The following is a 72089-nucleotide window of genomic DNA, read 5'->3' as shown; positions in this document are numbered from 1 at the left end:
TCTAACAATATGACTCTTATATGGAGAAAAATAATAGCCAAACTGTTAGGAAATTCGACTTCAATATCCAGTTCCTATCACATTCAAGATATGGTTGGACGAGTGGAAGTTAATCTAACAATATGACTCTTATATGGAGAAATATAATAGCCAAACTGTTAGTTGAAATTCGACTTAAAAATCCTGTCTCTATAACATTCAAGATATGGTTGGACGAGTGGAAGTTAATCTAACAATATGACTCTTATATGGAGAAAAATAATAGCCAAACTGTTAGTTGAAATTCGACTTAAAAATCCTGTCTCTATAACATTCAAGATATGGTTGGACGAGTGGAAGTTATTCTAACAATATGACTCTTATATGGAGAAAAATAATAGCCAAACTGTTAGTTGAAATTCGACTTAAAAATCCTGTCCCTATTACATTTAAGATATAGTTGGTCGAGTGAGTTATTCTGATAATATGACTCTTACATGGCGAAAAATAATAGCAAAACTGTTACTTGAAATTCGTCTTCAAAATCCAGTTCCTATTACATTTAAGATATGGTTGGTCGAATGGAAGTTATTCTGACTGGCTAAATCCTCGACTATTCCCTGCACTCGAATAGATCACAGCATGTGATCAGTAATCTCATAATCATGGCAAATGGTTTTCAAAAGTTCTATGTCCCTTTTATTTATTATCACCTTATTGATTTATTCTTGAAACCTGATACACTTGGAATGTTTGCATAGCTGTCAAATCTCTCTGTTTTGAGGATTTCAAGATCAAAATGCAACTTGTTGGTAGAAATATGATTTTCCTCTGTGTGTAAGTATTATAAAGAAATAATTTCCACATAAGCAATTAACTTATTACGCAGAAAGTTATCTCCCATGCTAACTATAGGAAACACTTTCAGAATAGGAAACATGTTTGCAACATCCATTTTTTCTAAACTTCCAACTGAAATGTTCTGGAGCTGTCAACTGTTAAATTAATTATCTTCTTTTGCAATACACCAGCATACTTAACTTTTTTATTATATTATTATTGCATATAATAATTATATCTATATTTTTTTTATAAGGAAAACCGTATATGGTCTGCAGCAGCAAGATTAAGAATGGATTGTAATTTTGTAAATCATATCAACTAAATTATATATGACCCTAATGGCATTATCCATGACAAAGTTTGCATTGCTCTTAAACCTTTAAAGAAATATTTGTTATTTTCATTCAGTTGTTCTTTTCAATAGAAATTTCAACAAAGTAGATTATATGGAATAAAAAGCGTAGAAAAAGTATTCAAATGCATAATTATGAAAATTAAAAAAAAAACATGCGACAAAGAATAAGGTATGAGAAATAATCCAGTAATACAAAACATTACAAATGTTTCACATTTTTCACCCTTCTGTTTAACTTCATTGTAGTGATGGAACACGTAAGTATAGCGGGCACGTTAAGGGACATCCGCCCTGTGTCAGAAATATTGCAAAACGTGATCTTGAAATATTCTGTTTGGAAGACTACATCAGATAACACGGTTAACATTGGTGTTTGTTTAGAGGTCAGAACTATAATTGCTTTCAAAGAGGTTGAATAATTCTAAACTCTTACCCTTGTGAAGTTCATCTTCAAAGAGCAAATTGGATAATTAAACTCCATTAAACTTCTATTGCCATTGTCATTTACAGACAATACAAACTTTTCATAACACGCAAGAACTACACAACCTTGTAGGCCAAACTTACTATCAGTAGGACACATGTAGGAAGAAATGTGAACAAACCTATAAGCTCAATTCGTTTGCTTCAAATGATGATACAGTGCACTTACTAAAATAACAATGTCCATTGTGAAAATGTCATCAGCATTTCAAACATCCTGCATTACTTTGCCTTCTGCCGGGTACGGAAATGGATATAGTCACCCATATAATTTTCTTATAATACACATGAAGTATTATATTTATGATTGTAAGCGAAATAAGAACTTACCAAATATTTGCGATTTTTTCTATAAATTTAAGTTTGCAATTGATGTTGAACGTTATATCCATTCAAAATCAAGTAAGTGTAAGAAAGATAAAGTAAGTTATATTACAACATGCATTTTCTGAATGCCCAGAGTTGTTCCGTTCTTGAAATTTCATTAAAACATGTTCTATGCAAGAATTGTAAAAGGTGATTATAATTGTAACAATATGTATATGCTATATTAAAAATATAAAATATGCTGAATAAATGGAGAAAAAAAAAAAACTTTGCCTTCTGCCAGACTTACCTGATAAGTGTACAATATGTGACCGTGATGTTGTTGATGTAAAACAGATTAAATTTTATAGTGCGCCTATACATATTTACTTTTTGAACGTACAATAGTGTCTTCTTCATGCATATTTTGATTTCATGGGCATCATTAGCTATTAACTACGACTCAACGCATGAATAATAATAATAATAATAAATTATAATAGTAATAATTATAATAATAATAATTATAATAATAATAATAATAATAATAATAATAATAATAATAATAATAATAATAATAATAATAATAATAATAATAATAATAATAATAATAATAATAATAATAATAATAATAATAATAAAGGCTTATAAGCACAACTACTAGAAAACTGTGTGCACTGCTGTGCTGGAAAACAACTAAATAAATCTCAAAGTAACGATACTAAAGTTAAACCTGGTCGAGATTCTGGTTGAAATCAGAACCATTGACAAATAAGTAATGTTTTAATTGCTTCTTAAAAGTAGCAGCATTTTGGACTTCTTTAAGGCTGTCAGGAAGCTTACTCCACACTTAAGGTCCAGCCTCCGCAAACGAACGATACCCATACGAGGATTTAACTCGAGGCTCTATCAATAACGTATAACGAATAAAGGAACAGTTTGTTTGAATTTTATATTTACTGAAGGCCCCCCGCTGATTCAGTTACCATGTTGTTACTCTTTTGGGGTAACGGCGAGACCAAATATCACCTGAGATCACCAAAGATCAAAATATCAACAGGATCAGTCAAATATCACATTGATCTCTATCTATTGTCAAAGTCGATGTAGTTCCTAAATCTGGTTCACCTACCTGACTTGATTAAATCTGAAGCTTTTCAGACGGTTACCAATATTTGCTTGAAGCGAATTATGCATGTGAAAATGCGATAAACAGTGAGTATTCTACAATGTACTGAAGCAATGCAAACGTTGTGTAAACCAAATAATTGTTACTCTTTAAAAGTATTTAACTGCAAGAGTAGAGGAAATCACTTCTATAATTGCACTTAACAGACAAAACGCAATCCTCTTTAAGAGACATCTATATACAAACACATATACCCATATTTATAGGACAATTAGTTTGGTTGAGTACATAATTCTTGAAAATATGGCTCTGTGTACGTATGCGTGCAATGCATCACTAACAGCATGCTCGTTTTGATATATTCATACAGCTTAGCAATTACCATGACGCATATAGTCCAAGGCTATATAAAAGAAATGGAATGGTTCCATATTTTCTATGAATCATCGTACTATCAGAATATCATAATTAGGAGTGGGTATACCTTTTGAATTTTGTTATAACACATTGCTTATATGTCTCAATTGTTATATACGTCAGTTAGCCATGCATGGTTGAAATTATTCAACAAAAGTACCCCCAAAAAGTACAAATTATTCTTATGTGATTATTTCAAGGATTTCATATTAAGAAACTGTTGAATTCTGTTTTCTTGCTCTACACACCATATGGAAAAGAAAAATGTTTCTACGGAGATTGGCTTAATATCAACGGTATTGTACTGTTTTCACAACGACTCACAGTTGATATATTTTAATATACGTAAAGCTCTCCCCACGAATTAATATACAATCTATTCAATGCTCCAACGCGTATATACTCTACAAGATAATTCAAGGATTGAAATTCACAACCATTCCAGGGGGGTACAGAAATGGTGATTGCAACGTTAATTATGCAAATAATGGAAACATCTTTTACAGGCATAAAGATTTATTCTTAAGGTAGGCTATATATAGCACACTCTGAATTTTCGTATTTATGTCTGCTATTTAGCAGTGCTAATCCCGAAAACGTTGATGAAATGAAGGATATAAAGAAATGATGGAACACCGTACTCAATTCGCGTTCTAAGGTCATCGCTCACCTAGTGTATGCGATGTGCAAGTAATTTCCAAGGCAAATTTCCGCCCCCCCCCCTATCTTACCGTGTGAGGCTTGTTGTTGTTTAGTAATGTCTTCATGAGGTTTGGAATTATAAAACACATATGAAAGTTACGGTTGCAATAATGCTTGCAAACCGCGTTATCAAACGTAAGTCTCAGAACTTAGTGAGAAATGTAATTCATTGTTTCGAGTTCTGTGAAGGCAAACAACTTACAATAGTATCTTAGCATTTCAATTTCATGGAACAATGGAAATGAGAATATCGAATATCTTCGACAATATTAAATTTCACGTTCAGCTCAAAAATGTTCTTTCACCTCTACAAAGCCATGTCCCCATTAGGAATTTATATTGTACCGCGATGCATTAGTAATGTACACGAACTTAAAAATACTTTATTGTTTTATAGGAGAGAGTACAGTTTCAAGGAGGTAAATATAAATCGGAGAAAGCAGAGTTCAAATTATGTTGGGTTATTATAACATTCTGCTTCCATTCAAAAGTTGTAGTAACTTATTACAATAACAACAAATTCAACCTATGCAGTACGAAAATATAGTGGTCAAATATTTATAGTATATATATTCCTATTAGTCTAGTCGTCTGTTACATGTTCATATCCATCTTTATATATATATATATATATTATTGTACTATTAGTTTTTTTTAAATTGACGATGGTGTTAATGACTACGGCGGTGACGACATTAAACTTCAAAAAACACCTTTCAGGAAATATTTTTGAACCGTTCATTTACAAACATGCAAAATACGTATATACAAATATGCATTTGTTTATACATGCATATAATAGTTACAGTTGGTTCTGAATAATATTAATATGCTTTGCTTCAGATATAATAGCAGCATAATATGTACATTATTTCTTAATTTATAGAAATATTATAACATAACATATACATAAATATATATACATATATTAATCTTCCACAACACAATATCGACTGTCTTAAGTTTGCCATAATCCTGCATGGGTAATTTGTCTGACCATAAAAAAGGAAACTTGAAGGAAGTCGAATTGATCCTTAAAGTATGTTCACACTGTCATGGTCTCAATAGGGATATGGCTTTTCTTTCCGGATTCAAGCACTTTGAGCAGTCTGGGGCTCACTGTAGACTAACGTGATTTCAATCACTCTTTTTACGCCTGACGAAGGACCAGGGTGTCCGAAAATTTGTGTAGCGTGTAGTTATATCTATTTTGTTCTAAATATTATGTTGGATTTAAAGGCATTACATGTTGTCCTTATCTTTTCTACTATATATATATATATATATATATACATATATATATAGATATATATACATATATATATATATATATATATATATATATATATATATATCCCCAGCACGTATATGTGGTTCTTTTATCTTTGAGAAGGAATACAGTGAGTCACCATGCATAAATTATGGATTTAATACCACAGCTGACAAGCACACACCGAGAATTGTGCAGTCTAACGTGTTATGAACGAAGCGGCATTATAACTTACAGTTGCGTGACAGACTTGAAAGCTTACATGTGACTAATTGATATTAACACAGGTTAACATTAGCATTAATCTTAGCCGAACTGTTCAATGCTGAGACATTTTCATGTCTGGCGTTTAGCGATTGATGCGTTATTCTATACTTGTTACTGTCATCTTGAACTAAATATTCTGTTTACTCTGCATTTTGGCACAAGGCAGAAAGTGCTAAGGTTAAGTTTAGTTTTTCGTCCCAACTAAGGGTACTGTCAAGCAGTAAGTGTTTACTGGTTCCTGAAAGTTTCTCCACCCATTTCTCTTCAAATTTGTAATGTCTGGTTAAAAAAACCTAAATATGTCGTGGATGTCGAATATCGCGGATCTTCGATGTTTATCACGTGACGTCATATAGCCAATACTGGCGCCTGTCGTAATAGCAGCGAAGTTTAGACGTCATTGTTATTTACGATATACACGCTATGGTATTATGAGTTATTGAAAGTGTTTGTTTACTTTCTAAGCACACATTTTAGAGGGTAGCCGCGTTCCATTATAACCATTATACATCTCTATATAAAGTACTTCCCAATGTAAATCCACTTGTATTTCACTAAAGTGCAACTATTGTGATATTATTTCAAATGAATACATTAATATTTTTACCGAAGTTTTGCACTTCTACAAAAGAGAAAAAAATATAAACGCAGATCTATGACAAAGAAAACATATTGCTCCAAGTTCAGCCTTGATAAACAGACATGACGTTATTTCATTCGGGGTACATTTGTCCATAAGTTATAACGTCACCCTCGCAAGACAACACAATATAAATTAAGATCTTTCTTTTTGTCGAATATATATATATATATATATATATAGAGTAGGTTGGCGTCTATCTTGGCGCAGAGTGCTCTATGTCCATTGGACAGAGCGGAATATATGTTGATACTAGATGAGACTAGTGGAACACTAGTAGTTGTAACTCGGAGTTTCACGCTTTGTAGCGATCTTCAGACAAGAGTTGTCTGAAGATCGCTACAAAGCGTGAAACTCCGAGTTACAACTACTAGTGTTCCACTAGTCTCATCTAGTATCAACATATATATATATATATATATATATATATATATATATATATATATATATATATATATACGCGTTCATTCCTTTTACTGACACAATACACATAGGTATATTGTAAAACACGAAACATAAGCACAGTGTTAGATTGGTACTGTTCTGCTACGACTCGAATCTCCGAAAGGAATATATTTGGAATACGGGGATGCAGCACGAGCCACACTAAGACAATAAAGGAGCGAGAAATTAGCAGATTTATGAGAGAATCAGAATGTATTCATCTATAGATACAGACAGCTTTATAACTTCTTTGAACCTTAAGCCAACGACAACAAAATGTATAACAAGTCAAGTCTCTCTAACCACAAGACAAACCATCTCTAGCTAAACGCCCATAACTGATCTTATTCGGATTTACCTTTACGCCTATGTTGACATTAACGATAAACCAAATAGGTTATCCTGAAACTCAGTCTTGGAATGCCACATGTTTAACTTCCGAAACGAGAGTCGCTTCCTTATATGGTCATTAGTTGGCTCTTCGGATGGAATCGCCAACACGTATAGCCTAATTAGAGACCTTAATGGAAACGACAGCAGGAAATGAATGTTGTACCTCTGTCCTCTGCTTTGCCCGTAACAGTACTTAAACAATCTGAAAGATTCATTCATTCATTCATTCATTCATTCATTCATTCATTCATTCATTCATTCATTCACTCATTCATTCACTCACTCATTCATTCATTCATTCTTTTATTCATTCAGTGACATTCATTCATCCATCCATCCATTCATTCATTCATCCATCCACTTATCCATCCATACATCCATTCAATGACATTCATTCATACATTCTCCATTCATTCATTTCAATATGCCTTTATCACCAACATTTCATTCTTCATTTTAGTATATCTTCACATAACAGACAAAAGAAAGAATTAAAGGAAACTTAAGTCCTACCATCATTATTGATCTCTGTGCAAAAGATAACTGTAACGAAAAACTGACCCAAAACACTGACAAAAATATTTTTTTCATTTGTGAGGTACTACACGTTTAATTTTCCTTGAAACAAACGGCTGAAGACTTGAACAAGTCTACAAACATTGTTTATGCTCTTTAAAGGAGATGGATTTTGCAAATGCTGGTTTCAATGTCGACACCGTTAGCATTTTACCCATAGAAATATGCAAAGAAAACATAGAGAAAGCAAGTGAAAGGTTTCAGACCCTACTGGTACTATGACATCATAGATTGCCAATATGACACCGCCCTAGACATGACTTTTAAACTAGGATATTTCCTAACGTGAACGTGTTAATCTCTACAAAGATTTCTGTCATAAAAGCTAAATATGATGGTTAAGTTTGTTTCTCCTTACTAAGCTGGATTTCTTGTATTAGCAACTGTAATGTCTTCTTTTGATCACAATACAAGGCTTACATTTTTTGTTTGTTGACAAAGCTCCGCGGACTCCATAGTCGTCATCATCATTATCATCATCATCATCATCATCATCATCATCATCATTACATTTTATTATTGTTATTTTTAAGTATAACTACATTGTGTGCACTCTCGTTTTCATTACTATTTTAAACAAACGTTTTGTGTTGTATTTAATGATATTGGTTTTTCCTGTCAACTTCCGATGTTGGGTAATCAAACCCGTCTGCAGGGTTTCCTCTTCCATTTCGTTGTACTAGTTCCTTCTTGCAAGATTATTTATGTTGTACATAATTACTAAAAGAAGAAAAAGAAGAAGAAGAAGTAGTGGTATATATGAACCTGTTTCAATGTGAGGTAATAGCTATATAATGCAAATCAAACCACGCTGTTCCTTCCTTTGTGGATAAACAAAAGCTGATAATATTGCTGATCAAGTATATATAGACTCTGAAAACGGAAACCACAGACTAGAAGTCTATTATACCATTCTAACTGTGAAAACTGATGTAGTGATATAACATCTTCCCGCATATATGCAATCGTTGGGCATGAGGTTCAAGGCGTATTGGACTTTATACGCGTTGTAAGTTCAACGCATATAAAGAGCAATCAACCAATATGCGCGCCTTTCTCGACAAATCGAGCACGACATCACATTTTAGTCCTAAATCAATACTTCAAAATGCGCGCTTTATTTCTAACATTCCATAGCCCACGTGACCATGTGTTATATAGTATACAGTAGATGGCTCCCAAACCTATTAGCCAGCTGATCATGCATGAAGTAGGCGTATTTATACGCTTTTCCAAGGGGCTCGTGAGACTGACTTGACGAAACATCGCCATGGTGATACGATCAGAGTGGATGCCAGTTCGTTTTGTTTCGCGCCAACGGGTTTATCTTGGATGGCTATTCTTAAACAGTACCATACTTCATTTGTGCACAGCGCTCCGAAAGGAAATACGCGAAACATGTAAATATTTATATGTCGTGAACACATGCCATTTAAGTACGTTAGCCTAGGCCTATATATAGCTAGAATGGTATTCGCAGGATTAAATTGGCATACTTGTGTCGTAGTTTGGCTCGATCAATAGGCTCCACACTCTTAATAGAACTAAATGCCAAGGCAAAATGCCGATTTTCGACGAATCCTATAGTTATTGCTTCCCTATACCCCTTATTTCATGTTATCCATCTAACAACTTATAATCCTGTGTAAAAGTAAGAGGGCCTGACGTTTCGATCCTAGCAGGATCTTCGTCAGAGGCTGAACGAAGAAATTTCCAATTAATTAATATTATCTGGTTTGTAAATATTTTAACACGCTACATGCTTAATGTTTGTTCATTTTAAAGTTCTACGTTTTCCTGCCCCATTCTCTTAATAATCCTGCGTGAAAAACCTCACAGCAATGATCCTTATTCAGTTAATTAAGAACACAATACATGCACAAATTACTTCTTAACAGCTATCGCTACTATATATATTTCAAATAATCTTCCATTCATTAATTGCTCAGCTATAGTATTTCCAGAAACTTCCAATTAATAATTAATAATATCTGTTTTTGTAAATATTCTAACAAGCTACTTTTTCAGAGTCGCTCAAAGTTTCTTCATTTTAAAGTTCTGGGTTTTCCTGCTCCAGTCTCAATGTTTTCTCTTCTGGTTTGGTCACTAGCTGACGAATCAGTGGCGGCGGAACCGGGGGGGGGGGCTTGGGGGGCTCAGCCCCCCAATGAAAAAGTTGAGGGGGCAAATGCATGATAAGCCCCCCCAATATTTACCAAGGCTCCGAAACGTGCATCTGCCCATTTTTCAATGCATACTTGTCGATCTGTCCGATGCACACGTATACTATATAGGTGTAATAATTTTAGTAATTGCTGGGGGACCCTCGGCCCGTCCCCTGGCTATAGACCACATTGTCACCCCAACCGCGTCTTCACGCCCTGTGAAAAGTGGAAGCAGTGAGTGTGAGTACCGGTAAGCGTAACACAACTTCGTCTTAGGCCAATGACTTGCCTCATTTCAGCCAGTTCTCCAACATCCCCTTACGTAGTGGCGGAGCGTCCATATATACAGTCAGGGGGCGGATGCCCCCCCCCCCCCCCCTGACGGACTCAAATGGAATGCTGGCACCCTTTTCAGCTTTTCACTACTTTTCACTTATTCGCGATTATTGACTATTTTATTGCGCTCTCATATACCTATTGACATTTGTCATATTCTGTTGGTGTAATTTTCCGACAAAATGGCGACGAAACCTATTTATTCTCCGTTTATCTGCAAATTACCAAGGCCCGGAAAGGGTCATTTCCTGCAATCTAGGGAGTATCTTTACTCAAAAATTTTCTGTACGCTCCGCGCCAACCTGTGGTGGCGCTCCGCTTAGATAGTGTCGAAAGCGCCCCTACAGACCATTCCTGCCCCCCTGACCAATACCCCTAGCTCCGCCACTGCCCTTACTACACTCAAAAACGTCTTTGCGAGTACACTGCGAGTAATAGCTACTCTCTTAAAACACCATCGAATATACAAATTACAATGTTTTTACAGACTTTTTTACGTGCAATCTGAGAAATTGCAGGATTGAGACCCATATTTTAGGGCTAGGTATTCGCAGCATAAAACACTTGGGAAGTGCCGTTTCCGGCCATCTGGGGCTTTGAAAAAAACCAAAATTTTCTTGTACGCTCCGCGCCAACCGATGGTGGCGCTCCGCTTAGATAGTCTCCACACATTAGCCCCCCCCCCCCCAATAATTTTTCCGTTCCGCCGCGCCTGTGACGAATTACCGTTGTATACGAATATTAATCGTCTTTTCTTCCCTGACTATTGTTCCTCACGCAGTGTGCTATAATCGGAAACCTGCCAGGGTTCTCAGATTAACTTACTCTTCATTATATTCATATTATTGTTTAAACGGAACGTTCTTTATTATTTGTTTTGCTATCTTGGGGAAAGCAATAAACGTCATTGAATGAATGAATCAATGTATGAATGAATGGCAAACATATCCCTATGTATAATTAACCTACTGCAGTATGCTACACATATAAAGATATCCATCTCGTACGCAGGTGATTGAAGAACCCCCAAAATATGCTCTACTTATTATTACAACCAGTATACTTATAGAGCGCAATATCCCGAAGCTCAATGCGCTGAACAAACAAGTAAACTATACAACAATTAACCATAGACTTAACAGGTAGAAAAGGTGTACTTAGTCACATCTTGGTCTCTCAAACTCACGGAACTGAAAATGTTTTAGTTTTTTATTATTGCTAATATTTGGCGGAAGTGCTGAAGACATGGAAAGGAGGAAAATACCGCATCGACCCAAAACTCATATCGATAGCTGATTAGGTTTTCTCCAGCTAGAATTCTGAAGTACTGCATGTATTACGTTATGACATCTGTTTGGTATCTGTATGCTATAACTATCATTTGTTGAGATATATATCCGTACTGTTCTTTGCATATTGTTCATGGTTATAGCAAGCCATATGGAACAAACACTGCATAAGATATCCTCGTATTAATAAGAATGTATACACGTATTATTTCTAATATGCACGCGTATATTAAATCAGACAATAACTGGCATGTCTTATAGCTTTCACAAACTAGTTTGAGAGTTATCACATTGTTGCCTCGTTAGATCAATAAATGGGAGATTGCAAACTTGACGCACACCCAGGCCAAACGTACTTGACCTAGACAACAGCATGAATTAATACTAGTATATGTTCGAATTAATACGTGTATATATATTCGAATTAATCCTCATATGTATTCGAATTAATACGTGTTTATATTCGACTTAATACACGTATATATTTAAGCGTTATGATTGGCAAATAATATATTCGCGTACATATTCCAATTTATACGCGTATATATTCAAATTAATACGCGGATATATTATGCGGTGATTGTCCCACATGGCTTGCCATACACGGTACCCACTGGTTCAGAAATATAGTATGATATGTTGGTCCGAGGATAACTTAATTATGAAAAATTCGTCGCACCATACGGGCGAATACATGAAACTTAATTCATACAGGGGTAGGACATTAAGTTGTAGTTTTTGAGCCAATCAATAGGTCAGCTCCTGAGAAACTCACAGTTAAATGAGAAAATGGCAACAACTTCACAGTATAAGTTGCAACATTTTAACGATTAAATGGCGTTTTTAAGGTCTTTTAAGGTGTTTTGTGTGTTCATACATGTGTCAAGAATATGCGTTGGAGAGTTATTTCGAATTTAGAAGACAGGTTTGATATTGACAATTTTATTTAGCCATGACCAAAGAACCGAAACAATCGAAGATTTGGTCCCATATGTACAGTTCAGACCCTCAGTAAACAACTCGTTACAGAAGTAGATCCACTGCACTTATTTGTCTTTGTGGCTAATAAATGTCTACCCTATAGATCACCATTTAATATGCGTGGCCAGCAAACTCCCTCTGTTTAAAATTATATTCTTGATTTGAGGCAGTGGCGTAACGAGGAGAGTACTGGCCCCGGTGCGAGAAGCAGGAACGGGCCCCCATCGTTCGATTTACTCGGGTGCACGCATTCACTAGATTTAATCCGTGTATGTAGTGTACAAAACCTGGCCAGATTAATGGTTTCGTACGCCCTAGGCACTACCTGACACAATAAAGGCGAAGTGCCACTATAGGTTGACGCGTAGCGTACAAAGACAATTTTGGCTAAAATACCCCCCCCCCCCTCTACATCACCGGAAATGAAACGTCACAGGCCTTATAAACAGGACCAGATTAAGTGTTTCGTGTCGCCCTAGATTTGCAAACTCTTGAAAGTAAAAATTTCTAGACACTATCTAAGCGAAGCGCCACCATGATTGGCGCGTCGTGTTCGGGTTATATTTTGGCTAAAAATACCTCCTAGGTCGCCGAATATGACACGTTCGGGGCTTGTAAAGTTTCAACAGTGCCTACTGTACCTAATAGGTAATCCGGCCCTGGTACAGACCTATATGCACGATGTGCAAGCAGCATAGCCTTAGGTGTCATTTAATATTTATTTACATTTGTTGGTACATGTTAGAGTTTTGTGGTGTATGTAATGTTTTGATCCGGATGCCCCTGCCGGGTACATGTATTGTTATATTACTTTGTAAATGTACTGTACGTCGTGTACTAAGCTGTTGCTCGAACCATGCATGTCACAGGTGATTTCCGATCATGACTTAACGGCTTGTAGAAATGTATCTATCCTTCCGGGATGTTTTCCAACGATCGAGTCCATTGTTTCTTCCTGTTCCGCTTATCGGATCCAGATTTATGTTTTTAAGATAATATTGGATGGTAACAACGACGCATGACATAAATGTGAAATCGTTCACAGTAATAACAAGTTTAGAACAAAGGCACAACAGCCTGTGAGTGTGTACTCTTATGACATAACTTTGTAAGACAACCATACGTGTTGGACAAAAAACCTCTGGATCTAAATCGGAATTTCGTAAATCCCCTTCCAACATGTAACTTTTGTAAGGTTACTGTCTAGTGAAGTGGGGTTCATATTGATCGACATTCGACACTAGGCTAGACCCAAAGGGCCGGGACAATTTTTTTTTTTCGCTTAATGACGATAGGGTGTAACCCACTAACCCTAACTACTGTCAGACAACTGTAGACCTACCTACCTGCGTAGCCCATTAATAGATTGTTATTGTTTTTGTTTACCGTACGTAGCCTATGATCACCGTGTGTATTGTCGGAGGGGGGGGGGGGGTGGTTATATTGTTTATTAGTACTTTTCACCGGGCCCTAAGTGCCCGGGGCCCCGGTGCCACTGCACCGGCCGTTACCGGCCTACTTACTGGTTTGAGGGAATATTGTAACAACGCACTGAGATCGACACGGTTGACAGACTCGACTTCTGGTCCGGTTATCAATAGTCAATAGTCATAAGCCAAATTGGCCCGTTGACCTCCCCGAAGATTATAAACAATCTTAGGTTTGTAACCTTTTATAATGTTAATCCGGTGCCTGCCATCTTCGAGTAGCTGGGCTGCAGAACGGCCGGACCAATTGGTTAAATTGTCAATCCATCGTAAATGCGGTCGGCCTGGCTTACGTTTGTAACCACAGGGTAGCCCACAGAGTACAGCACATGTAAGGCCTCCACAACGTACTGCATGTCCGAACCATTTTGCGTTATGTTGAAGAACAGTTTCAGAAGAGAACAGCCATCGCCCGCGATCTTCGTGTTTAGTTCATCATTCGACACATGGCCTTTCCATGTGAGACAAAGCAAACGTCGCCAAATTTCTCTACCTAAAGCGTCAAGGCGATTCATGTCAGCCGCTTTTATGGTCCAGGTGCTACAACCGTAAGTAAGACGAGATGCAACCAGAGCTCTGGTCAGGTGGAGTTTAACACCCACAGAGATACGATTCGACTTCAAACATGCACAATTGTTGAGAGTCGCCTTTGTCATGGCTACACGAGCACGGATCTCACGACTATCGTTGAGATTGTAGGTGATGTAGGTGCCAGGGTATTTAAACTCAGATGTACGCTTCAGAGGGTTGCCCCTATAATAGATGGTATCAACACTCATAGAAGTTTGAATAATCATGTATTCTGTCTTGTCCGGATGAATCACCAAGCCATAGTCATCAGCAATGTCTCCTAAGATATTCAATATTGCTTCAGCATCAGCAGCAGAGAGTGCCATCAAGACTAGATCATCTGCATATCGCTGTTCCTTTGAGGCAAGACCGTCAACATTTGGGGCAGGCAGATGATTGGTGCGTTCGTCCCATTCACGCATTATGTACTTTGTGTACATGTTGAAAAGAGATGGCGAAATTGGGCATCCCTGTCGTACACCGGCTGGCGTTGGAAACGGAGCAGAAGTATGACCCTTCCAAAGTTCCAGGAGATGGTACCGTGTGCGTCACTGTAGAGATTCTCAATGATCCGGACTAAATCCTCTGCCATACCAAGCCTACGTAGCATCTCAAAAAGCTTGGTGTGAATAACACTGTCAAATGCTTTGCGAAAGTCAACAAAAATAAGATGTAAGGGTTGTTTGACTGCAAGGTAAGCTTGTGCCAGGCCTTTAACACGGAAAATTGCATCAACAGTAGATTTACCGGGGACAAATCCACACTGTGCATCTGAAACTTCTAATGCAACAAAAGGGTTATCTGTGTATTAAATCCAAAGTTTTCAAAAATGGTCTCACTTTACCTAATTAAAATAACATTTAGTCAGTTCTTTATCTTCGAAATCCAGACCATAAGCCAAATTGTATTTAGAATATACCTATGGGCGTCGAGATCCTGAAGTATATAGTCCCGTGGACAGATCGCTGACACCCTCCTCCCATTTTAGTTTCCATTTTTCCTTCAGTATATTATGAAAATAAAAACAATTGTTTATTCATTCATCCCGTATTTCCCAGGTTCCATGACCCCCTCCGCCCGCCCCTCCCCTACCGAGGCCTGGGCATATCTAGAAATTGAGTTCTGTCCTTGTTGCTTTAGAACTGGTCGACAATATCCGCGTCACCATCTAGCAGAAACTTTAGCCGAAAGATGAGTAACGTGTTTTGGCCTACCTCGTTGACTATCTAGTACTGTACATGTGAAAATGGCAATGCAGCGGCGGGAAATTCCCGAATTCGTAAGTAATGAGCTTTTTTTGACATTAATATCCAATTATTTCATCTATACGTGTTATCGAAAGAATAATATTACTATTTTGCCAAAAAAAAGAACAATAATTGATTATTTTGTCAGTACTTTCCGCAATTTATGTGTGACTGTCTTTTCTGTAACGGTCCAATGTCCTACAGTATGTATGCGAAGGCTAGGCCTATCTTTACAATGGGTGCCATTTCCACGAAAAATAATTTTCCCTTTCACCACTTGGCCTAGGCTATACAACTATATTAATAATGAATAGCGTACAGTAGTGTTCATGCAATGGTGTCAGTGTAGTCTTCTTACTTAAGCATAATGAGTTAGCAATGTATGGTGATATACGGTAAATTCGCGATAATAAGGGCATTAACGCTCTTTTAAAGCCTGGATAGTGGTGATGGAAACCATGCATGATTATACTCAGTGGTTCAGTTCTTTCCTTCAGCCGAGTGATTTCATTGGTGGTTTGACCAGATTCCACCAGAAAACGGAAGAATTACTTCTTAAAGTCGAAAGTCAAATATCTCAAAGCAAGGAAAAATATTTTTGTAATTGTGCATCATTGAATTTTACTGTATACATATTTCTGCTGAATAGGTGGAATATTTCAAGAAAGTATCTCAAAATAAAAGCTTTATGTTTCCTTGTTTCACTGTGACAATTCTGGCCATTTGAATCCCCTTTACACTTGATTCATAGATTATTCCTGTAAGTGGCAGCCAAGATAACTTACTTAGTGCCAGATGGGGACAAGGACTTCAACTTATGGTTTTCTCTGGAAATGGAAAACGCAGATACATGGCAGGAGAGGGTAACATTCATATCACATATTTACTAAAATTTCAGGAATTAATGAACTTTCGTGAATATTTGCTACATTATCATATGTAATGAGGTTCTACAAACCACTTATTCTGTCATGGAAAGGATAACGTAACAAATTTATGCACAACTATCTTTACCGTACCAAAATTGAGCTTCTGTAGAAGCCTCTTTGAGTTCTTAGCATGTAAGTTCTTGGGAGTGATTGATGGTTGTTAACGTTGTTTATAGTTTCACACTTGGAATTGATTTCTGTTTCTAATCTTATTTTCGACATTCTTGCAGCTGATGTTGCTGTTAATCTTGACAAACCTTCAGTTGTCCATGATGTCAGATGGCAAACAGACATGCACTACCCAGCTACCAGAAAGCTAGCGGCCCAGTCTCATGGTATGAAGAGAATCTTATACAGAGTGTTTTTTGTAAATTGAGTAGTTTGCTAATGATCTGTTTTGCAAGGGCTGGTTTACCACTGAGCTGCATGCTCAGTAAATATTGCAAAGATTTTTTGTTTTGTTTTGAGCATTTAAGTATCAGGTAATATTAGGTAAGATCGGGAAGGGTTGTGTGAATTGATTTTTGAACTAAAACAACTATGTCATGATTGCACAAGTTTGAATTATCATTTATGATAAGACCTTTATGTGAAGGATGAAAATATTTGCGTTATTATACAACTCCATCAGTGATAATTGTTCAGTTTGTGTAGGAAGTTTGAAAGCTCGCAGCTAATTGTCATTTTTTACTTTATTTTTTACTCCAGAGATATTTACATCACTTCAGAAGCACACGTCTGATGCCACAGATGGGACAAAGAAGCCTCAGTAAGTGCAAATTTAACATAGATGCATTTGAATACGTCAGAAATGTTAATGTGATAGGGGGCAGCAGGATGCAATGTATCTGCCATAGCACAGCCAAATGCTACCCGTTGTGTATAAAGGTGTATAGCAATTTTGGGTACACAAATCTGCAGTATTGTATTGCTAACAAAATTATAAATTCTCAAAATTGCTTCCAAAAATTTGATGGTACTTTCAAATTATTTTCCAGTACGGTTATTATGCAATTGTGAAGTGGAAAAGTGTAAGACAAATTGATACATTGTTATTGCAAGTTGAAAGATAAAGGACACCTACTTTCTCACGGTTTGTAAAAGCTTGTATTTGATGGAATGAAGGTTTAAAAAAACTCTGAGCACAATTCAGTGTTTTCATTTTGCATAGCAATTTTCACTTCTCTTAATTTTCTTAGTAACAAAATATGTTAAAATTGTATCGGTATTTCTTACACATTTCCAATATTTTTTTCATCCCATGCAAATATTTTAATTTTGTAAAGTTAATGATCTAATGACATCTCTATTGATGATTTTTTCTTATTAGACTTGTAAAATTTAGCCGTCGCTACAGAGTCGCAATGATGGAATGTCTGGAGGACCTTAGAAAGGCTGCCTCTGGTAATTTCCATTAAGTTACTTTATATGTTTTTTTTTGCCTTTGTACGGTCTATTGAAGTTGGAGCCAATGTAACATGGTCTTAGTTATTCACCATTATCCTACTGGGACTTCACACCCTTTGCCGATGTTGCCTAATTTTTGTTTCATTCATTCATTGTATTACTTGTGTGGTTAAAGCTACAGTATATAGGTGCATGCTGCTTCTACAATGTTATTTTCACAGTTAGTTACATACAATTTTCTCAGGGTTGAAGTATTATACAGCAAATCAATTTTAATGATAAACCTCTGATAACTTTTGCCAACTTTGACCGTAGTTAAAATTTTGTTATACGTCCTTCCTAAGCAAAACTTCATATTCTAAAGAATTTTTGTTTAGAGTGGAAGAGTTGGTCACTTTTCGTATGTGACCATAAATTTCATTTGTTTGGACCCAACTGTGTTGTCAACCTTATATCCCTCTATATTAATTGTTTTTATGTATTATTCATGATAAGGAGATCATATTTTGCTGTCTGCACATTAACATATTTATTTTGTTACTTAACCTCAATCTTTAACTTGAAGTTATTTTAAATGTTGACACAATAATACTTACCCCTAGATATGGCGGAGGATGAGGGTGACCAAGAAACCTATAAGGATATGTGCCAACTCTATCAGCAGCTAGAACTCATCTGGAATCTCTGTGAAATACTCTATATTGAAAATTTGCCAGGTAAAAGTAATAAGCGTGAAATGTATTTGTCCAGTACAAAAGCTACGAATTGCAAAATGAGTTATTTATGTTGATGAAAGAACTGGTCAAATTATTAGGCTCAACCAGCAAGGGCAGAGAACAAAACACTGATTGTTGTTTGAATTGAATGTTAAATTCTAAACTTAGTAAAAACTTTCTGAGGTTTCATGATGAAAATTCAAGTGAGAAAGACACAAGTGTTCTTTAAAATAAATAATATTCACACGTTTTTGGTATGTGACCCCAATTTTCACCTCATCACCGTAGCGATCCTCCAGTGCCATATGTTGTGGCTGGGCCAAGGGGTGTTTATATGATTAAGTTTGCTTGGTTGTAAAATGGTTGACATATGTTTTGCAACTTCTGTAGTAAAAGATAAAGAAATATAATTGATATCCAAGATTTTCACATGATATTTTCAACTAGTATAAGCAAGTATATTTTTCTTCATAAGTTTTGACAACCTTCCAAAAGTTTCTGACATCTTTTGAGTTGTGGCCACCACTTTCAATATCAGGGGTATAGCCCATTCAACAGAGGGATTTTCTTAGCCATGCCTATTGCATTCTCTCTTTGCTTTGCTAGTAACATACTTATTTTAGAGCAATGTGCATTATATATTAAATACTGCTTCTTAAACTGTATATCAGTTGTTTGAATGCATGTGCTGAACCTGCTGCTAATAGTTAATCATAATTGCCACCCCCTACCCCCAAAGACCAAACCTGTCCCTCTATGTGAAAACACTTTCACTTCTCTCTGTCCCCCTCAGAATATGTTTTCTTCTCAGAAACAATTGTTAAAGTTTTATAAAAGCATTTCCATCCTTAGAAATAAATTTTTGTAGGATTTTGCAGGATCTGATCAAGATGTATTTTGTATAGGATGTTGTAGGATCTGATCCAGATGTATTTTGTATAGGATGTTGCAGGATCTGATCCAGATGTATTTTGTATAGGAAGTTGCAGGATCTGATCCAGATGTATTTGTGTTGGATTTTGTAGGATCTGATCCAGAGGTATTTTGTATAGGATGTTGCAGGATCTGATCCAGATGCATTTGTGTTGGATTTTGTAGGATCTGATCCAGAGGTATTTTGTATAGGATGTTGCAGGATCTGATCCAGATGTATTTGTGTTGGATTTTGTAGGATCTGATCCAGAGGTATTTTGTATAGGATGTAGCAGGATCTGATCCAGATGTATTTGTGTTGGATTTTGTAGGATCTGATCCAGAGGTATTTTGTATAGGATGTTGCAGGATCTGATCCAGATGTATTTGTGTTGGATTTTGTAGGATCTGATCCAGAGGTATTTTGTATAGGATGTTGCAGGATCTGATCCAGATGTATTTTGTATAGGATGTTGCAGGATATGATCCAGATATATTTTGTATAGGATGTTGCAGGATCTGATCCAGATGTATTTGTGTTGGATTTTGTAGGATCTGATCCAGAGGTATTTTGTATAGGATGTTGCAGGATCTGATCCAGATGTATTTTGTATAGGATGTTGCAGGATATGATCCAGATATATTTTGTATAGGATGTTGCAGGATCTGATCCAGTTGTATTTTGTATAGGATGTTGCAGGATCTGATCCAGATGTATTTTGCTTTCAGGTGGCGTCATTCTGCAGCAGCTACTGGATTGGGTTAAACTTCACTTTACTGATGCGGATACTCTGGCAGCCAGGATAATATCTGAAGGAGAAATAAACATTAGCAAGGATTACTGGTCTGCGGTGAGTTATGTTAGTCTGAACCTTAAGTAGAGAAGTCTTGCCAATCAGCTGTTTTTAGCTCTCAAGTTAGACAGGCTTACATTCAGCACAACCATAAAGTGATTGTGTCCAGAGTTGCGTTGTCTGTTATTCCTCTGTTTAAATGAGCATAGGAATAGGAATTTGCCCTGCTTCACTTTGAATGCAGATACTAATTTTCTGATTGAGAAAATATTTTGGTACTAAAGTCGACCAAAATTGCAAACAGGGATAACCAAATTTAGAAAAATCTTTCATTTTTTACAAACACAAACAACATATTATTTTTGGGACAGAACATTTCAGTATTGGATTAAGCATTTTGTAACCACTTTGATAAATTTGAATCCAGTTTATGTGTCAATCTTACATGGCTTGTTCATAATGAGCTTAAAGTTACAACAGAATCAATACCAGGTTACCTTCGTCATTTACATTGCAACATTGTTTGTAACTTTCTGTTTTTAATTCCTACCTCGCTTCAGGTTTATATTTATGTTCTACAAGGAAGGCTGGCAGAGGCAAGGCATTTGTTGTCTATGAATCCAGAGACACAGCATGACGTTCATGGGGTAAGAATGGGAGACTTAACACTTCTAACACATATAACTGCTGTAACCCATCATCACTGCCACAATCAACCTAGTAGGATTAATATTCGACATAACTTTTTTTCTAATAGGGTTGTGAATGAGTGGAACGGTTTGCCTGAGGAAGTTGTACTTGCAAGTAGTGTCAATGGGTTTAAGAATGCTTTGGACAAGCACTTTAAGCATTTTAATTGGGGCTGAGTGTTTTTGTCTTTCCTTTCCCATAGGGTTCTTGATAAGGACTTGAGTGTCCCTCCTGATCCTTTTTTCTACTAAACTAAACTAAACTGAACCTCTTGAGTTCATACCATATGTCATTCTTCAGTTTTCTGAATGATACTCAGGGGGAGGGAAGGGGAGGGGGAAGGGAGGATTCAATAGGTTGGGGTGGGTTATACTTCTTCTTTTCTTCATTGTTTTTGTAGTGTTCTTGTGTTCATCCAGTTATAAATATTTTCTTCTTTATTTACTCCAGAACTAAGATAGGTAGTGGCTGGGAAATTTACTCAACGTTCACCCGATCGGAAAAATTACCATTCGTAGCTTTCGTTTTTTAAAATAGTTTTAAAGATATCTTTGTGTTCCGTTCCAAAGTCCATGATATTGTGGGTCAGAAAACCTTCCCACTAGCGTAAAAGCGAATTCATGTGCCTTAATGATACATCCAGAGAAAAACAGTACCATTTAGGAATTTCACATGTTTCCTTTTCCTTTTAACTTCCAAAGGCTTATGCAAGGATTGATGAGCTTATGAGACGGATGCCAGTTTTCAGTGTCTTCAGTCGGCAGTCACTGGCAGAATTTGATCTGAAATGGAGAAATTGGCAGGAAATATGTCAGCAGTTACTGGTGGATGGAGTTTTTGTATCTTACCAACCATTAGAAACCATTTGTAGAGTGAGTTGAACTCTAAACAGTTCTTATATAGTAATGAAAGTAAATTCAATGTCTTTGAGGTGGGGGGGGGGGGGGTCGCAGAGAAAGAGTTCTTATGGAAATTAGGTAAGGAAGAAACTGGTTTTGGTTTTGGTCGAGCGCAAGTCACAGAACCTATTTACGTTATCAAAGGAGGCTTTTGAAGAAAAAAGTTGGTGAGAGATGGATATATATCACCTTCTGTATCAAGATATGTGATTAAGAGTTTTGTAACGAAAAGTAAATTTTCAGATTTATCTTGTATTTTGTTGCTTTCTTTACTACTTACCTATCTCCCCACAATAATAGCACTCCCTAACCTGCACTCATACTATCAGATTGCTGCAGGCATGGTGCAGTGAGATCTAAAGTAGTAGGGCATCTTAGCTAAAAAATGAACTGGCATGAAATGATCTCTGATTCATACTACTATGAATATTCCAGTGTTGATAGTTGTATTCCAGCATCGATATTTGTATTTCAGTGCTGATAGTTGTTTCCAGTGCTGATAGTTGTATTTCAGTGCTGATAGTTGTATTTAGGTATTTATAGTTCTGTTTAGGTTTTATAGTTGTAATACTTTATTGTTGTTGGTGACCATCTTTCACTGTTACTATGTGTAAATCAGTTGTTAGTAGTTGTGATAATGTGTGTTTGTTAGTGGCAATCTTATGATATTAATAGTTATCATCCACTATTGCTAGTTATAAACACAATTTTGTTAGACTTTGTCACCCAGTATCACTAGACTTTTAACTATACTTTGTTATTTGCAACCTTTCTGGTATGACTAGTTGTCATCTGTTATCATTGGCTAGATGTCATCCAGTAATGTGAGCCATTAACCAGTACTGCAATTTGCACTCTAGTTAGTGTACCTAAACGAAAAGAGGTAAATTCACAGAAAAAAAAAAAAACTGATCACTTTTAGTGATAAAATTTCAAATATAAAATTTTATTGCATATATACAGTAGTTGGCCAGGGAATAATTTTGTGTTCAAAATTTGTGTTGCATTATTGAAGTCTCTGAAATTTTTCTCTTTTTTCAAAATACTATGTGTTCCTGTGTAAAAATTAAACCTGCTATACGTCCCTTTGGACTTGTGTAGCAGTTTATGCCATTCTGGTTACCATTTTACGATTTTATACGGGATAAATTTTTCCCTGTTGGCTGATGTTTCATATAAATACGATTATTAAAGATGATTAACTGATTTTTTTTTTCCAGCAATAAATTATCAATAATTGAAATCTAACAAACCCTCTCTTGCAAAATGTCAAACCTGAAGACTAAAATGAACTCACTTTATTTGTTGATTCAGATACTAGCTGGACAACAGGATGTTCTGGACCAGCTTCAAGATCTAGCTGGGGACTGGTACCAGATAATGGTCACAAAACTTCTGTACACTAACCCTATGGTAAAGGCGGTTGATTTACAGTACCACGCAAAGGTGAGTCTTCGGTCAGTAGGGTTGTCTCAGTCTTCAGTTCCATGCAGTTTATTTCCTCTTGTTTAAAATTACTATTATTATTATTATTATTTTACCAAATTTATATAGCACTCTTTTCATGCTTAAGCATGTTCAAGAGCGCTTTACAATGACAACAAAATGACAAAACCCTTAAAATAAGAATATGAAGATTAAACTTGACACAGCTTAAATATTAATATTAAAAATATATATATATAGATAAACGAAGGAATAATATTAAAAATAATATAGAAAATAATTGAGATAACAAAGTGGAGCAGAGCTGGAGAAAGTAGATGCTTTTACTGGCAGCTCCTGTTTACAGAACTGTTAGCAAGAGATAAAGCAATACAAACAAGAGGTAAAGAAAAGAGGGGAAAAAACAAACAGCAACCTTTATAGAAAATTCTTAGTCTTGTTTGAAAAGAATCATCCTATTCATTATAAACAATAAAGGGAATATATTAGTGTTCAAATTTTGTGTAGCAACTTTCTTGAATGTTTCAAACCTTTTCTCTGATAAAATGCGATGGTTCTCGTGTAACAAGTTTGTGTAGCGATTTTTGAATGCTTTGAACTTTGTCTGTCATAAGATGCGATGGTTTTTGTGTACATAATCTGCCTTACATATTTTGTACCTGTATAGCTCTTCACTAATGTCGCATAGCCTTTATGCCATGAGATACTGGATAATTTGCTCCCTGCTACTGTATATAGCATTCAATACACATGAAAAGACATTAGTTTTAAGGTATAGTAGTCTTGTGTATTCTCTGTGTTAAGACAGTGATTAGAGAAGGTTCATCTCCACCCCCTATCAACCAGCTGCCCACTCCCATACCTCCCACCTCCAACCTCCCACCCCATAGCCCCCCACTCTAACTGCCTCCCTGAATTTGTTTTGGTGTAATAATTGATGTATAACACTGTCACTTAAGCAAAAGGAATTCTGACCAAAAGATGTTGGAAGTCACAAGTGCTGTTGACAAATCCTGTTTTTTCGTATTATTTTTTTCTTTATTTTTGTCGTTTTTTCTTCTGCCCGAGAATAAATGAATATTATATCTGTGCAACACTTGGTTCCCAATAACTTTTAAACTGTTGAGATGTTTATCACAGTTTTCACCTTTTCTGCTTCCTTTTAAAGCATGTGTAAAAGAAAGTAGGCCTGGTGTAGGATCTTCTTCAGAGGCTGGTCCCTGCTAGCCTGCTACAGTAGGAATGTCAGGCCCACTTACTTTTACACATTCTCTTACACAGGCTCTTTAGTGGATAAGCAGTTTGCTAACTGTTTTTGTTTTATTTTGTTTTTTCTTTAAAAAGCATTCATTCACAAATGGTGAGCCATTATGGTATGGTCATAAATCACTGTAACACAGTTTAGATGAAGCAATGTTAACACAAGATTTTCCTTAAAAAGTGATGAATAAATAAAGCTAGTTCCAAATTCATCATTTTGATGAGATCATAGAGCTTCTTCTTGTTTTCATGTTAATTGTGTTTTTTGTGTCAAATTCTACTCACTTCTAATCCAGTCTTGCATGGACAAGTTTCGAGGAAGCAGTCGTCTTTTGCCGTTGGATCAAATCCTTCTAGCTGCCTTGGAGTATGATGTTACTCAAATTATCAAGATAAGCAGGTTTGTTAAAGATGATTTCCATAAAGTCAAAGCATTTATCATGTTTAGTATTTTTTTTACATATTTCAGTTGAAATTTATTTCTCATTTCATCATTGTTGGTTTCATGCACAACTGACTGACAGAAAGCAAGTGATAGTTTTTTTATTCCTTGCCGAAGGCTCAAGGAATCTATGCGATGGTGATTGCGCGTGTATGCGTGTGTGTGTGTGTGTTTGTTTTTCTATCTGACCGAGGACTTGAACAAAAGAATTCCAGGTCCTCGGTTGTGATTTCTAAAGAATCACCACGTCCTCGGAAGAATTCTATTGTATGGGGTATTGTTAAGGTTAGGGTACGTGGATTTGAACAATGGAAAATACAATGGGGTCCTCGGTCTGAATGAAACACAAACATGTGTGTGTGTGTGAGTATGTGACGCCCTTGGCTCGTAAACACGATAACTCAACAATGGCAAGTTGGATTGAAGTCATACTTGGTACATAGATGCGCCATACTCAGTAGAAGAACCCTATTGATTCTGGTGCTCATCTCATTTATAATAATGAGTTGATTTTCACTAAAATAGCTTGTAAACAAGGTAACTGAACAATGACAAGTTGGATTGAAGTCATTTTCCGACATTTTGACATCTCATGTCTCTTTGAGAGCATTCTAGAAGACTTTAATTTTCTTCTTTCTTCTCCAGTTCAAATCTCAGCAACTGGTGGTTTGTAGCTCACTTGGCAGATCTATTGCATCATGCTGGACAACTTGAAACGCATCAACTTGAGTAAGTCTATCACCATGGATACTGTACTCATGACTCTCAAAACTTTTGTATATATCCTCCCTATAGGAGCAATGAAATAATGTAGCCTAAGTTTGATGTTCTATATGCCATCTGTGAAGTAATGATGATCCACCTTTTAAAAACAAAATAATTTGTTTACCTTCTTTTATCTAACTGAAGTAGAAATATCCAGACTTGCTATTGCCATACTGATTTTAGTCATTAAAGACTTGCCCCAAACCGTGTGCCACTCTCTGAAAAGTGAAAACAGTTAACTTTCCGTTGCTTGCAAGTGAAGTTTTTTTCTTGTCGCTACAAAATGCAGACAGTAATTTAACGTGATACCTTGTTATCTTTTATCTGACCTGAGATGTCCATCGCTGCTATGTACACTGTGTTGTGGGTATTTTCCGTAGCTGTATGTATTGACTGTACAGTAGTGTCTAATTACCAATGGTAGCAAGCTGTTTGTGTATTTTCTGGGATCGATGGTGGTGTCTAACACTTCTGTTACACCTCATTCGAAACTAGGTCAGATTACCGGCATCAGACGTCTCTTGTGCGCGAGGCTTCACTCCCTTTAAGGTGATGTTCTGTGACATTACATTGTAACAATGTATACATCTTTACAAAGCACCTGAAATTATTGATGTGGTCATAAGAAGCAAGTTGACACTATACAGAACTTCCTCAATGAGCAGCTGAAACACCTCTGTTGATCTCTTTTCATACATTTTGTACAGCTTTGGAGCAACGATGAGGGAATTCCTGCTCCTGGAGTATGCATCAACACTAATGGCAAGAGAAAGGTGAGAGCATTCTGAACAATAGTTTCCTTACAAAAATAACACAACAGATAAAGTACTGGCATATTTTTAAGTCAAACACTTACTCATCTTATTGTAAATGAACAATAGGAAACAAGGAAATGATAAACAGATTTGAAAAAGAGCAAATAAAGTTTTGGCCAGTGACTCGAGGGTTGCAAATGCTGTGCCCTACCAGCTGAATTATCCAGCTCTTACTTGGTAGCGATCCCTTTTTGTAGCTATTTGTAGCTATATTTGTACTATTTTGTAGCTAATTTTTTTTAACTATATGTAGCTCTATCTTTAACATTATCCTGAGGTCAATGGCTTGGATACCATTCTAGTTATAATGGCCTTGCTCTTTTCACTACAGTAAGTAACGTCTGTAGCTTGGTAGCTTCTGTTGAATTGTTCATTCTGAGAAAAGTTATACTACAAATATGAACAGCTGATTTGAATAATCTGCCTGAAAGGCGCTAGCAAGCCACATAGATATAAAGCAGAATGTAACTTCAATTTACAGTTTTTGCTCATTCTGGATTTTTTAAAGACCATTGCAATTGCAAAAACCCTGGATTTCTCCTGGACGAAAAGCATCAGGCCGGCCAGGGATGGTAACCAAGACCTCCCATATGCTATAAGTTTCATTCCTCTAACACCACTGCATTTATTCACAACTGATAATTAACTAACTTGTGAGGTTGAGTAAACTCTTTTGGGGAAACATGTTCTATGAAATCAGTACTACGAATATTCAGAATTAAGTTTAAATAAATACAAAGCTCTCGAAAATTCAGTCAGTTATAAACTACTAAATGCCAGTGAATCTTACTGCTCTTTGCAAGGAGAAAAAAAAATGCTCTTGCATGTTTCTGCTGGTAGACTTTCAGAACATAAATATGTGATAGCCCAGTTAACAATTGGTGAATTGGAGTGATTTCATTACCTAGCATAAGCCCCCCCCCCACCCACACCCTTTGAATATTATCACTAACAGATATAGGGCTGTTCTCATAAGCCTGTACTGATGTTTACTATAAATCAGGAAAATGTCAGACAACTTGATTTTAGCCAGTAGATGTTTCTTAAGCACTTGCTCTTTGTAGCAACTTGTAAAATATGAGATTGTGAAAATTCTCGGTCTGAATAAAGGAGTACACACTTTTGTCATTCTTACACACTGGTTACGTCATCATATGTAGTAAATGTATCTGATAATGTAATATGTCATAATAAAAAAATTTTGTTGATAACAATTCCTACATTTCTTGCAAACCAGCCGGTGCATAACTCTCATGAAATCCATGACCATGGAAGTTGCAGTTAGTATGTTCTTCTCTTCATGTTAGAACCAGCAGTTATATGTTTGTATGAATCCTTTGGTTACATGTTTTTTTATTTGTTCTTCTATGCAGCATGTGGCAAATTATCATAGAGTATTTGGAACATTGCCCTGTGTTTGGCAGGTAAGACTTGCTGTTAAAAAATGCACCTCTTCTCTGTAAATAATCAATTCATGTTTGATTCAGGTTGATGGATCGACATCATCGATTCAGCCTATTTTCCCATCCAAGGCAGAGGTCAATATTTGAGTTCTTGCAGAATTTTTATAATATCGTTGTTGTGGTTGAGTATTGACGAGCATATCCTAATGAGTTTTAAAAACAAAACTGTGCTATGGCGGGATGGTGTTGCCTTGTTAGGAAATGATCATGCCATCACCTTTCTCCTGTTTTTGACACTTGCAATATTTGTGTGCAGGCACAAGTATCTAGTTAGTGTACAGTAACTTGTTTGTGTGTGAAGTGTGTTACATGTGTTATGTGTGTTATTGTATGTGGTGTCTGTTATTGTATGTGGTGTCTGTTATTGTATGTGTGTTTGATATGTGTTACATGTGTGATGTGTGTCATTGTATGTGATGTGTGCTATGTGTGTTACATGTGTGATGTGTGTTATTGTGTGATGTGTGTTACATGTGTGATGTGTGTTATTGTGTGTGATGTGTGTTACATGTGTGTTATTGTGTGTGATGTGTGCTATGTGTGTTACATGTGTGATGTGTGTTATTTCCATGTGATGTGTGTTATTGTATATGATGCGTGTAACGTGTGTGATATGTTTTACGTGTGTGATGTGTGTTACATGTGCGTTTGTTTTTCTATCTGACCGAGGACTTGAACAAAAGAATTCCAGGTCCTCGGTTGTGATTTCTAAAGAATCACCACGTCCTCGGAAGAATTATTGTATTGTTAAGGTTAGGGTATGTGGATTTGAACAATGAAAAATACAATGGGGTCCTCTGTCTGAATGTTATACAAACATGTGTGTGCGTGAATGTGTGTGTGTGTTACATGTGTGATGTGTGTTATTGTATGTGATGCGTGTTACGTATGTGATATGTTTTATGTGTGTGATGTGTGTTACATGTGTGATGTGTGTTATTGTATGTGATGCGTGTTACGTATGTGATATGTTTTATGTGTGTTATATGTGTGATGTGTGTTATGGAATGTGTGTGTGATGTGTGTTACATGTGTGATATGTGTTATTGTATGTGTGTTACGGCATCTATTTCCTGTTTTGTTTTTATAGTAATTTGTTTAGTGTTTGCATCTGCAAGCCTAAACAATTTCTCTCTACTCTAATATATTAAATTAATGGCTTCTTTCATACCCATTAGGGGAACAAAATTAAGGACGGTGTCTTATCTTGATCAATTGCAATTTCACCATTAAATTATGTGTACTGAACTGTATTCCTGAATAATTCACCCAAGCAGCTGGTTTAACAACATTGTGTCATGAACATCCGGTTGCTTATTACAGACATATTTACCCTCGTGGATCAGTGCTGACAGATTTGTTTGCAGTGTGTAAGCAATTGTATTGAAGTATTGATCCAAAGAAGATTGTAAAAAGAATGTGATTTTCATGGTTTGTCATGATAATACATTAGTTTCACAACAAAGAAAAAAAAAATGGATTTATGTTATTTGGGAGGGAGGGATGATGATAACAATAAATTATGTTATGCTTTAATATACCTTCTTCTACTCATCTGTTCTCTTTCATTTCAAAACTAGTGTGAATAATAATTCCATAAAGAATTGTGTGCATATTACAGTAAAGTTTTACCATTTTACTGTGTAAATGATCAAAATATATATATATATCTACTTACTTAAGTTACTTTACCAACCTTTTTCAGGCACCATTTGGAACTCTTTGTTGAGAAGATTCCTTTACAATCTGAGAAGAAAGCCTACAAAGTTTTGAAGATCTGTGATGAGAAAAACATGGATGATCAAGGTATATTTAATTAATATCTTAAGTGAATGCAGTGGTTTGATCTCTAGTAGGACCTGCTACGAAAGTTTGAAAACTAGTCAATGAGGATGGTGGTTTGGTTTAATATCTTCTCTGAGGTGTTGTGAACTGGGAAGATGATTTTTTTTTCTTGAAAACATAAAACCAGTTAAAAGAAAGGAGAAGAAACAGTTAAATTATAAACTAGTTTTGTGAAATTAAGTTAAATAAGCTGTTTAGTAGTCTTTGAGTTATTTTATTGTTTTTATCAGACAGTAGGTGTATCAAATATAGCATAACAAAAACCACTCCTACTGTTTGTTTTGCCTGTGAATTTGTCTAGTGCCAATGTGAAAGTGATGTGGACCTATATGCTAAGCCATTATGTTTGTTTTGAAGATTTACCCTTTCCACGGGCCGTAACCACTTATTGTGATGGTAGTACAATAACTGAACAATGTTAGATTTATAGTAGTAAATTGACATAGAAGGAAATCAAGAGAAAAGATGAACAGGGAAGATCCCTTCCCCCCCACAAAAAAAAAATTGGAAAGAAAAATACACTGAGTATCCCCTTCCAGGAAGCAGATGTTAAAATGAGTTTTTGCTGGTAAAACAAGTCGTTGCCTTTTATCTCTTTGGAAATATATGCTTGTAAAGTGATTAAAACCATCTTTTTTAAACAATAATAAGATTTCTTATCTTCTGTTCGCTTCTCTCCTCCCTTACAGCTCAGAGTATCTGTAAAGTGATGGGAATGCGGGCATTACAGGAGAAGAGGTTAGGCACCGCCCTCACATGGTGCCTCCGTTCCCAAGATGCCTCTTTTGCCACCTACCTCGCCGAGAAATTCCTGACAGAGTATTCCCTGAATGGAAACTTTTCAAACTTAGACTTGATCGACAATCTTGGGTCTTCAATGCTTGTCAGTGATAGATTAACATTCCTCGGTAAGACCCCCTGTTTTAGAGAAAACTCCTCGCAATAAAAAATGTACATTTTTTAAAGATATTAGAATATGTTAATTTTACAAGAGCAAAGAAGACTTAAAACTTGGTAAAAATTCGTAAAATTTGTAAAATGACTTGTGTATCAATATATTCATGAACTTAAAGGTGCTTCAGAAACAATTTTGAAAAACAAAGACGAGGAGAAAAGAGAGCAGGGGAAAAAGAGAAGGAAACAATATCTAAGAACTGATGATAAAGTCTGCTTATGTTTGTGTCAAATTGCTTATCATAAGTCTCATTTGCTTTGCCAAATTTTGTTGGTATCTGTAGTCACATGAAAATTTCAGTAACAATACAGATACCTTTTTGTGTGAAGCGAAAACATGTTAAGAAATATAAGGAAACATGGCATCGATAGAATTTTAAAGTGGGTTGCTTTAATAAGTGATTTGTTGTAATCTGTATCATTTTGCATTTAGTTCTAATTTTAGAAAAGAAGGGTTTGATTAGATTATGCATCTGGCAAGCTGACTATTCAAATATCAAATGTCATCATAATGACAAATAAAAATAAAACCTAGAAATTAAACAATAAATATCAAAAAAAGAAGAAGAAGAAGAAAAAAATAAAAGGAATATGTACATATGTTGCATAGTATAGGTTAATCAAGACTTATTTTTACTTTATCATAATATATTGCAAATTTGCAGCATTGTACACGATAAAACAATTCTAAACACTTTCGAGCTTTGTAAATATGAAAGTCTGTTATTGGTTATTTGAAGATTTTTGGTGGCTTAGAGAAGAATACTTTGAGATGATACTGCAAGCAACGGGTAAGTCTCATATCTGGTTCTTTTGTCTCATGTTCACAGCAAAATACAGAGACTTCCATCGACTTTATGAGGAAGGAGAATTTGCCGAAGCCGGGGAATTGCTCTTATCTTTGATTGAGGCAAATCTTGCTCCAAAACAGTAAGTTTTTACTCTTCTTGATTCATTGTCTGCTGCTTCTCCAAGTGTTTTTTAAACAATACAAGAATGTTAATGTTACAATGTGAATAGAACCATGGGCTACACGTGTCGTTGGGCTCAATGGTTTCAATCGTTATTATAACAGATATCACAAATGAACAAGACTTGAAATAATTAGTAGAATCTGTGGTAGGTGCCCTACACCCCCCCCCTTCATACTGCATGTTGTGTTGCAACATTTAGTATGGTCACAACTTGTGATATTTAGTAGCATTGGTGGCAGTTCTCCCTCCCCACTGCTCATATTGTGTTGCAACATTTAGTATGGTCACAACTTGAGATAATTAGCAGTATTGGTGGATGTTCCCCCTCCCAACTCACTGCTCATGTTTTATAGCAACGTTTGGTATGGTCACAACTTGAAGTAATAAGTAGTATTGGTGGAAGTTCCCCCTCCCCACTGTTCATATTGTGTTGCAACATTTAGTATGGTCACAACTTGAGATAATTATTAGTATTGGTGGAAGTTTCCCTCCCCCTCCCCACTGCTCATGTTGTGTAGCAACATTGGGTATGGTCACAACTTGAAGTAATAAGTATTTTGATGGAAGTTGCCTCTCCCCTGGTCTGTGGTGACCATCCAGGACTAAAAGGCTACTGCTTTTCAGGGGTGGTCATTATACTGGTCCGTAAATTGCTTTGGCTACCAATTATTATTTTTTCATGAACAGAGGTAAGTTTTGAGCTCTATGGTTTTTGTTTCGTCTTTATGGTTTCAACATACCAGTGATGCTCTTCTACTTGATGTAAGTTTTGGTTTTTCAATGTCTTACTCATTTCTTCTGTTTTATTAGATTTATGCTCATCCTGCTCACTGATGCGCTTCCGTTACTGGAGTTGGACGTTGTGGTCTTCTCCAGTAAACAGACAAGTCAACTTCTGATGTGTAAAGAGAATTTACTCAAGTGGTATCAATCCGAGGAGTATACCAGGGAGATATTACCCAAGAAGAGCAAGGTACATTCAGAACAAAATGTCTTTCTTAAGAGCATGTGTTTGTAATTTATTTTACACTTTTTTCATTTTTTTTTTACACTAATATCCCATTACTTTACTCTTCATTAGCTGGCTAGTGAAATTTCCCTTTTTCAAAAATAATTATGAAAAAAGTAATCGAATTTGAATAGTTCTGATTTGGGTATCTTGAAGGTAAGTAGTACTACTACTAAAATTGTCTGGGCAACAAATTGAATATAATTTGTGATTATTCCCTGAAAAAGGTCAATTAGTGGAAGAAATGTGTAGTTTTGTGTCAGTTTTTAACAATTACGATGATATCTTCTTGAGCAATGCGTTGTAGATGTGTCAAATGGGGCAACCAAATGTGTGAAGGTGCCTTTAAGTGGCTTATTACCTATAACATTGTAATGACCCCTATCGCACCAGTACGCACCAGAAGATATCAATTGTACTAAAGAAAATATCATTATCTTTTTTTCGAATGTGAATTTGGCTACCAGTTCATTAGTTTTAATTTATGTTATGCTGATGTAAACTTGAAGACCCATATTTCACTCCTGGGGTATACCAGGAGTTGTCAAAAAATCCAACAGTTCACAGATTAAAGTTAAGCCAGTTTTCAGATTGTCACTGCCTTGTTTATAACTTCATTCTTCCTTTATGCAATTAATCAGAGTTTTTGACAATGTTATTATCATCTGTATGTCCTCATAATCAGCATTGAACTACTTTTTAAACTAGCTTTCTGAATCATTCTTGATGGATCCTCTTACCATCTTTGAACAGTCTTTGCAATAATTGACCTTTTTTTGCCATGAGATTTTCATACAAAATTTCCTTTCATGTTGGTGTTGATGTTTGACAGAAAACTATGACACTATATCATGATAGAAAGCACACCAGAATTTACTGAAATGACAAAACACAATATCCATACATTACCCTACACTGCTTTACCACAATACTAAAATGTTTCACTCACATAAACCTGGGGATAACAACGTGCACTGGTTATAACAGGACTCTCATGGAGTCAGTGTCGAGGCTTGAACAGAAGAAGCACACAATAGAATGACAATAGTAACAAGCAAACATTCTTTATTTGTAGTCAAATTATTGTGCTAAGAAGTTCTAGTTTGAAGGAAGATTAAGTGTTATGTTGCAGTATTACTAGTTTATGCTGGACCACTCAAAATTTCAAACATGGATTGATTTTCTTCTTAGCCTCACATCAAGAAGATTTTCTGAAGAATGTTGCAGAAAAACACCAGTTTTGTTTTGTTTATTGTTAATTTGGATCTAATCATGAGGAAAAACAACCATGTCATAGGATAGTCAGAAACCCGGCCTGCCTGTGTTTGAACTTCAAGCTGTCCTCTTTATTGATTTTGGGCAAATTTTTTTATTATATACATCACCAATAATCCATATCATAATATCACCAATATTATACATTATCATGTAAAGAAAGTTCAGATGCCTGAAAGCATCATTTTATATTCATCAAGTCTACCAAACCTTCCAAAAGGAGGAATAAAGTTTCAGGGATTGTAAATAAAGTGTACAATATTTTTTGGTGGGGAACGGGGGGGGGGGGGAGGGGGGCTGGCAGTGTAACTTATTATTTTGTTGATCAAATTAAATACTGGTTAACTGCTTTCTTGTATTAGAAGGAGCAATCAATTATAATCACATCAGACTTGTAGTGTGAGTACAAATCCAGTACAAGTAACAGTACAAAGCATTGAGTACAATTAATAAGTACAAAGCATTGAGTACAATTAATAGCACAAAGCATTGAGTACAAGTAACAGTACAAAGCATTGAGTTCAATTAATAGTACAAAGCATTGAGTACAAGTAATAGTACAAAGCATTGAGTACAAGTAATAGTACAAAGCATTGAGTACAAGTAATAGTACAAAGCATTGAGTACAAGTAACAGTACAAAGCATTGAGTTCAATTAATAGTACAAAGCATTGAGTACAAGTAATAGTACAAAGCATTGAGTACAAGTAATAGTACAAAGCATTGAGTACAAGTAACAGTACACAGCATTGAGTACAAGTAATAGTACAAAGCATTGAGTACAAGTAATAGTACAAAGCATTGAGTACAAGTAATAGTACAAAGCATTGAGTACAAGTAATAGTACAAAGCATTGAGTATAAGTAACAGTACAAAGCATTGAGTTCAATTAATAGTACAAAGCATTGAGTACAAGTAATAGTACAAAGCATTGAGTACAAGTAATAGTACAAAGCATTGAGTACAAGTAACAGTACAAAGCATTGAGTTCAATTAATAGTACAAAGCATTGAGTACAAGTAATAGTACAAAGCATTGAGTACAAGTAATAGTACAAAGCATTGAGTACAAGTAATAGTACAAAGCATTGAGTACAAGAACATGAAACTTGCATTCTCTATGTGAAAGTTTAAGCAAAAAGTACAAATCTATGAGTATAAGTACAAAGTCCTAATTATGAGTACAATAAACATATACTTAAGTAAGTACAAATGTACCATTGTAGACTTGAATACTACAAGTCTGAATCGTACAAAGTCGCTTAGTCGGATTGAGGGATACCTGGTTATATTGTGAATGTTCCATGACTTGCTCATAGTCAACCAACCTAACAACCCAATACAAAATGTAGTTTGTTCTTCCTTTTACCTGTTTGTAGGGACATGTTGAGCTGGAGAAGGAGAAGATGGAACTGTTACAGCTGGGGCTTAGTAGAAATTTATCGAGAGCTCTCCTGGAGGAGAGTGTCAGGACATGAAGAGGATGATGAAATCAGGACGAGGATATTAAAGTATCTGACATGAGAGAATGCTGGTTCAATCTGGTTGTATTAAAACCGGTGGAAACCTGAAAGCTTCTGTGATGTGTGGGAACCATCTGCCCGAAGTTCACATAATTTCATTCAGTCTAACGTATGTAATGCTCCATTGCTGACAAGATGTCTGAGTGAAGAGTTAATTCTGTAAGATTTATGCATTCAGTCCAACGTATGTAATGCTCCAATGCTTACAAGATGTCTGTGTAGGGTTAATTCTGTAAGATTCATGCATTCAGTCTAAAGTATGTAATGCTCCATTGCTGACAAGATGTCTGAGTGAAGGGTTAAATTCTGTAAGATTCATGCATTCAGTCTAACTTATGTAATGCTCCATTGCTGACAAGATGTCTGAGTGAAGGTTAATTCTGTAAGATTTATGCAAGATTTGCAAAATTATCATAGACTGCTCTTCTTCTTCTCCTTCATTTCTCCGTGTCTTTTGACATCTCATTTGAAATAGAAATATAAAATACCAGGATTTTGCAAACTGTTAGTAGCCACAATAAGAAAGAGGGGTGTCATTCCCATCAGATGCTAGCTCTCTCCCCCCCTCCACATTTGAAGCAGAATTATAAAACTACCGGGAGGTTTCAAAATGGGAGTGACCACAATAGGAAAAAGGGGTGTCCTTCTCATCTGATGCTAACTCTTTGCCCCATCTCCCACTTCCCTTGCCTTCTCATTATAACTAATATACACATGATATGTGTTTTTGCTTCCAAGTTTTTAGGAGAGATTCATAAATGAGAATGGAAAGTTAGTGTAGAAATTCATTTACATACCCGTTCCATAATGTTGGGTCACCCTGCTACTTAAGACATCCTGAACTCACCGTGTTCCACGGGTTGATGATCTGGTGGGTTAGATAAGATAGGTGGGATGAGTTAACACCTCAAATGCACTGTATATAAATATGCAACACCATACCTTCACAGACGAGGACACAAGTAGTATTCTCTTATACCAGAATGAGGACAGGACACACTATCTTAGGATTCCTTCTTCTAGGGAAACCCAATTATTCGATTTATATCTTTTTTATATGTTTCATGCAATTCATTTCCACTGTCAACATTTTGAGAGAATACCAAATATCAGAAGATAAAGAAATAAAAACAACTGTATCTATTTCTTAATTTATTTGATTTAAAAAACCGTTAAAATCGTTTATCAGAAATATAGTTCGAGTTGGTTCATGATTTAGTTTGTCTTTAAGAAATACATTTTTACATATTTTTTCTTATCCCACTAAAGGAGACACAAACCCAACAATCATCTTTAATTTAAATGGCAAAGACTTTGGTGGTGATCAATTCCAACAAACAGCTAAGAAAAACAATCAGGCACAGCTTTTTCCGCGAATTCGTGGAATATCCGTGATGTCTTTTCTTCCTCGGGGACAAAAATTATTTTCCTAGCACACTGTAGCATGAGCAAACTGGAGCCTATACCGCAATTTTGCAAAGTTCCGTGATTTTTCTTTACCCCAGGCTCATCCCTGAACAATCTTGTTTGCGTAGGCAGACATCCTAACTTCAAAGTCATGTCTGCGAGCTGTTACTTTGTAAACCTGTGATGTCATCGTGCCACTTGGATCTGAAACAGTTTACTTTTAGGTTTTTGTTTCATATTAACCAGGGTAAAAATGTCTACATGCTACCGTGTCACCACTATGTGTACAAAACTTAAACAAGTAACAGGACACGAGTATTGCGTCTCTCTTAAATTGGTGTTACCCTTCTTAAATGGTTGGTACCCCTCATTAAGTTGGGGGTAACTCTACAGCTCAGAATTTCTGGTTTTGGGTTTTGCGGCAAATACAAGTGTATTAAATTAAAATTCACTACCTTACTCACATGCTTGTGGACGCAACAATGGCATCAGATCATTGGAAGAGCGGGAGAGAGCGGGGTGGAGCGGGTGTGATTTGAATTGAGGATTGGGAGAGTCTTTGGCTAAAATGGGGTGGGTTTAAAAACTTAAGTCCAATTTTGCCTACGCAGATTCTAGAGGAACCGAAAATTTAAAATTCATACTAATATTTGCCTGAAGTCAATTTGTGTTTTTTTTTTTGGGTCCGGTGCAAAGTTTTCTCTTACTGGGTCGGGTGCAGGGAGGATATTGACAGCATAAGATCAATAATCCTGCCTGCTGCAAGACTTCTAGATGGAGATACCAGCATAATCTATCAATTTTTACCAATCTCAGACTTTGAGAATGTGCTGGTGTCTTTCAGGTTTATGACTGTAAATAATTCCGTGCCTGGGAATGTAATCAAAACTGCCGTAATAACAAATTTACAAGTGAACATACATGCTTTGTTAATGCATGTACCACTACAAATATAAGATTTATGTATATTTAAGTCAATAAATTCGTCTTCGTTACTGACTCGGGAAATATATTTGCAAAACACATGGTTCGATAGGGAAATAAAAGATACTGTTTACATTAAGTAATCAAATCATAAATCACGCGATCGCATGACTTGATTTTTTGCAATCGAAACAGTAAAAGTAAGTTTTGGAAATAAATTCATAGGAATATTCCACAGCATCGTTGTTTGTTAGGGAAAGGGTGGAAACTAAATGGAATTGTGATTTTCAGGAACGATTTGTACCCAATTTTCGGGCCCACATCTCTTAGAATGAACCGACTTATGGGGAATAGGAAATCTTTACATTATCCTATCATATTAGATCAGAAAGTGCTACAGACGGATTATCCTTCTGTTATATTGACAGTATTGATCATATGAAGGTCAAACGGTTCTAACCAAAGTCTTCAAAGATTAACTGTGTCATGTTTCTCCTGGCCATAAGGTTCTGCGAGATGTCTAGGGTTTTAAGAACCCTCGCCAGGTGCGGAAAACCTGCTCGAGGATCCCACGCCGACCACACACTGCCCATATGTGTCAAATAATGTAGACGTAGTTATCAATACCAACCACTGGGGGAATACAAGAGCAGCCACGATGCAGAGGCTCCGCTAAGCATCTTGGGAATCTTGATTTGATTGCAATATTTCTTGGCTGGTATCCATTTGTTTGTGAAAAATACAAGACATACGCGGGATAACAGTTTCATTTCCTTTCCTCCCATCTCATTTTCCCTTGCCCTATATGATCCTTCTTAGCAGACATAGTTTTTTACAATGTTAGATAGTTGTAAACATTTGTTTTGAAAGAAAAAAGACTTAAAGATAAATTAGTTTTTTAAACTTTTATGAGAATAAAGAATGATAAAGATTGAAATAAATATGAAAAGTCCAAAGGGTATAATAACTGCTAAGTTGTTCTTGAATACTTAAAATACAGAACTGCCTTTGTAGTATCTTGAACCAGAATGCAAATCTGTGTTGAGGTTTGATGGATGACGTCATCGTAACAGGGTATGAGCTAATGGTATCCTTGTAATATAAATAAGCAAATATTTATAGAGCGCTTTATGCAAAGGCCTCAAAGCGCTCAAACAAGTACACAAAAAAACAAGTCAAATCACTGTAAATTTTTGGAATAAATGAGTTTTTAAGAGACGCTTAAAACAGTCAACCGATGGTGCATTGCGAATTGAAGATGGTAGATTGTTCCAGAGATGAGGTGCAGCAGAGATGAAGGCTCTTTCTCCATAAAACTTTGTGTTTGGGGTATGGCTGGTGGCAAGAAGACACTTTGTAGACGAGCGAAGTTGGCGTTGAGGATGATACTGAGGAATTAAATTTGTAATGTAACCAGGGGCAAGGGAGTGTTGTGATTTGTACGTTAAGAGGAGGAGCTTATAAATTGACCGTTGTTTTACTGGAAGCCAATGGAGTGATTGAAGCACTGGAGATATGTGATCATGACGCGATGAACATGATATTAACCGGGCAGCAGAATTCTGAACAGTTTGAAGTTTTTTCAGTAAGGTCTCACCACCATTCAAACGTTATATTCACAACATTTCAGCAAGTTTGTACAAAAGCTCTCGGAGGAGTAGCATTTTCTACATTTTCATTTTCAGAAAATGACCTCTCGTGGCCTCAAATGACTTTCAAATTTATTAAAATATGATCGTGTGTATGAAAACTTAACTCACACAAACCTCTCACGACATTTCAGCCAAAGCGAATGAAAAATGAAGATACGGCAGTGGTTCAAACACGGTGGCAAAAGTGACAGAAAGTCAGCAAAATCACGCGACAACTATACCTCAGCTTAAAGCTTTCAGATGAGCTAACAATCAGGTTTCCAAACCAGTAACAAGTTGCCCCGCTATCTCAGCAATAATCCCTTCCTGAAACCCATTCGTCTCTTACCCCCACCCTCCCGCTTAAATGATTAAGTTGTAAGCATAAGTAGTGATGTTTATAACTTCATGAAATACGCCTATAGAATTATTCAATTAACTTCAGGTGATCAAAGAATGCTCTTAATATGCGGGAAACTTAGCAGGAGATTCACAAAAGAAGATGCAATGATCTTGCAGGAACCAGTTGATTCAATAACATCGTTTTCATCATGTGGGGTGGGGGGGGGGGTGGTGCTGTCTTTTGGGGTTTACCAAGTCTGTTGAACCTCGAGTGTAGTACCTCTGGTATCTACGACCGTTATTATTTGAAGGAAAGGGAATACGTCTGAAACAAATATGTGGTGCAATTACTGAATTGTTTTCATGGAAACATCATATCTTGTCAGTGCTTATAGCCCTCTTTACGGGTCATCATCAAAATTGGCTAAAGTTGCACTATCGTAGTAGAACATGTGATCCTTCCAATTTCAGAAGCCTTGAAGAAATTTTCATTTCTCGTGTGAAATTTCAACATCAGTTACCATGTTTTTCTTGTCTAGTATATTTTTGTCGCGATTTTTCAAAACTTTAGCGCAGGGAATTCACTCCGAGCCCAAACTGTTTCCTTGGTTTGAAACCTATTTCTTCCCAGGTAAAAGGAAACTGACATGATATTCTGCCATGAGGACAGAAATGGTACTTTATTCTCCATTAAAACTATATATCTGCAAACCTAGTACATTATCGATCACCAAGACACGCCTATAAAATACGTATCAAAACCGTGTTTGTAAATCATTAGGGTATGACTTTACATACACAGAGCTTCAAAAGAAAAATGATAGTTTTATGATAGGTATTGTAAACATGCACAGATCGAATTATTGGCCTATATCTGTCTTGTAGCATCGATTCCTATTGGCTACTACAGCAACAATTAAAATAAATTGAGTATGGGTTGGGTGAACATTAGTATATGAAATAGAAGTTAGCCCTGACTTCCTAAGACAATATAAAAAGAGTAGAGGTAGAAGAAATATTCATTAAGACACATCATCGACAGACAACGTATAGAGGGAATCGTGGTTTGGAGCTGCACAGAAAGAATGGCAAGCAACATCTTCTTGCACGTGGTTACTTTGGCAGCGATTTTAACATCGGCTTTTGCATCATGCCCCCCGGGATGGACTCAATGGCAAAATAGCTGTTACGGGTTTGTATTCGTTTCATATATGTACATGTCACTATAGCTTAAGGGGAGGCACACCTAACCATTATCATGGACGTATGTGATAGAGACGCATGATTGACAGTACCGTTAGAAAATCTGAGAAAAATATGATTTTATTGGGAAGATATTGGTTTTGTCATTATTTTATTGAAACGACAGACGACACGAGCAGATCTAAATATGACATCGAACCAGTTGTGCAATATAGATGCCGTTGTTTTACAACATTTTATATATTCTTTAAATAATATGGTTTTAGACATTGTTATTTCGAAAGTGTTGAAGTGAAGTGTTTCATATAAACTATAGGCCTATGTGTGTACGTTCGCCTTCAAAATATTGGGAAAAACAGAACCTCTGGCATCATTGAATGACTAATAGCAATCCGCTGGCACATTTCTTCATTTTAAAGCAGCTTTTTGTAGTTGCTTGATGCTGTTTGATACAGATAAAAATAAATTAAAAAAACGTAGTTTATTAACTTGACTAAACAAAATTAAAAATTTCCGTTTTATCAAACAAGTATTAATAATATGAAAAGTGTCATGGGAATGAAATGTTGAGGCTGGAATGGTGTTAGTCCTTGATATCGCATTAACCATCAATTCGGCTTGAAAAATATAAGAGGGGTGAATGTTTAGTTAGGTGCTTTCAAATTTAATTTTGAGAATATTCAGTAGGTTTGGTAAAATTGTTGACCAAAGTTAAAAGCTATTTAATCACCCTACCTCCCAAGGGGAGAAAAGTGTATTTATTTTGTTATAATTTGTTTGTGATAAGCATCTGCATCACCTCAGGCCGTGGTATTCAAAGTTTTTACTAGTTGATCCAAATGTTCACTTCGATCGTCTTGGCAACCCTGCAGTGGCGAATGTTGTGGCAAAGGGAACAGGTCCACACATTTAACATATTGCTATATGATCAATGTATAGCTGACTGTAAAATAATATTTTGTTTTGCAAATCTTGAAAGTAACTTACTTTGTGTTCAAGATTTTGTAATTTTCCTACAAATTACGGCGATGTTGTTCTTTTCTTGAAATTTTTGGCGACCCTCCAAAACAGTTGATCAACCCCACAAAAAAGGGTTTACTTCCCGGCCCATTGAAGTTATACATTTAAATTAATATGGACAAAAGGTCCTCATGCATGCTGTTTGTTGAATCATATGTAAAACTGTGTCATTTGTCAAATGGGATGTTGTGTCATGTCAAAAGATATGTTGTGTCACTTCTTGCGTTAATAAACTCAATGCTGGTTCAACTATCTATCCGTTTTTTAAAACTTTTCAAAATGCCATATAACTTAGGCTTTATTTAAGATTGATTTTGAGTCCATTATCTCAAATGAGGTTTCGGCTGAAATATATGATTATACACATATATCATGAAATTGTTATACCATTAATGTCCAACCTAAAATGCAAATATTTCAATATTTTTTTTCGGTCACGTTCTATTAGCTTTAGCAAAATTCAAACGCTTCGGCTCAGATATAACGTTACTTGCTAAATGAAGAAACGTCGATTGAGGATTTTACCTGAAATGACGTTCTTTAATTATTACAGATATCAGAGTCAAGTTCGAGTTTCCTGGCTTGATGCCGAAAGCAATTGCCAAGCCCACGGCGGTCATCTTGTATCAATTGGCAGTCAAGAAGAGAACTTATTCATATACAACTGGTGGGTCTCTATGCTACGCCCACTTGACGGCACCTTCCATGAGGTAAGAGGTTATGGCAAAATTATTTTAGTTGGTAATTGCATAATAATGATAAGCTCAGTCTTCAAATAATGAAATCATATTAATGCCCAAATTAAGATCTGCCTTTGCGTTGTGTCAGCAGATGTCAGTAAGTTTCATTCCCCAATTGCAACACTTTTTTTTGGCTACTGGACACACCCGCAATTCAGAAACACACACACACAGAACAGTTATGCATGTAGAGTGAATATGATATCAGCATGTCAAATCCACTTCAGTCTTCTGTGATCATGTTATTTTGACCAGTCAAAATGGTTTTCACCATTGCTGAAAAGTAAGCACAGACATTCAGCAATACCAAAATATAAAGTATGCTGATTAAAGATGGCGGTAAGGGAGAGGACGCAAATTAAAAGTTTGAAGGGACGTTAAACTTCTCTCTTGGTAATGGTATTTATATTTGCAAACTCTCTAAATAATCCAGGCGATCGTTTCCTAATACCTAACCATATTGTCGTCTATGGGTATAGCTCGCAAACTTATCTTGTGGTCAACGTTTTCTTTGTTTTCCTTATATAGTGGATGTACATTGGATACAATGACCTGGCCACCGAAGGCGTTTGGGAATGGTCTGATGGCAGCCTGACTACATTCACCCAGTGGGGTGGTGACCAGCCCGCCGGAGATAATGCCGACAACTGTGCTAACATGGTGGCGATTATTGCTGATGACATCGGTAAATGGGATGACGGGACTTGCGATAGTCTTAGGTCTTACATTTGCGAGACCACTTTATGAGGTGAATGATTGTGTCACTAAAGGAGGCCTTCAATATTAATAATGCTTCTGTCTTATGTATTTTAGAATTAGTAAAATATGGTTGTTCTATGAAGGACATTTGCTTGTTTAAACAGGCAATTTCGTGCTAAAATATTGAAGTTATTCCAGTACGAGAGAATCTATATACATCCAGTGACTATAAGGTCTAAGTCGCCAATCACTAACGGTGGCCGAGGAAGAGACACATCCTCTGATAATCTGGTGCAGGTCTGCATGTGTTATTAAAAGGAGGATTTCAAACAGTTGAAGATGTCACACGCATGCGTTCAAGTATTTATATCAATGAAAAGTTGTAACAAATAAACCAATTGTATACCCCCCCCCCCACCTATTAATTGCTTTACATGATGGTATGTAAAGGCGAATGAATATATAAGTACCAGAAACATTAAATAGATTTCGATTATGGTGTCATGTTTTACCCTCAGTAAAATATAACGTAATGATTATGTGACACTAACCGATGATGACTATCTTGTGATGGGAATCATTCTTGCTTCTTATCAACATTGTGTTCCTTATAACGCTGATAACATGGACAATTTCATATCTAGAAGTATTGAAGGAAGATCACAATGACAGGAAAATGTATGACGACTGTTAATGCTGTTTTCGGAAGCATACCCGGCTAGTTTTATCATGCCCAAAATAACATGTTAGTGCAAAATATATTACAAAAAAATTCTCAAAACATTTTTAATTGTTTGTAGGCTAATGCAAGAGAACAAACACCACTTTGACCATTTGTTAATTTCTTTGACAGGTAATGCTGATTGCATCCATATCACATTATTTCCTGAAAATGCGCTTACATGACATGGAAAGAAACACATTTACTCTGATCTGAACCAATTACTCGGGGTTTATCTGATCACTCTGAACTGAACCAATTACTCGGGCTTTAACTGATCACTCTGATCTGAACCAATTACTCGGGGTTTAACTGATCACTCTGATCTGAACCAATTACTCGGGGTTTAACTGATCACTCTGATCTGAACCAATTACTCGGGGTTTAACTGATCACTCTGATCTGAACCAATTACTCGGGGATTAACTGATCACTCTGATCTGAACCAATTACTCGGGGTTTAACTGGTCACTCTGATCTGAACCAAGTACTCGGAGTTTAACTGATCACTCTGATCTTATCCGGGTTCTCTGACATGTTCCGCCCTGAGCTTCATGAATATTCATAATGTAGATAAAACGACATCACTGGCAGTTGTGGTAGGCATTTTGAGGGGCGGACGAAAAACATGTTCTTTGTTGATTGTGTAAATCGCTGCTGGGCGCAAGTTATATATTGGAGTATATATCTTTGTATTAAGTGGGATGGGCTATTCCTAGTGATGATAGTGTACAACGAATATCCGTGATAGTCCAGTTGGACACTTTCAATCTTGTAGAAGAATGTTGTGATTTTGAGGTGAATTATATAACTGATAATACTGATCAAGCACTTTTAACTACCAAGTTTTAATAAACAAGATTTTGACAACGTTGTTTAAGTTAAATGCTATTCACTCACGCGAGAACTTCTTTTAATTCACAATTATTACATTGGCTCATTCGTGTAACTGTACGAGTTTTACCAAGGCGTGATATTATTATTCTTTGCAAAAGCCTTTCATGGGAGGCGAGGAGTTCTGTCGGTGATTAACTATGACTAATTACTCGAAGATGAGGCGGACTTTCGCCGTTTGCCAATATATGTCATCTCCGGGCGATAGTGCTTGAGTGCGGGGCGATAAGGTGAGCTTTTAGCGGTTTTGGGGTTGTGATGATTGGATGCTATAGGTAGGGCATGGTTTAGAGTTCTTTGTTGCGGTGATTTTGTTTCCCGCGGAGATCGCTTTCAGTTGATAGTGCCGTTTTGACCGGGTGCCGTAAATATAGCAGGTGTACATGATCCGTTATACAAACACCCCTTCACGGCATCGGTTAAGTGCATAGAAGCCATAACTCATAACCATAGAGGTGAAGCTTTCACCACTTATAAACTAATTCCCCAAATCTACAAAGTCGACATGTCTTCTTGCTGACACAATTGTAAACGCCATAACCCTGGTACCATATAAACGTGTAAGGACAACTAATTGAAAAGCAAATGGCAAGCCTACGCATTTCAACCGCATTAACTGCAATAAGATACCGTGTTTAGGTTCGATAATGCCACACATGCATGCCAAAGGTGCTTGCTGGTCGCATTACCATTGGGATTGCATGGTCCAGCTACCACTGGTCTACCAACGTAGAGAGCCCTGTAACAGTCAACTTTAGTGGCCCCTTTTGAATCTGTGTCGTGGTATTCTGGTTCACTGAATACGTGATTCAAACGAGCAAATATATATCAGCGAGAGGAACATTATCAAATACAGTTACTATTGTGTTAATGAAAGGCACTTAAGAACACACATAATATGTAGCTACAAGCAAATAGGTTGCTTTGAACATTTTATAATTTTAAGACACTTTCCATCTGCACATCGTGTGGCAAATATCTTCCAGAGTAATACCCGGGTTTGGTTAGGTCCAAGAATCTTCGGTAGAATATCAATAAGTTTCCAAATTATTTTCGGAATGTCTAGTTCCTTAAAAAAATGACAATTTTCTCATATTAAGTCTACTATTTTTAACTCTTTCTTGCGATAAGGATACCTTCTTGTTTCTTCGCCGTTATTTCCTCCTGATCATCTGGCTAATTGTCGGCTAGTGCAATCCTAGACAGATATACGCGCTAACAAATATAACGTCAGCTGGGCTTCCTATATGTCCACTTTTGATGATCTTCACAGCGTTTCAACTCGAGATATATCTGTCTTATTAAAGGTTGTTGTATTCCAGAAGGGCCTGTTTTACTAATAACAAAGATATATGTGTTGGCTTAGGTGAAAACCCTTTTCTTTTCGTGAATTATCAACCTGTTATTCTCTTGATATTTCACATGAAAAACACTACTGCAATGTGCATTGTGCTTAAATAAATGATTAAATAAAACAATAAATGATGGCGTTATGTAAAATGAACTGTGCATAAAAAAATGATTACGACGTGAGACAAATAATAAACCCCTCGATACTATCATGTCCTAAAAATTACGTGGCAAAACAGAACACAGCTGTTTATATAAAGTGCGAAAATATCGATGAACGCTTATAATTTGAACTGCTTTTGTGACAAATCAGATGTGGGTCTATACATCTATTAGCTAAGACCAGCAAACATGAAGTTTCTCATCATAACTAGAGGTGTGAATTCCTTCACAGTTTTTTTAATTTTGTTATGCGGCTGCCTTGTTTTCATTATTTTACCTACCCAGTATCTACTGTATATGAAAACTAGAGAAGGAAAGTGTTCTGATCAAGTTTATAACTCAGTCTTTCGTGGGATGAGAAATTTTATGGACCTTTCAACTGATGAGAAGATTCAAGAGAGATTACTTAATTCAAAGAAAGCTGGAACGCCGGATGAAAGTACAATCTTTGTGGTTCCACGTCACAAGCAACCACCCTTTGTTCCTTACATTAAAGTTGTAAACAGGAATAAATTTGACGCCTTATTCAGGGATCACGGAAGTTCTAATCCATTACCTAGAGATTTAACAGAAGATGATAAATTGGTGATCTATAAGGATCCGTAAGTATTTAAGTTAATAGTAGTATACAGGTCAGTATGAATTAGCGTATAAACTACTACAATTAGAAATAAGAGTATGAATTGATACTTAAATCAGTACTAGCAGACTGCAGGTCATCATGGACGGATGCTAACATTACTACTAGTAAAAGGTCGGAATACATTAGTGCATACAATTACTACTAGTTGATATGAACGGGCTTAAATTACTTCTAGTAGAAGTGAGAGGATGAATTGATACTTTAATCAGTACTAGCAGACAGGTCATCAAGGATGGATGCTAAAATTAATAGGATCGGTATAACTTAGTGTATAAAATGACCACTAGTTGATATGAGCGGGCTTAAATTACTACTAGTAGAAGTGAGAGGATGAATTGATACTTTAATCAGTACTAGCAGACATGTCATCAAGGATGGATGCTAACATTACTACTAGTAAAAGGATCGGTATAACTTAGTGCATTAAATTACCACAAGTTGATCTGAACGGGCTTAAAGTACTACTAGTAGAAGTGAGAGTATGAATTGATACGTTAATAACTACTAGCATAAAGGTCATCATGCATGGAAGATTAAATTACTACTAGTTAAAGGGTCCTTCTAAATTAGTGCTTAAATTACCACTCTTTGACATGACCGGGCTCAAATTAATACTAGTAGGAATGGAAATAAGATTTGGTGCTTTCATCACTAGTGGCAGACAGACAAATGAAATTAACTTAATACCGACGAGAGTAGCTATGAATTAATATGTAAGCCTCTACTGGCAGACTATATAATACTAAGACACTGCCAGTATAGGGCAGTAACTATACGTGGTTAACTTACCACTGATAATAATATATATATATATATATATATATATATATATACATATATATATATATATATATATATATATATATATATATATATATATATATATACATATATACATATATCAGTGCGAAAGTTACCACTAATAGTCAACACAATGAAAACAAATACCTAACTACTGATAGAAACGGGAGTATAGGCTAACTAGGAATATGTGTTTAAATAACTAATGGTAGGCTTGATATGACAGAATGAAATAGTACTAATTGCATACATGACTACATGAAGTAGTGTCTAAATTAGGCATCAACGGTATATTTTCAGTTATAAACGAATTGAATAAGTATTGAGCAGTATTTCAACAGATTGCCGTAAATTTCAAACCAGGAATTTATTTTCTACTTTAAGACTAAGATTCAGGACGAATAACATGAATTTATGCTTTTCTTCGACCGGGAAGTCTATACTTTCATCCTGCAGTAAACGGGACATCTCTACTTTTCTGGAGATATGACAACCCTATATACACGTCGCTACTAGGTTTATACACTATATCTCTATTTATTTTTGGCATAAATGCATGTTTCGTCTTTGAAACTTCCTGTAACGGTTATATAATATTTCATAAAAAAGTGATAAATAACATTTGTTATTTTTGCTGTTTCCAGGGACAGACATAATTCACCATGGGAACAATTTTATCAAGATATCAACCGATACCAGCTGTATTCATTCAATAGTACACACGAGATGACATCACTAATGACGTATCTCCAGGATTCTACTATGTCTATTTGTCGTGAGTATATGTTTAAAGTAAATATGTAAAATTTGAATTCAAACACGAAAATTGATTATATTTTTATCAAATGCCATTTGAACGAGACAAAGTTAATTATTGATGCTGGATATTGGAATGCATGCGAAGTTTACTCTGGTATACCAACATTGTAATTATAATTCCAGTTTGCCCTCATTATCTCTTTCGAATAGCCTAGAATAGCCTCTTTGTTGTATTGTACAGTAAATTGCAAGACGGTTTAATTTGAATTTACTTGTGTTCGTTTTACATACAGTGATTACTAAGCAATTTATTCTCCTTTTGAAATTCAGGCCTAATCCCATGTAAATGTTTTCCTTTCTATAGTATACCGTAAAGCATTTACGTTTTCTGTACGTAAGTAACACAAAGTACTGAAAATATTATAAGTGGACCATTGAATCAAATGGTTTTTATATCTTTTTATATCTTATCACGAGTTAATCCTCATTTTGTATTGATATTTGAAATAACTGATATGTTGAAAAGTAAAATTAAACTTAATGATAACCGAAAATGATAAAAGTGTTGACATGCACCACAAATACTGCATGATTCAAATCTACGAGAAATTCTAGCTACTTAAAACAATTAAAAACCATTACCTTGCCTGTGGATAACATCTGCTGTTTACACAAAGGTTATGGAGCATACTCATCTGTAATAGAATATAATATTAGTCATATACTTGTTTTCTGTTTCTGCAGCATTACAGATAAAATTCCAATGAAATTAATAATACATCAGTGGTTAAGCAAAATCTGTTTCGTTTTTCAACATGATCCAAACTAGCCCATTATTTATTAGTTTTATTATAATGCCTAACACAATAAAGGTTTGAAAACTTGATTGAATTGCCAAGTTCAAAAGAATTTAACTAAATCGATATTATTTACACAGTGCTAACGAACGCCTGGAAAGAAATATTTGAATTATTGTAATGTAAACCTTGCCTCGTCCATATCATCTTTTTACATATTACATATGGAAACGAGCATTGTTTACAACGTTAATATGTAACTAAGCTATTACTGTTAGGGGACGATCCAGAATTTGATAGAGAATTATGTGTGGGCACGACATCTTTGAAGCCGTTTGTCATGAAGGGTGGTATGGGGCTCCTCCCAAAGATAATGAATAAGTATTTAGACACCAAATATAGTATTTTGAGGCATATTTTCACTGGAAAATAATGTCTGTAAATAGGTCTGAACGCAAAGTTGTGGTTATAGCTAATTGTCCACCTCCAGCGGTACATGTGCATGACAGTTCTATATGAATAGTAACACTGAGCAATGCGAACCTGGTCTCAGTGGGAGGAGGCGGGGGGGGGGGGGCGGGGGAGTGTGGGGGGAGGGGTGTCACACACCCCCAATAATTTGGTCGCTGTCGGCAAATTTTGGGTCTGTCGCAAAAGGAGAAAAGGTGAAAAGGGCGGAAGGGGAAGAAAGAAGGAAAGCTGAATAGAGAAAAGGAGAATGGGAGCTTCTTCCGTGCCAAATTTGACTTAAAATATGCACCAGATTTCATCTAAGGACGTTTCAAAACTAAAAAATTTCCAAAGGAGAGGGGGACACCACCTCCCCTTAGACCCCTCCCCCATTTCAGTCACCACTTCCAGATCCGTCGGCAAATCAAATTTGACTTAAAATATGCACCAGATTGCATCTAAGGACGTTTCAAAACTAAAAAAAGGGTGACACCCTCTCCTTAGACCCCTCCCCCATTTCAGTCACCACTTCCAGATCCGTCGGCAAATCAAATTCTCCACACCCCCCCCCCAACAAAAACCACTTCGCTACGCCCCTGAGTGGGAGGGGGACATCGAAAATTATAATATTAATAAAATAGTCTATGCTTCACTTCACATCTATTACGTGTCCATATTACAGATATAACATATAGAGGCCACGTGCGAACCTGTTATAATTTATGGACGTTCGTGATTTTTTTCACGGAAAACGTTCGCTAAAAGAGAGATGTTTCCCAAAAGGACGAAGTTTGCCTCTAGAAAGGGGAATCCCACAACAGGGGTGTTGCCATAGAAACTTCTATTAAAACGGTGTTTCTAAAAAAAAACGATAAGTGTTTCCTACAAGTAAATTGCTCCTGGCCGGGTATTGAACCCGGAACCTCCCGATTGCTAAGCCTCAATGCTTCAAATGCCAACGCCTTTTTCCACCCGGCCACATCACCGGTTACCACCTTTAAAGTACCAACCATATCAATCACACCTTTCATTTTAAGCACGCACTCACTTTGTGAGGTGTTGACTTGTATACAATTCAAACTGAGGAAGGTACTCCTACATGACATCAGTAAACTTTACGTTGCTGTAGTCTCTCTGTGATATAGGTTTCTCATTGACATACACTTTAGTTTCCTGAACAACAACAAAATGTGCTTTGTTATGGAAAACACGCATCATATAACCTCAGAAATATCCCCGTGGGTGACATGGGTACTAAGTAAAATGTGTGCACAGTATGTTCGTCAAAGTAACGCCAACCGCACTGTACGACTGATCCCCGCACACTGTACGACTGATCCCCGCACACTGTACGGCTGATCTTCGCACATCTATAAACGTGAAGACTAATAGTCCTGCAACTGACCCGTACACTGAGCGACTGATCAGCGCACGCAACCACTGTTTGCTGTTAACGACCGGAGCTCGTTTAGACCACATGTAAATTTATTAACCCGTGATTGTTGATATTTGTTAAAACTTGACACATTTCAGTCGTGGATCCCGCACAATTTACTACTGCCAGTCGTGATCCCGCACACTTTACTACTGCCAGTCGTGGATCCCGCACACTTTACTACTGCCAGTTGTGGATCCCGCACACTTTACTACTGCCAGTCGTGAATCCCGCACACTTTACTATTGCCAGTCGTGAATCCCGCACACTTTACTATTGCCAGTCGTGGATCCCGCACACTTTACTTCTGCCAGTCGTGAATCCCGCAAACACTTTACTATTGCCAGTCGTGAATCCCGCACACTTTACTATTGCCAGTCGTGGATCCCGCACACTTTACTACTGCCAGTCGTGGATCCCGCACACTTTACTACTGCCAGTCGTGGATCCCGCACACTTTACTACTGCCAGTCGTGGATCCCGCACACTTTACTACTGCCAGTCGTGAATCCCGCACACTTTACTACTGCCAGTCGTGAATCCCGCACACTTTACTACTGCCAGTCGTGAATCCCGCACACTTTACTACTGCCAGTCGTGAATCCCGCACACTTTACTATTGCCAGTCGTGAATCCCGCACATTACTACTGCCAGTCGTGGATCCCGCACACTTTACTACTGCCAGTCGTGAATCCCGCACACTTTACTATTGCCAGTCGTGGATCCCGCACACTTTACTACTGCCAGTCGTGAATCCCGCACACTTTACTATTGCCAGTCGTGAATCCCGCACACTTTACTATTGCCAGTCGTGGATCCCGCACACTTTACTTCTGCCAGTCGTGAATCCCGCACACTTTACTACTGCCAGTCGTGAATCCCGCACACTTTACTATTGCCAGTCGTGGATCCCGTACACTTTACTACTGCCAGTCGTGGATCCCGCACACTTTACTACTGCCAGTCGTGGATCCCGCACACTTTACTACTGCCAGTCGTGAATCCCGCACACTTTACTACTGCCAGTCGTGAATCCCGCACACTTTACTACTGCCAGTCGGGAAAACGCTTCATGTTCAGTTTTCCCGACTAAATCCGACGCGGCTCTACACTGGCAAAAAAAGGATCATTCGTATATTCTTAAACCTATGCCAATGCCCGACATTCCGCAATTTTCTATGTAACAGTTTGTAGTGGGCTTAAGAAGACTACTTGGTTGGGGAGGGTAGGGAATAGGGGGAGGGGGTTAGTGAAGGGTGTTTTAAAATAAAGTTTAATGATTGGTGCAATAGAAATATATGTTTCATTTTGTGTTTTGTATTCTGGACAGTTTTTGTAACTTATATTTACAGCTCAGATGGGCGGCGGGACGCAAATCAAATTAAATATAACTTTTACCGACGGTGGTAAAGCACTGATGAAACCGTGGAGGTATGTATGAGTATGTTTATTTGGTGTATGTAAGGTGTGTGTGTGCAGCGCATGTGAGTTGCGTGTGTGTGTGCAGAGCATGTGAGTTACCCCAGTAGATATGAGTGAAGTGTATTACAAAACGCATAAGGTGTACAAAATATGTGTCTACGGTTTACACAACGTATATAAAGTTGATGATATATGCCAAGTACCAAACAGTCATAACATTTATAGTGGCGCAGTATTTCGTTAGTTTGCACTACTTTAGAATTAACCATTTTGGAATAGTGTCAAAAATAATATAGGATCCATTATTCTGGAATTTACCAAACTTGCAGAGAATACTGAAAATAACATTGTAATTGCTCAACTTACACAGCTTAATAGAAGGTTTTCTTTTGCCAATTGAACGTTAAATTATGTCGATTAATGACTAAATTCATGATTCAAAATAGTTTTGAGCTCTTTTGAGTTCTTCCTTACCACATCATTTTCTGTTTACATTGAACATTCATTGGAAGTTGGATATTGAATCATCAATTTTGTCCAATCTTCATGAGAGTACCCAGCCAGTACTCTTTTACCCTTTTACTAAGCTGTCTTAGTCTTAAAACCTTTTACTAAGCTGTCTTAGTTGAGCAAATACAATGTTATTTTCAGTATTCTCTGCAAGTCTGGTAATTTCCAGAGTAATGGATCCTTTACAATTTTTGACACTATTCCGCAATGGTTAATTCTAAAGAGAGCGTGGTGGCCAATTGGTTAAGGCGTCGGACTCGTGATCCAAGGATTGCTGGTTCGATTCCTGCCTAGTTCATTACGTTGTGTCCTTGGGCAAGATGCTTTATCTCACATGCCTCTCTCCACCCAGGGGTTAAATGGGTACCTGTGAGGTAACTTGTCATTGGGCGCAGTATATAACTGCTGCCGACTGGAGGTATTGTCTCTGTGACAGGTTATCATTGACCAGGGGTAATATAACGTCTGTAAAGCGCTTTGATACCTATCGCTGGTGTAAAGCGCTATATAAAAATCAAATATTAAATCAAATATTATTACTATACCTCAAGTCATCAATATTGCTTGGTGGACATCGGTCATGAATAGCAATGTTCATAAATTTACGAGTATTTTATGTTAGAGTTCAAAAATATAAGTATACATGACCTTTCCACATCATTGTTTTTCTGTCGAAAATAAAACATTTAAAGTTGTTTTTCTTCTTTTCATTTTACCTCAAGAGTACCCAGGGAGTACCAGACATTACCGGATCATTATTTCTTTGCCGATATTGAGAGACACACAGCAGAATTAGCAGCTTTTCATCTAGATAGGTATCTCGGATTTCCAGTTTCACATATTAGTCTCACTATCATTATGATTCAGTAGTATTTGTTACGTCAGCAATAATTCAAAGTCATTCTCGACAAGTAAAGTTGTCATGGTAACTCTTTTAGTGACTATTTCGATGGAAATAATAAAAGAACAATATTTGTCTTTGTAATGGTCTCCTAATTGTTTGATTGAAATAAAATCGATTGTATCAATTTTCCATAGAATTTAACTTACCCTGTCTGATAAATCTACATATGGTAGTTGTGAATATGACACTCCCCCCACCCCAAGAAAAAAAAAACATCTTGAAAAATAGTTGGTAACATATAAAACTTTGTTTCTCGACAGAATTCTGGATTTTCGAAGGGTTCCACCGACAACTGGAAGAATATTCAACATTACATCTGAAATAAAGGCATGTGCGTCTGGAAAGGTTTTTGTTAAATCTTTCTTCAAATCACCAGGTTAGTATATGATGCAATAACTTTGAAGGTTGGATTCGACCAGAATACTAAAAGATAACACACGATGACGCAATGCAGGTATCGATTTTCTACGAAATGTAAACTAGTGTTTGTATGAAAAGGTAAATAAAATATAAATTATCAGTAGATATAATATATTAAATAACAGTTTTTTTTTTCATGTAAGAAAGGATGTATGAACATCCACCCGATCGATACTCATGACTCGTACAGTAGCCACTGTTTCATGTCCTGTAACACATGTTACGAACACAAAGTAGTAATTACTGATGCACGGTTGTGGGATATGAACAGTAGCTGCTGCACCAACCATTGAGTGTGAGTTTATTAATACGCGATTCTAAAATGAAGTCGTTTTATGCTATAACCCGAACATGGCATTTCTTCGTTCTCGGCATAACAAATTGGGCGTTATTTAAAGAGAGGTTTGAACTGGGACCAAGCGGTACCTTACCTCCTTTACTTCAAATACATAGCAGTACAGAAACTACTGGTGCCACCCGTAACACATGTTACTACGGTTCACATCCTACAACCGTGCATCAGTAAGTACTACTTTGTGTTCGTAACACCGTAACACCAGTAGTTATTGTACCCTTATGAGTATCGGCTAGAACATGGTTGATTTTCTACAACGTGAAGTTAGTTTGTCGAACTTCCTCGCAAAATTTCATGAAAAAATAAATGTTTTGCTATATTTTTATGCATGGGATTTTTACATGATATAAATGAAGAATTCCATCTTGACCATTAGGGTTTGAGTCTAGGAGGAGTACGTTATGTTGTGCTATAAGGTTTAAGGTAACCATTGATTCCGATTCTCTCAAGTCTCAATACGTGTTTGCTGATGAATTTCGAAAAACAAACTTCCGAAGCAGATTCAATGTTTCTTATTCCTAATCCACTCTGACCAAGTGGGTTTAATGGAGAAAAGCTGTCGCAATCGAAAGAAAGAAATTTATTTTCTGGTGCCCTTATAGCGCGAACGATTTACCGTAAAATGTCCATTTCACAAATGTAACCTATATATACTTGTTTCGTCAACTTTCTTGACACAATTTCACGGAGGAAACGTTTGAAACACCTGTTTAATCCTTGCAATGGAATGATATGACTCAATGTCGCAAGCTACATCGCTAAGACCGAAAGAAATATACTATTCAAGAGAATTGACCTAACCCAGGCTAACCACGAAAGTAGAAGTAAGACTAGCCTAACGGTTGTAAACAAAACAGAGGGATTTGATTGGCGCATGATTTTTTGGGCGGGGCTTGTAAATTTTGGTTGACGTTTGTAGAATCTACGGACTCGTTAAAAAATCTGGCGAATTTTATTCAGCTCAAAATGTTTAACGACAGATAACTCAATAAAAAATAATAATTATTAATATCAAAATTGCGTAGAACGGTGTTTTTTTTTCACTGAGCTTTTAGGGCAGTAAGCTGGAAATGTCGAGGTTAAAATTTGGCAACACTCATTGAGACTATAAATTAACATAATTCAAACACAAAGGAATTTAACTGTCAAACTTTCGTTCAAGGCGGAAATTTATTACTTCTTCAGACGTTCATTTATTCATTTATTTTAATTTTTAGCAAACAACACTTGTTTTATCACTGAATGCCACCAATACTGTGAAATATCTAAGACTCCAGTTTGTGGGAAACCGGATCTTGTAGAGGGCAGTGTTGCGGCATTCCTTCCTCAAGATAGGGAGTACAGAAGGAAAAATTTGTTGAACCCTTGGAAAAGATCTTACACGAGAGGGACAGGAAAAGCTAAGTAAGAATTCTTTTAATATAACATAGACTACACACAGATTCAATTATCTAAAATCTTTATCAAGTCAAGCTTGACAACAGCTTAAACACTAATTTATCACCACCGTCTTTTAACAGATGCAATCCCGAAGGAATTCAGCAGTGATTCTTACTTAGAGCAGGATAAGCTTTCTCATTGGTTGATATCAACAACAGTGAGCGGTTGGATTTTGGAAGTGTCTATAAATACATCTAAAACGTTTAGGTATACCAGTCCGAGAAACAACAGCATATAACATTGGCAGTAGGCTACATGATCGTTTTGTGAGAGACTTTGAATCTGATAATGGCATTTTTCTTTCTATTTGATCAGAACACGGAACAGTTATGTTAGTTTTAATACTTTGGTTGTATATCTACTTTGTGAATAAGATTTTGTCCGTTGATATACATACATTGTATGATGAGAAGATGGACTTGACTTGATTATGCCTCTCTATAGTACGTCAGGATGTGTCGATCGAAGTTGGAAACAAGCAATTTAATAAAAACTTGCGAGATTTGCGTAACTTTCATTAATGTAGTATAATACATCTGTTAGCAGTGCATTCATTCTTTTGATGTCTTTGTTGTTATTTTACTATTTTGAACAATGAATAAGATGAATAAAGTGTCAAAGTTACTGTTTTTATTTTCAGATGGGAAACAAACTCTTCGTATTGTTACAGTTCCGTCATGGTAAATCCCCCTTTTACCAAAGGCAGAAGAATGCTAGATATAATAGATCTGTCCATCTTTGATTTCTTTATAGGTAAGTTAGAGTAGACTGGCATTCATTATTTTCGAAAATGCGAATTGTGTTATGTTTGTAGGCCTCCAGTATGTGAATGACGTAGGCCTACAGTAAATACACACCATAGGTAATTATTTATGGAAAATGCAACATCTGATGTAATCAGTATTAGTCCTACTCTTGATTGGTATTCCGGATGCAGACATTGTAACACTTACATGGAAAAGAAAAAAAATATGTTATATACTGATCGCTCAATAAGTTATTCCTCATTCAAGATATGGTCGTTTGGATCAGTGGCGGAGATTTCTTGTCAGAAGTGGGGGGGGGGGGGGGTTGCAAGCCATTGATGAAATAAAAAGTCATAACTGCTGGCTCACTATCTAAGTGGAGCACCATAAGCACCATAAGTTGGCACGAAGTGCACAAGAATTTTTTGGCAAATATTGCCTCCCAGATTGCAGTAAATGGCACTGTCCAGGCCTTGAAAAGCTGCATTTAACCAGGGGCGTATGCAGGATTTTCTAACCCGGGAGGCGCGTATTACTATCTAAGCGGAGCGCCACCATTGGTTGGCGCGCAGCTTACAAGCAAATTTCTGGTTTTGGTACCTCCAGATCACCGGAAATGGCACTTCTCGGGCTTGAAACAGACCAACCATATGTACACTTTTGCCTGAGAACCAAGTTTTTTCCAAATACTTTTTTACTCATCTATAACCTTTTAGAAGATTGCCACCAGTCACACATCATGTTCGACTTCATCACATATCCTGTGGACCATTGCTTTTGTAGGTGATTCTTCATCGCGGCCCACAATATCCGTTAGCCCCACTGTTCAGAATTTGAAAATTCTCAATTCTCGTCAATAAATTCACTTCAAAACATACCCATAATGTTGCACAAAATATCATCTATGGACAACCGATACAGAAAAACCTCCTTCAAACCCTAACAGACTGGTCAAAATTGCACGAGTATGATGAAGTATGATGAAGAATGTTGGTTAGGGAATTTTCGAAAATTCAGACGGCTACTAAAAAAATTCGTTGAAGGAAATAAAAATATACCAGATATTTCCGAAACCGAACACTACACACATCGACAGTTTTGAGCATGGGCGTAGATCAGTCTTGGATAATGGTGGTGACGCGTGTCTGTTCTATGACACTATCTAAGCGGAGCGCGACCATGGGTTTGCGCGTAGCGTACGATTTTTTGGGGCAAATATACCTCCCAGATCGCCGGAAATGACACTTTCCAGACCCAATGATGCTCCCAAACCTCCTTAAGTTTTAGATCTCATGGCTTAGAAATTTAGTTTGGGGAAATTCATGGGCGTCTGCAGAAAAAAAAAATCAGGGAACAAATAATCCAAGTAGACTTTTGTATACTATGGGTCTGGTTTTGTAACTCATTGGAAAGCGATTAGAGGGGTGGGCGTAGGGTTGTGGGGCGCGCGTTTTCACTGGCAGATGGGAACAATCTCAAGAAGTGATGGGTGCGTCCGCCCCCCACCGGCAATGATACGCCTTTGGGTCCACTACATGATATTCACAGGAAATGTGCTAAATTCTCAAATCGCATGCGGAATTTATTTTTAGATTCATTGTATGGGTTACGGTATTAGGGGTGGGGTAACAATTAGCATTCAGTTCGCGTTGTAGAACATTTTATCTCTGTATGACAGTGTTGCATCGAATGACATATGTCTAGTGCAGTTCGCACATAGATCCTGGGCTAATACCGAAATGCGTCATGTTCCCCGAAGAATCGGTCGAGTTCAAGATCAGCCACAGTTGGTTTCATAGCACAATTTTACAATTGTTTACACACACGCGTCATGATATACAACTATAGGCCTATATAGTATATATACATACAGGGGCGTCGGAAGCTATTTGGGATTGGTACGGCAGATCAGAGTGTGGCCATCTATCATAATTATCGGGGGACGTTTGGTAGGTCAAAGCACGCTACGCGCCACCATGGTTGGCGCGTAGCGTAATGGAGAAGATTTTGAAAAAATTGCCTCCCAGATTGCAGAAAATGGCACTTCCCGAGCTTGAAAACAAGACCCCTGCCATGCCAGAGTAGTCACATTTAGCCTACTTGCCGTCATCATTATTTGCCATGGCATCATTTTTTGCCATTTTTTTTTTCTTAGTCCTACTTTTTTTTGCGCCGTGAATATTGGTCCGGCTTACGCCGGACCTGCCGTACCGGCTCCGACGCCCCTGATATATGTATACATTAGTGAGAGAGGAAAAATTGAAACGTCAAAGATGGAGTTGTAAGTGTAAGGGGTAGGCTGAGGCGCACGCCCCTTCCGAAATCCTCGATCCGTCACTGGCTACCCTGTGTATATAATATGGACCAGCACTGTAATTGTGTCACTGTTCCTCTTGCTCTTCCCGGTGTCTTGGCGTTTTTCTTCTACTCCCTCCTTTTCTCATTTTCTCTCTTTCTTCTTTTTCTTTTCCCTTCCTTCCTCCTCTTTTCCCCCTTCCCTTTTCCCTGTTTTCTTCTATCTCTTTTTGTTCTCTCCTCTTTTTCTTACCCGGGGGCGCGCGCCCCCAACGCCCCCCCCCTGGATACGCGCCTGCATAGGCTAACTAAATCATCTCTATAACCCAGCATGGACCTGAAATATATGTCTATGAAGTAACCTGGATCTGTAGTTTTCATATTTCGTATGCAAATAACATTGCGTTACACGTGTTTGCTTCAAAGATACAGTTAACCACTACAAGTCTGCACGTGATTCCCTAACATACATTATTCACTTCAAAACTTAGCCTTACTTTATAACGTTCAATTAGACTCAGATTATTTCAGTTTCAGTCATCGATTCAAAGTTACCATTGAAAGATTTCACGGCGAGGGAACCTTCGAAAACACATGGAAATCTTAATAAAGGATTTAATCACAAGCATCAGCGTAATCATTAGTGTTAAACTTACAAATTTTGGTCTGTTGTCTTACTAAAAGACATCGGTGGGTGACACCTGGTAACAGATCTGCCTACAACAAATGTTAATAGCGCCATCAAATAAAAGACGTGACATATTATGCACTAAAAGTCAATATATAACGCTGAATGATGTCAACTAGTATGACAGTATACAAATAATGAATGGTTATGAGTGCAATAGTGCAAATATTTCACGAGTTGAAAGATGGAATGTTCCATTCAACGAGGCGCAGCCTCGTTGAATGGAACAAATAACATCTTTCAACGAATGAAATATTTGCACTATTGCACGAATGGAAACCATTCATTATTTGTTTTATACAACATATTATATTAAGATGGGTAAAATGCACTCATTCAACAGATTGTTTTGAACAGACAGGTTTCTCTGCTCTCTTACCATTGAAAAAAAGTGCTACCAAAAAAGTATAACCCATGGTTCTATTTCATAGAGTGGAATAGAACGGATTTTCATGCAATGAACGAGCAATTGACCAATCAATTTACCAGAATACAATTAGGTGTTGTATAACATGCAATGTGGATCAGTTTATACTCATAATTATAAGGTATTTCAAATATGTAAGTTTCACATCCCCTAACTTCTGAGAATTAATTGGGAAGTTGTAAACTCCGGCAAAGTAGATCTCAACTGTGTCTTAACACTTTAATATGCGAGTATTTTCGGCGATGATATTAACTGTTTTTTAAAACATAAATGTGACATAAATGCATAAAAATAGAAACGTGCAATGGTGTTGCAATCGTGTATATTAGTGTGAAACATTTGTTGTCACACCAGGAGAGCCACATAAAGCTACTGTCGTAGTTAAACATATTTTAAACATTTTGTCTTCATTAAAATATTGATATTTAGTCTAAGCTTATAGCACATTAATAAGATGATTTTACAATTCCCTGCTCTTATCTTCCCAAATGAAAGGAACAAGTTACCCCATAATGATATAAAGATGACCTTTTTTGTTATAAGATGTTATATTCATGTGTTATTGATAAATCACCGGTTTTCGTTCATGATACATTAATCATACAACATATGAACAATTGCTGAGCTAGATCCCTTGATACAAAAAAAAGTTTACAATAATCTATGTTAATCCTTTTTAATTGAAAAATGTTGCATTAATGATTGATGAACTATATTTGTGACTTAATTACTGACCACTGACATTTAAATAAAGACAATGATCATGAACACTAGGCATGCCAGAATCACATCATTTTCTCCCAGCATGTTTAGCGTGATATCACTTATGTACGTAATGGGATTTCTATGTCACATGAAGTTTAATTTCAGCGACATTTCATACAATTAGCCTATCTAAATTTTTCCTTCCAATATTAGGTAATTTCGATCGTCACACCTACAATACTTTCTTCAAATTCGGTGATTTTTCAACGATTATTCACTTGGACCAAGGTCGATCGTGAGTATTCTAAAAATCACAGATAGGGCCTACGCTCTTTTCACTTTTGGTTCCCATCTTTGCCAGTCATTTGAATCCGCAATTGCTGAAGTTAGAACCAACTTTTGTATGTGATTTTTAAAAGTCTGTTTTACGTTGGCAGGAATACCTTGCATTTAAAAGCCAGCAACAACAACGCGATACCTTTTGACCAGCCACATTCCTCGTAATATGCGTGTATTCTAACCAATGAAACAGCTAGCCTCTATATATGGTGAAACCGTATGTAAGACTGGAGTAGTTAAATATAAAGCAAATCTTCCATGCACGGTTTCTATCATCACAACAGTATAGTGTGGTTTATGTCATCAAAATAATAGCTAAAAGCTCACGGGTGAACAATCTATGGAATAAAAATGGAGTATACCACAATCATGGTAGTTTCGTATCGTCTAATCACTGTTTCTGTAATTACTTGTTTTTCTTGTTTCAATAGATTTGGTAGTTACGAGAAGGATGAACTAACTTGCTTGGCGCAGCTAAAGCAGTGTTGTTTGTAAGTCGATTTCTACGGATGCTTATAACTGTCAGTTTATTTGTACGGAAGATTACAAGGTTACGTTCTATTCGTAGAGTGAATCGCCTCTTATCTTACATAAGCTGTTACACAAACCAAGGATTTGATTAAGTGAGGAGTTGGCCGTTTAGAGAGAGAGAGAGAGAGCAAAGAGCATAGAAAACTCGTTTTGGAAAGCACAGTTCTGGTTAGATTGTAACATTTTCTCTGTTTTATACCAACGATAAATCCTCGAAAACTTGGCCCCATCTCAAGTCAACCAAACCTATCGTTTTCTTATTCAGCAGCTAAATTTACGTTAGGGTTGTGTCTGATTCGTTTGTCACTAATAACATCTGCCAGGGTTCTTAAAACCTTGTATGATTCGCTTATTACTGCATTTAGTACCGTATTATTTGCCTAATATTTGGTTTTAATTTTTCACGCAGCATATATCATTTAATCACACATTATCACAGTGAGGAATGATGTGTCACCATTTTCTTTAAAGAAAAAAAAAACTGAGTCGGTTTTTTACTAACAACTTTATCTCTATCATACACAAAAGACAGGTATTTTATTTTATTTTCGTTTCAGTGTACGAAACTCAACCTACCATCGTTTACTGCTTCTGAATAAAAATGAATATAAATTAGGTGACGTCATGAGGGAGTCCATGTCAACCGATCCAATCGCCCCGGTCTTGTATGAGCCACATTATGAAGCCCTCAATCGACGACTACGTATTATAATCGATGTTATTGACGGTTGCCTAGCAACAGCGTCTGCTGCTGACGATGTCTTGAAAAAAGAACCTCGATATGAAGATTATATGAGAGAGATTTCACATGACAAGAAACAGCTAGGATGACAAGAAATTGGTATCATTCTATTGCATGTTTATGAAGTAAATTCATTCGAAAACTATGGAGTGTGTTAATTATTAAAAAATTTCATAATATTGCACTAATAATAATAATTAATTGCGTCTTTAATACGATATAGGTTTCTGTAACAATCCCGGTGAGAAATCCTTCATTCCACAACTTTGTATTAAAACGAAGGCATGATTACTGGTGTTGATTGTACGCTGGACTGAATAAACAAGTTCAATGCTTCATTCGATAATTCATATGAAACCTTTTCAAAATAAGTTATTACTCTTTGCGTTATGGAAACACCCTGCGTTCATTCATTCCCACCGAAAGCATTATTACTCCCTTCCTCTTTAAACCTCGCCGAACAAACACATGTCTTATTGATAGCCTTCACCTATTTATTTTCATTTTCATGCCTTTTATATGCTCACTGAAACCTAAGTGCAATCTGCCATCTACAGAAGATAACCAGGGGATAAGCAGAAGATAATGATAAAACATCATAATAATCAGAAGATTATCAGAAGATAATACAGAATATAATGCCATAAATAATCTCTTCCAATAATTATGGACAGCTCTACTACCCAAACAGCACAGAAAATATACAGTGCAGGGAGGGCGGGTGGGGTGGGGGGGGGCATTAATCCCCAGTGAAACCCAGAAGTCCGACCAAAATCGATGCCAAGTGGGTCTCAGAATTGGAGCCAAATTCAATGTGGTCTTTCACCCATGAATATAAGATTAATAAAAGAAGAATAAAGAAAGAAAATACAATCGCTCTCTCTATTTCCATCTTACGTCTACAATTTACAGATTTCGTTAATATTAAACAAAGAAGATACTACAGCTGAAATTGAATTCCTTTCAGAAATGTATGTCTGTACTTTAAGATTGCTTCAAGAGAACAACAAATATCTACAACCGCTCTAGCAGAAGTCCCGAGGATCACAGGCCTTCGGAATTCCCCTCTCTCCACCCTTCTCTCTCTCTTTCATATCTCTGCGCAGCTTCCAGCTTCATTCTCATATGTACGCCCCCTCTACAACAGACACAACGCAAAGCTTTAGAGTAAATCCTCTCTCTGACAGGCTATTTTTTCCTTCTGAAAATGCTGCAGCTTCCGACCCCAACAACTCCCAGCAAATGACAGTGTACAGATGTTTAATTATAAAAGACAATGCCGCTTTTGCTGTAATGAAGTTGGTCTCAAACAAGTTAGACAGACGTCCCCGAAATCACTCTAACCCCCCCCCCCCTCCCCTTGTAAATCATGCACCTGAATCTCATTTCACTGAACACGTTTCCTTCTATTTTAAGGCAGCGCGGTTGGATTCATCAATATTAAAATTATGTCGCCATTTCCAATATTCGTCAGGCCCACAGCTCAAGTCAGGCTTAAAGGATATTTGACTGCATGGTAACCATCCAATAATACATATTGCACTGGGTAATGAAGGCAAGAAGACGCATATACACTTTACGTAGTAATATATGAGCCGTCATTAACAATGCATTATTCTATATGTCACATTAGACAGATATGTAGTGTACAACACATCAAATAATAGGATTACTCTTGCACTCAACAGAAGAGAATATACGGGAATAGGGTTTGTAAATTAAACTGTGTCAAACATTGTAATGACTTACTTCTATAATGCAATGTATTTACATTTATTTGTACTGGGTATTATACATTAAGCTATAACGTATTTATTACATTTATTGTACTGGGTTATTGTACTGGGTGTAATGCATTAAAGTATAACGTATTTGCATTTATTGTACAATGCATGTACAATTGTACAATGTACAATGCATTGTATAATGCATTAAGCTATTATGTTTTTACAATAATTTGCAATAACCTGCTTTCAGTGCATATGTTTACACTTTATTGGGACCATTTATTTAGAAAGTATTTCAAAAATAAATCAAGTTGAAAATGCATTACAATATCACATGTTTGATAATGCTTTCAAGTTACTGCTCATTTTGACCTATAGTCGTGATAAATACATTGTAATAACATGTCTTACAATACATTACAGTACAAAGTACATATTTACAATAAATATTCATAAAAATTGCAAATGTTAAATAATTCATTTCATCCAACTCTGATGAACTCATACGCTGAAAACTCTTATATCAATTAGAAATAATAAGTTCGTCATAATATAAAGTAAACGGTCGATATATAACGTAATTACAAAGAAAGTGATATTTCTATAGCAAATTAAACCCACGCACTTAGTATTTAGTGTCACATCATATGTGTGTACGTTTATCTGCATGGATATGACCCCCCAACGAACTAATTTTCTTTTTAATAATATTTCCTTTTACTCATTTCGCCCTTCAAAGTACAACGTGATTAGTGACGCACATGGACAGATATAATGGGTCAACTTACTAAATGGACTCCAAACAAATAAATTATACCCTTGGGGTGGGTGGGTCGGTTTACAAAACTCGTTTATATTTTCTATTAAAATACGACTTTCAGATTTGGGGTTAATTGCTGACTGGAGGCAAAGAACACCCTAAAGAATGACATGGTACTTTTAATTAGCAAATTGCATAAGTGAATATATACACAATGGTATATATTTATAGCAGTGTTGAATTTTATGTAACCTTCTTAAATTGTACTGATAACAATGGTATTATAGAGATCACATGAAGTGTATACAGGCACATCGTTAGAGACAACTATTTAAAACTTTTACGACACTTTTGGAACAATTCGCCTTTGATCAACTTATTTATGTAACGCGCTAAGTGTGATTCGTCACCGCCTGCCCCCCCCCACCCACACCCCACCCTCCCCTTCTTTTTCACCAAGACGAATGGTAAGTAATCATTTTAAGAAATGTCATGATGTTCGACCATGGAGAAATTTGCGGCATAGAGCTTCACAGCTCACCAGACATAAAACGGACCAAAATGTATCCACACAGCCATATTTCTTACCGTTAGTTGAGTTGTAAAAGCATGAAAATATATATCCAGTTAGTTAATGTTTTAACCCAAACCGTTATATTAAAAGAAAAGAAAAAATGAAAAAAAAACGAGTGAATCATTTCATCACAGTAGCAAACTCTTTTTTTGGGGGTTTAAATTGTCTAGTAATATTAAAGATGTAATGTTCACTTATTATATTAATAATATTAATTTGTCTTCAGTTTACATCCATCAGGCTATCGATCACAGTGTATACTATTTATATCTGAATCGTTTATATGTCAAAACCATCTGGCAGATTTCATGGTTGATCAGATGTTAAGCCAATTTTGATCAAGTTCGCCATCATTCATAGCAAACGATTTCGGTGAAATATATATAATAGCCATCTTTTCGGTTCTGCTTTCTATTTTTTGGAAACACATTTTCAATCACTGCATTGGAATCACTTTCGCGTCTTGACCAACGTTAAGTTAACTAGAGCAGTCATTTGTTACGATCAGGTGTTACATTAACGATATCTCTGTTTCATTCAATCATTTGCATGCTATATAATACGGAGGTATATCTATTCAGAACCATAAATATATAACGGTATGATAAAGTTCATCAGGAAAATCAATTTAGTTGTATTAATTGACCAGAAATTTCCCAGGAAAGGATGAAATTAGTCATAGCCTTCTAGTAAAGGTTAGCCCATCGGATGATTTCAAAGGTTGCACATATAACCTTGTCTGGGTTGATTTATATGAATTACAATTCACTAACAAAATGAGTAGTCGAATGATCAAATGGATTTAAAAAAGGAGTTAGTGTGGCCGTGAGATCTTGGGGCGGTCTTCTCCAAGAAACCCCCAAAATTACACGTGAAATCATTAGTGAATTCTGTAGCACACTTAGGCTTTAAGTTAGTTCTTAAATTAGGTGCACGCAAGGTTGTGCCATAACTGTACAGGTTCTTTGGGGTTGTGTACACATCCCAGCCCCTCATTCCCTGATCAGCTCCTGGAAACTACAGATAATTGTTTTATTGAGTGGTAGCTAACTGTGTGTAAAGAGAGACTATAGAATAAACAGCTCTGTAACAAATGATACAAATCACACACTAATTATTGAAACAAAAACAGCTGTAAGAGGTACTTACATGTAAATATAGCAGGATATAATATACGCAAATGTTATAAAGGTATAATAATAGCCAAAAAGGTTCGAATACTTACAACATCATTTTAAATAGATTCTTTGGCTAAAGTTTTGGAATTTTGTCTCTTTGGCATCGTTTGAATAATTCCATCATATTTCTTGTGTCTTATATGTTTTTTTTTTCTTTTAGTTTGCCACAAAAACTGTCATATTATAATAGAAAAACGAAAAACAAATTCTGAGCTGAAATTTTTCAAGTTGTCAAGTCGATTCAATAGGTTTAAATCTAGTTGATTGCACCATTTGTTGTTATTTTATATCTTACGTACATGGTTTAATACACCAACTATACTTACACATAATAAATAAATATAATAATAAATACCATATATTAAAGTGCTGTTATCACATAAATGAAAAATAGTAACTTTAACTCGAACCCATCACGCGATCATTGTATAACCAAACCCTGTTAAGGCGTTTCATGGAATTTACACCTACTTATTATTGTTACGGTACAATAGTTAACTGTCGGCGGTTGTAATTTAGTTCAGTCTTCGTTGTCACGCTATGTCTGTGGTCTGAGATAATTAATTAGGTGACTGAGACACTACGTAGCAGTAGAAGGGTATCGTATTTCATTTAATGTATGAGTCATATCGCTATATAAAACTATAAAATAGTATATATAACTATATATATATAACAAACACTATAACTATAACAAGGTGCTTGTATACGTAAAATTACAAATATGACAATAGCCCTTACAGCCCTGCCAGAACGACTTAACATTTGAACCCCCCCCCCCCCCCCCGTTACAAAAATGTGGTTGATCCCTGAATAATGCATAAAAAATGCAGCATATTACAACCATTACAGAACTGTTAGGGTCAGGTGCAGCAGAACTAAGAAAGGAGGGGTGTGGCCCTTGGGTCGTTGCAGACGACTCTGCGGGGGTATTTGACGGAAGTTGACGTTATAGGCTACGTGAAAGGGCAACTTTGGCTATAAATTAGGTCTAATATAAGGTCTACACGCAAGTTTCTGCTAATGTGAAGTTCCTTTTGATTTTTCTTGAGAAGGTTTGAAGGGGGTTTGGTTGGGTGGGTCATACACCACTGGATCCGCGCTTGACTGCCGCGTAAAGTGCTTACACCCATTCCCCTCCACGACCAACCTACATTCCCGTCTCTGAGTCTTGTACATTCTAATCAACACAATGCATCAACAAACTGATAACCCGAGGAGATCCACGTATTCTATTTATGCAATAATTATTATTACAAAACCATATTTGTGGGCGGAAGTTAGTATCCATATCAAGCCAGATAAAGAGGCTTTGATTTCAAACCAAGTAAATTATGAATGAAAGGTTTGTCTCGCCGTCATCTATAGAAATAAAAACATAACATCTTTTTCAACCATTTATAAGTCGATTGTATCTTTGCCACAAATACAGATTCGTTGGAAAATAGATAAACTGTAAAATAAGATAAAATTATGTACAGTAATGGTTACTTTAATCAATGAAGATTGTAACTAGAACGAGAGTGGTTACAAATGGAAGACCTCCAAAACGAAGATGGAAGACTCATAAATTTCTAAAAGGAAGACCCTAGAAATGAAGACACTGAGAGGTACAGGGTAATACTTATCTCTAATGCAGAAGTATACGTCCTAATATTATGTTGTTGGTTTTCAACGTATGAGATAGCTTACAGGTATATTTAGTAATGGTTTGGTAAGTTGTTATATACATATCCGTGCAGTCAGTGGCGTAGCCAAGGGGGGGGGGGTGGGGGCGTGGGGGCGACAGCCCCATGATAGCTTGTCGTCCCCCAGTCGCCCCCCACTGGGATTTTAGGTTTCCAAAAAAAAGTTACATGTGCAAAAAATATATCATTGATTGGTCTGCATGGTATCGAATCTCCATGATGACCACTCATGAACGACCTTTCGACCGCGGACCGGCAGTAGGCTATAGTTGCTGCAAATCCGGACGTGACATAGCGCAAAGGCCGGGTTTTCACTTCTTGGACGTACCCTGATGCTCTTAAAACCGCTAAAAAAACAAATTTTCAAGAAAGGAGACAATACTATCGCTGAGATTCAGTCTATCACCCTAATAATGTTTCAGTCGCAATCTTTGATGTCAGTTTGACATATAGTTTGGTCATTCAGAATGTTACTTGGCTGAAAGCCCAGTCAATCTTTCCTTATTTTCCACGCGCAATTTGCAGATTTGTCGAAAAATGTCAATGCCGGTGTCAAACTCACAAAAGATATGTCAGGATATTTCAAAATAACTTACCAGGTTGTTTTTTTTGCTATTTCACTAAACTATTTAATGACCATATCAAGATATGGGATATCAGAATAAAGGATGTTGAGAAAACTTTAGAGCAGCTTACAAGCATGGGCGTTAATCCTGCGGAGTGGCACGTCCCCCCCCCCCACCCTGCCACACATTTTAGTGTCGTGGCTCTATTTGGTTAGGGCTTACTCATCTCAGGATTCATATCATCGAATATTAAAAGTTCAGTTCTATGTAAAGTGACCATGGGCGGCGATCCGTACTTCCGAGTGGGGGAGGGGGGGGATATGACCTTGTTGACTATCTAAGCGTAGCGCCACCATGAGTTGGCGCGAAGCGTACAAGAAAATTTTGGGATTAACAAACCCTCTAGATGGCCGGAAACGGCACTTCCCGAGGTTTCCAAGTGGCATATACCCAATTTTAAAATAGGGATATCATGTCCGAAATGTCTCATAATCAGGATCCAAAATACTTTTGTTTTAAATTTCGGGTGTTATTTTGGGAAAATTGCCCCTGTCAATCTTGTTTCAGGCGCTACGTTAGAATGTTCGAGAGCTCTTTTATATTATTCGATGAAGAAAATGGCCTCATGCAGGCTATTATAGGCCTATACACATGCAATACACAATTACACATAGTTACATTCCTAGGTACCGATTGCTAGGGCATCCAGGTGAAACGTGCATTACCCTGGTAACATGAAATTCTCAGCTGTTCGAGGGAACATGTACGTGTGTAGGCCTACTATAGGGCCTATATGAATCATCGAGGTAAATGAATCTGGAGGATTCATGTCAATTATAGGCGCGCGCGTACCATGCATGGAGGGTCATGTGATGTGTTCCAGGGTGGTACCAAACTGATATTTCTCTGTAGCAGTTCGAGAATAGTGCTAGTGACTTCGTGAAATATTTGCACCAAGACGGATCGGACATGGGAACTAACGGCGTAAGAAGGTACTGGTACTTCATAGCTAATATGCTAACGTTAGACATGCTGGCACAGAACAAGTACAGATACATTGGGCTTGCAGCGGGAAATGTCGCTGAATTGTATTTCAAGAACGATTTTTTTTGTCGAAAAGGATTGTTGAACTGGACGTGTTGCTGTGGGAAAATGTTTAGTTCAGTGCAACCACGAAATTCTCCATGAAACAGAGCCTAATGCTGCTCGATGGGAATATATCTATCACGTTTGGCTACAGGCACGGTTATTGCTAGGTAACGGGTGTCGTCTGCTGCTCTAAGCACGCAAACACATTTACGTACTAGTTGGGTGAAATCATCATGCGTAATAGGGAGAGTAGTATATTAGTACCACCCTGGAACACATCACATGACCCTCCATACATGGTACGCGCGTACGCGCGTATTTACTGTGTGATAGTTTCTCCAGATTCATTTACCTCGTTGACATCACATGACCCTCCATGCATGGTATGCGCGTACGCGCGTATTTACTGTGTGATAGTTTCTCCAGATTCATTTACCTCGATGATTTGAATACTATGAGGGTGCATATATGTACTATATCAATACCGTGGGCGCAATAATGCATTTTGTTGTTATAGGGCCAATGAAGCCTACAGTCAACTATTCTTGCTTTATAAGGACGCTTTATTTGAAAAGATCGCACTGCGTTTATAGTAGGCGAGAAATGAAGCTAAAAATGAGCCGTACATTAACGATGATGCATAAATGTAGGCATGAAAATATTCTTATCCTGGCATTTGGTGGGGGGATATGGTGTATTACATCCCCTCCACCCATTTTCATGGGGGGATATATCCCCCTTCCCCCCCCCCCCCAGGATCGCCGCCCATGAAAGTGACCGAGATTTTTCACATCGGTATGACCTGCAACTTTGTCTGTTTGTCGCGACGAGCGAAACTTGAGATTGAAACCACAAGCTGTGTGCGCATAACAGTGCGGCCGGAGCCCACAACTAGTTCAAGAAGTCATTGCACTTCATAGCTAGAGCCAAAGCCTGTACATATCTGTTGTTTAGTTGTAGATGGTGTTTCAAAGACGGTGCCCGTTCCCTAATATTGGGGAAATGAAA

The 72089-nt window shown here is 36.8% G+C and overlaps 3 protein-coding genes across 4 annotated transcripts; all 3 read left to right on the top strand.

Annotated features, from left to right (window-relative positions):
* The first annotated feature begins 15768 nt into the window (after positions 1-15768).
* On the top strand, positions 15769-37111 carry LOC139960217 (nuclear pore complex protein Nup85-like). Of its 2 annotated transcripts, none has more exons than XM_071958407.1 (20): positions 15769-15911; positions 16631-16742; positions 17039-17143; positions 17517-17577; positions 18139-18212; positions 18818-18931; positions 20573-20694; positions 21198-21284; positions 22029-22199; positions 23541-23672; positions 25229-25332; positions 26020-26103; positions 26847-26912; positions 28328-28378; positions 30123-30223; positions 30952-31170; positions 32047-32146; positions 33001-33163; positions 35853-36146; positions 36294-37111. In XM_071958407.1, exons 1-19 carry the CDS (start codon positions 15879-15881, stop codon positions 35949-35951), a joined length of 1998 nt encoding a protein of 665 aa, XP_071814508.1. In that variant the 5' UTR covers positions 15769-15878; the 3' UTR covers positions 35952-36146; positions 36294-37111. The 2 variants fall into 2 exon arrangements, with proteins under 2 accessions (XP_071814508.1, XP_071814509.1); XM_071958408.1 differs by having other exon boundaries at positions 15773-15911; positions 36370-37111.
* A 4192-nt stretch (positions 37112-41303) lies between these two features.
* LOC139960178 (echinoidin-like) lies at positions 41304-44143 on the top strand. The gene is made up of 3 exons (XM_071958344.1): positions 41304-41492; positions 43077-43233; positions 43792-44143. Exons 1-3 carry the CDS (start codon positions 41386-41388, stop codon positions 44008-44010), a joined length of 483 nt encoding a protein of 160 aa, XP_071814445.1. The 5' UTR covers positions 41304-41385; the 3' UTR covers positions 44011-44143.
* A 3025-nt stretch (positions 44144-47168) lies between these two features.
* LOC139959768 (extracellular serine/threonine protein kinase FAM20C-like) lies at positions 47169-68171 on the top strand. Its single transcript, XM_071957609.1, has 10 exons — positions 47169-47691; positions 49178-49308; positions 53328-53406; positions 54630-54722; positions 55072-55187; positions 56804-56990; positions 57667-57779; positions 62101-62182; positions 62658-62717; positions 63315-68171. Exons 1-10 carry the CDS (start codon positions 47279-47281, stop codon positions 63586-63588), a joined length of 1548 nt encoding a protein of 515 aa, XP_071813710.1. The 5' UTR covers positions 47169-47278; the 3' UTR covers positions 63589-68171.
* Positions 68172-72089: the final 3918 nt, after the last annotated feature.

The sequence above is a fragment of the Apostichopus japonicus genome, chromosome 19, assembly GCF_037975245.1.
Source record: "Apostichopus japonicus isolate 1M-3 chromosome 19, ASM3797524v1, whole genome shotgun sequence".
Lineage (NCBI taxonomy): Eukaryota > Metazoa > Echinodermata > Holothuroidea > Aspidochirotida > Stichopodidae > Apostichopus > Apostichopus japonicus.
This window is presented reverse-complemented; position numbering and strand designations above follow the sequence as displayed.

Coding starts and splice junctions, on each gene's coding strand:
- LOC139960217 (XM_071958407.1), top strand. CDS start 15,879: ATGGCAATGCAGCGGCGGGAAATTCCCGAATTC. Junction 23,673..25,228: donor ATTTACAGTACCACGCAAAG/GTGAGTCTTCGG, acceptor CTTCTAATCCAG/TCTTGCATGGACAAGTTTCG. Junction 30,224..30,951: donor GAAAAACATGGATGATCAAG/GTATATTTAATT, acceptor CCTCCCTTACAG/CTCAGAGTATCTGTAAAGTG.
- LOC139960178 (XM_071958344.1), top strand. CDS start 41,386: ATGGCAAGCAACATCTTCTTGCACGTGGTTACTTTGGCAGCGATTTTA. Junction 41,493..43,076: donor TGGCAAAATAGCTGTTACGG/GTTTGTATTCGT, acceptor TAATTATTACAG/ATATCAGAGTCAAGTTCGAG. Junction 43,234..43,791: donor TTGACGGCACCTTCCATGAG/GTAAGAGGTTAT, acceptor TTCCTTATATAG/TGGATGTACATTGGATACAA.
- LOC139959768 (XM_071957609.1), top strand. CDS start 47,279: ATGAAGTTTCTCATCATAACTAGAGGTGTGAATTCCTTCACAGTTTTT. Junction 47,692..49,177: donor TTGGTGATCTATAAGGATCC/GTAAGTATTTAA, acceptor TGCTGTTTCCAG/GGACAGACATAATTCACCAT. Junction 55,188..56,803: donor ATCTTTCTTCAAATCACCAG/GTTAGTATATGA, acceptor TTTAATTTTTAG/CAAACAACACTTGTTTTATC.